The following is a 72,089-nucleotide window of genomic DNA, read 5'->3' on the forward strand; positions in this document are numbered from 1 at the left end:
TGAGCGCCGATCATTAGTCGAAGAGCTAAGACTCCGAGATTTTAAACTGAATTTGTATTCCGACTACTGAATTACAAAATTCACTGGCAATACGGCTTCAGGTTGTCGGCGTTCCAAGTCCGGGGAATGGGCTTCCCCTCAAGGGTCTCCAGCTGATAGGCTCTTGGCCCGAAGGTGTCTGCAACCTTGTATGGTCCTTCCCAGTTTGGAGCCAACTTCCCCTGGTCCAAGGGCTTTGACACTTCTGCCCTCCTCAAGACCAGGTCGCCAGGCCTGAAAAGCTTCGGTCTGACCTTGGCGTTGTAATATCGGGCGACCCTCTGTCGGTATGAAGCCATTCGGATTTGAGCCTCGTCTCGTAGTTCGGAGAGGAGGTCCAGGTCGGCCCTCCGACCCTCGGAGTTGTCCGGCTCTTGGTATCGCTCGACTCTTGAAGACGACAGGCCAATCTCGAGCGGGATCATAGCCTCTGTCCCGTAGGCCAAACTGAACGGCGACTCCCCGGTCGGGATGTGGGGGGTCGTTCGGTATGCCCACAGAATGGAGCCCAGCTCGTCGACCCAGAGACCTTTGGCTTCATTCAGTCGGGTCTTGAGTCCGTGGAGCAAGGTTCGGTTGGTCACTTCGACCTCGCCGTTGGACTGAGGGTGCCCGACCGAAGTCAGTCGGTGCCTGATGTGGAACCTGGCACAGAAATCTCTGAAGTCTCGATTGTTGAATTACCGTCCGTTGTCGGTGACGATGGTGTGCGGCAATCCGAACCTGAAGATGATGGATTTTTGGATGAAGTCCTCCATCTTCCGCTCGGTGATCTGCGCCAAGGGCTCGACCTCGACCCACTTCGTGAAGTAGTCGATGACGACAACGATGAACTTCCTCTGGCCCGACGCTGGTGGGAAAGGGCCAAGAATGTCGACTCCCCACTGGGCGAAGGGCCACGGAGCGACAATGGGAGCGATTTGGCTGGCCGGTTGGTGCTGAATATTGGCATACTTTTGGCATGGCTCGCACCTCCGGACCAACTCCGCCGCATCCTTCTTCATGGTCGGCCAGTAGTAGTCTTGTCGCAGGACCTTGAAGGCCAGGGACTTGCCCCCCAAGTGGTTCCCTCAAATCCCTTCGTGAACCTCTCGGAGAGCGTAGTCGGCGTCGGTCGGCCCCAAACACCTGAGCAGGGGAAGGGAGAACGACCTTTTGTAGAGTCGGCCATCCAAGATAACATATTGCGAGGCCGACCATCGGAGTCGCTTGGCCTCCGTGGGATCTTCGGGACTGATCCCGTCGGTCAGGTACCGGACGATCGGGTCCATCCAACTTGGTTCGGACGTTAGCTGCCGTACTTCCTCGACCCGATCGATGCTCGACTGCTGGAGGTTCTCCACGAACGTCCGACCCAAAGAGTCATAGGCCGACGTTGCCAATCTGGAGAGTGCGTCGGCACGGGCGTTCTCCGACCTGGGGATGTGGGAAATTTTGAAATACTCGAGGCGGACCATGAGGTCCTTCACTTTCTGAAGGTACTTGATCATGGTCGGATCTCGCACCTCGAATTCGCCCTTGATCTGCCCCACGATCAGCTGAGAGTCGGAGAAGGCCCGGAGGCTGCCGACGCCCAGCTCTTTCGCCATCCTCAAGCCAGCGAGGAGTGCCTCGTATTCGGCTTGATTGTTGGAGGCCTTGAAGTCGAACCGGAGGGCGTATTCGGTGACCACCCCGTCCGAATTCATGAGCAGGAGCCCGGCCCCACTTCCCTGAGCGTTTGAGGCTCCGTCGATGTGGAGTACCCAGGTGGAGATCGGGTCTGGCTCAGAGACCGCATCTCATCCCGGGCCTTCAGCTCCCGACCCTTGGTCGGTCATCGGGCATTCGGCGATGAAGTCGGCCAAGACCTGGGCCTTCAGGGCAGGCCTTGATCGGTACTGAATGTCGAACTCGCTAAGCTTCATCGCCCACTTTGCGAGTCGTCCAGATGTGTCGGGTCGGCGCAGTATCGCCGTCAGGGGCTGGTTGGTGAGTACCACTATGGCATGGGCCTGGAAGTATGGTCGAAGCCGTTGCGCGGAGACGGTCAGGGCGAAAATCATCTTCTTCATCTCCGAATATCTGGCTTCGACGCCGTGGAGCACTTTGCTGGTGTAGTAGATGGGCTGATGAGTTCGGCACTCATTTTCCCGAACGAGCACCGAACTGATCGCCTCGGAAGATGTGGCCAAGTAGAGATACAAGGTCTCCCCGACCTGCGGCTTTACGAGCAGCGGCGGAGAAGCCAAGTACTTTTTCAGATCTTCGAAGGCCTGCTCGTACTCATCCGATCAAGAAAAACCGTTCGCCTGGCGCAAAGTCTTGAAGAACGGGAGGCGCCTTTCAGCTGATCAGAAAATGAATCGGCTAAGAGCGACGATTTTTTCGTTCAGCTGTTGGACCTCCTTCTTGGTGTTCGGATGGCGCATGCCGAGGATCGCCTTTATTTTCTCAGGGTTGGCCTCGATCCCTCTCTGTGAAATAAGGAATCCGAGGAACTTCCCTGAGGTCACTCCGAAAGCATACTTGGTCGGGTTGAGCCTCATTCGGTGTCGTCGAAGGGTGCGAAAGGTCTCCTCGAGATCCTGAACATGGTCCGGGATCTGCGTGCTCTTTACCAGCATGTCGTCCACGTACACCTCCATGTTACGCCCGATCTGGTCTTTGAAGACCTTATTGACGAGTCGCTGGTAGGTGGCACCGGCGTTCTTCAATCCGAAGGGCATCACCCGATAACAGTAGAGGCCCTTGGGAGTCACGAACGCGGTATGCTCCTCGTCTTCAGATGCCATCCGGATCTGGTTGTACCCGACGAAGGCGTCCATGAAGCTGAGCAGTCGAAATCCGGACGTCGCATCCACCAACTGGTCGATCTTCGAAAGTGGGAAGCTATCCTTCGGGCAGGCTCGGTTTAGGTCGGTATAGTCGATGCAGATCCTCCACTTTCTGTTGGCTTTCTTGACCATGACAACATTGGCGAGCCAATCGGGATACGTAGATTCCCGAATGAAGCCTGCTTCGAGTAGCTTGTCCACTTCTTCGTCGATGGCCCTCTGCCTCTCTGGGGCGAAGGACCTTTTCTTCTGCCTCACCGGCTTCATCGTCGGGTCGATGTTGAGTCGGTGAGTTATTATTTCTGGAGGGATGCCCGATATATCTGCTGCCGACCAAGCAAATATGTCGGCGTTGGCCGTCAGCAGCTCCGTCAGTCGGCGTCGTTCGGTGTCGGGCAATTGAGATCCGACCCAAACTTTCCTGTCAGGATTTTCTCCTATCGGGATCGCCTCGAGCTGCTCGGCCGGCGAACCTCGTTCTTCCTCCTCCCATTGGTCCAGCTTGTCGATTGTCAGAGATCCCCTCGACTCATCGCTTTGAGCGAAGATTTGGAAGCATCGTCGGGCGAGCTGTTGATCTCCGCGCATCTCTCCGATTTCATTTTTGGTCGGAAACCGAACAAGGAGATGGTACGTCGAGACGATCGCCTTGATGGCGTTCAATCCGGGTCGTCTAAGTATGGCGTTGTAGGCCGAAGGAACTTGGACGACCGCGAAAGTGAGGGAGACCGTGCTTTGCCGTGGTTCGGTGCCGACCGTCACGGGCAGGGTGATTTCTCCTTCTGTCGTGACGGCGTCTCCGGCAAAGCCGATCAAGGGCATAGAGACCCTCTTGAGTCGGTCAGTCGACAGTCACATTCGGGAGAAGGTCGAGTAAAACAAAATATTTGTCGAACTTCCATTATCAACAAAAATTCGTTTTACATCATAATTGGCTATTGTCGCCGACACAACAACAGCGTCGTCGTGGGGAGTTTGGATGCCCCGAACGTCGTCTTCCGTGAAGGTGATCACGTCGTTCGGGCGCGGCCTTTTCGTCGGCTCCCCTCCTGCAGAAATCCCCGGGCCCAGCCGCTTGGAGATCATGTTGATGACTCCGGCCGTCGGCTGGTTGGTTGCCGCCTCTTCAGTCGGCTGGGGGCGTCGATCGGCGACTGGTTGGGTCGGCGGACCCTTCCGAAATTTGCCGAGGTACCCCCGGCGGATGAGAGCTTCAATCTCGTCCTTTAACTGGATGCACTGCTCGGTGTCGTGGCCGTGACTTCGGTGGAACCGGCAGTACTTCCGACGGTCGAGGCCCTTTGCCTTCAGAGGCGGAGGCCGTCGCAGGTATTCCTCTCCCTCGATCTCCATCAGGATCTGCGCACGGGGAGCGGAGAGAGGAGTGTAGGAGTCATACCTGGGGTGCACCGGCCTCGGAGTCTGTTGCCGGGGTGATTTTTGGATCCGTCGGGGTGGCGAGACCCGACTATCGGTCGGGGGCCTGCTTGGTTCGATGGGCTCCCGACCTTTTCTCCGCTTCTCTTTCGGGCCTCTGGGCTCGGCCAAGCATCGGTCGGACGCTCCTTCGTCCGCACGCATATACTTGTATGCGCGCTCCAGGAGCTCGGCATAAGTTCGGGGGAGGGTCTTGTCCAGAGAATAGGTGAATCGGGACATCCTCAGGCCCCGCTTCATGGCTGAGACAGCCATGTCTTCGTTGAGGTCCCGGACCTCGAGCGTGGCCGCGTTGAATCGCGCCACGAAGTGTCGGAGCATCTCGTTTTCCCCCTGCTTGAGGGAGAAAAGGCTGTCCGACGTTCGCGGCGGCTTTCGGCTGGTGCTGAAATGGGCCACGAACGAGTGCTCGAGCTGTCCGAAGGAGTGGATACTCTCCGATCGAAGACCGGAGTACCAAGCCTGGCAGCCTTGCGGAGTGTGGCGGGGAAGCCGATGCAAAAAAGAGCGTCGGTTGCCCCTTGAATCGTCATGAGAGCTTTATAGCTCTCGAGGTGGTCGACTAGGTCGGTGGAGCCGTCGTACGGCTCCACGTGCGGCATCTTGAACCGACTGGGAATCGGCTCGTCGAGGACCAGTCGGGAGAGAGGTTGGGCGGTTTGGAAGTCAACGTCATTGGAAGACTTCTGGCCGTCCATCTGCAGCCGGACGAGTCGGCGGTCGATTTCCTCAAACCGTCGCTCGTAGTCGTCCGCTCGTCGATGCTGGGAGACCCCAGGAGTGGAGTCTCCAGAAGATTCTGAGAGGGAGGCCGACGGTGTGCGCGGCCACTTCTCCTTCCTTGCCCGTTCCAACGGGGAAGGGGAGTACCGCTGGGACCGTCGGTCGTCGCACCGTGGTCGTCCTCCTCCTCTCCGTGGGAGCGCTGTTGGGGGCGCTCACATGGAGGCGACAGGGATCGGCGCGGTCGTCGGTGGCTTCTCCTAGAAGGCATAGGTCGGGCCGTCGGTTGCTGCTGGAGGCTCTTGACTGCGTCAGTCAGTACGGTCATCTACCGTACGATGGCCGCAATCTGGGCCTCCGTGGTCACTGCAGGGCGCGGAGAGCTAGGCTCCGCCGCCGGTGGTGCGGGGAGGCCTCTTCCCGGCGGAAGAGCGACTTGCCGACCCAGTAATTCTCGATCGTTGAGCTCTTGTCTTTGTCATGCTGCGACCCCTACCTGGCGCGCCAATCTGTTGCGGCCAATCGCCTCGTCGTCCGATCGTTGGGAAGCGTGCACCTGCAAAAGGAAGTCCGCACTGACCGGAGGCGGCTCCGGCGGGGACCCTCCGACGGTCAAGTCAGAGAGGTGACTGGGCAACAGTGAAATGTAGACAGAGAGCTCTGAGAGAGAGAGAGGAGCGAGCCTGCATTTTTGGGAGAGACGGAGCGGATCCCTTGCACTGTTGCCTTCCCCGAGTTATATAGTGGAGCACGGTATGGCGCCGTCATTAATGGCGCAGACAAGTGAGGAATTGTCAACTCACTGTAGATTGTCAGAGTCGCCGTGAAAGTGTCACGTCGCCGTGCGGCTGTCAAATCACCAGGGTTGACCATGCCCTCAACGGGACAATGCCCCTAGGTAGCCGTGCCGCATGTCGCTGTCAGAGCTGACAAGGTCTGGCGGCTGTACGGCGATCGGAGGAGTCGGCCGACCCTAGGTCGGTGGCCAGCAAAGTGGCATCGGTCGGCGAGTTTCACGTGAGTCGGCCATCAGGCCTCTGGGTTCAGTTGGTCGGAAAGATACGCCCGACATATCCCTAGTCGGCGATGGACCGTTGAATGGCCGGTAGTGGCGTCCGTCAGTCGGGTGCCCCCGGTCGTCGGTCGGTCGGTCCCTCCGACCGTCAGTCGGTCGGTCGGTTCCTCCGTCAGTCGGTCGTTCGACCGTCAATCGGTCGGTACGCCCGTCGGTCGGTCAGGCAGTTGATCGGGATGCCAGTCGGTCGGTCGGGCAGTTGGTCGGGACGCCAGTCGGTCGGTCGGTCGGCGGGTATCCCCCAACATATATATATATCACATATTGATATTTTGATTCTTGGAAACATAATATCTGATGTTTTGAAATTGAATAAGAAATATAATACAAATTATTGAATGATTTGTTGATTGTGTAAAAGGATTTGGATTAGCCATGATGTGGATTGTCGGTCAGGCTGAATTGTGATATTTTGAATTGCTAGTTATGAGTCGATTATGGCACCTTAGTTTGCCACCACAGGTCAAAGTATGGATATTCTGATTTTCCATCATAGGTTGAAGCGTAGATATTTTAGTTTGCCACTGCAAGCCAAAGCGTGATTATTATTGATTGTCACTGTGGATCGAAATGTGATTTATAGTTTGTCAATCATGGGCTGATGTATGACCATGATTAGTTCAAAATCGAAAAAAATTATTGATTTGGAACATACTAATAAAATGTGAATTATAAGTCATATGAACCCACAGATCATAATTATGATAGATTTATGATAATACATGATTAGTAATATATATTTATATAATTATTGAGTTATATTAAATGTCTGACACAAGATTTTATTGTTTATGATTTTTTTTGATATTGCTCATTTATTATTTTTGAATCATATTATTATATTGATATATATATATGATGGGATTCTTAATTGGTTGTAAATCCCATACCTCCAATTCTTCCTTTGTTTTTAGAGTTACATGATGCGTAGTATTGATTGGATTTGATACGAAGTTCGAGTACTGGAGTTATTAGTTCATAGGGTTGTTCGGTTTTTGAGTAATTATAATTGAATAAATTTATTTGATTATTATGAATCTATTTAATTGATATATTTGATAATTTATTTTAAATAAATTTTGATTTTATTGAAGATTTTACAGGTCTAACATAACCTAGAGGGCTTGTTCTAAGATTTATGCGCCGTGTCATGGCGTGACACTCCATAAACTCAAATGTAGCAATTGATAAGGTCACCAGCCGATGGAATTTTCTTTCATCATTAGACAAGCAATTGGTGTTGGACCAGTCGAAGAAGCGGACAAGCAGATCAACAGAAGAGTCCATTTGGAAAATGTTTAATCTTGGACGTTCAACACGGCTTCAGGATATAACCCACAATAAAATGCACTGATAGCGAGGAAATATGTCCAAGAACAATACTAGATGAAGGAAAAATTTTTCACAGTCCAATTATATTATTGCACTGGTGCTCGATAAATCCCTCCACTGGAGGTTCGCTCTTCCAGTGAGATGACAATACCGTGGGCCCTTCATTCAAAGAGACAATGCTATACGGGTCCATGAGCCTAGGACGAGTAAATATTCCGTGAAACGGTGATACCACGTCACGGTTGTAACGTCCCAATAAAAATCTTTCATTACGGTGACGTGGATAAGCACTAACAACGTAAAACAAGGAGCATTAGCAGATGATAAAGCGGCTTGCCCTTCGGTCTTCCAGTCAGTCTGCGCGGTGGAGTGGCTTTCACTGGAATCTGACCCCCAGACTTGAAAACAATAAAAAGCGAGTAGGCTGGTTCCTGTTTTGGAAGGAAACACAAGAACAGAGGCGTGGCATCACTGTGCGCCTCCTTTTTCTTCATCCTCGACACGAGTAAATATTCAGCCACTTCATCGCACAGACTGATCAGGAGACGGAAGGGCCAAAGCCGCTTGTCATCTGTTAATGCTTCTTACCTTATGTTGTTAGTGCTTGTCCACGTCACTGAAGAGAAATATTTTTATTGGGACGTTACAATAATGACGTGGTATCACCGTTACACTGAATATTTTTACTCGCTTAGGACTAGTGGACCTTCAGCCTAGGACTTCGGTGGCAAAAACTCCAGCGAAAGGGAGAAAGAGAAGGATCACCAATAATTGAGAAGAGAGTCGGGGGGAATGGTTTTAATTCTATATGAAAAGGTGAAAGAGAAGGATTGATGAGAGAGATCTAAAAATATCTCAAAGAGAATGATTAGGGTGAGCTTGAAAGAAAGAGAGCAATCACGTGAGAAGAGAGGAAGTTTAATGGATTCCAGAAAGACCCTTTAATCTGTTATCCACCTTAGCGGTGAAAAAGTAATTCATAATTTTAATTATTTTTTAATTTAATAAATATAATTTTGACTTAAAATATCAGTAGGGATAACAAAATCGATCCAACCCGATGGATATGCACCCTACCCCAAATCCGATCAAACTCAAAAAATAGGGTTTGACTGGGTTTGGGTAAAACCCGAAAGCTGTAGCACGAGTATACGTAGGGTATGGATAGTACTATTTTTTATCCAAATCTGAATCCGATCCGAACCTACGGATATGGTAGTACCCGAACTCACACCCGAATATATATGTTTATAATTCTGTTTTGGTGGATAATATGCATAAATTATTTTGGTTATTTATATGTTCTATGTTGAATTGTAATTCTATTTCTATCTTTAATTTTTATAAATCTGGACTTATAAATTATATTGTATGTTGCATTGATATTTTATTTTGATTGATAATATGCTAAAATTATTTTGGTTGTTTATTTTTTGGGTATGGGATAGGTATGGACAGATATGGGCTGGGTATAGAAAAATAGGTTACCCGTGGGTATCTCCGAACCCATTGGGTATGTGGATGGATATTTCTTTTCTTATCTGATTGAGTATCGGGTAGGGTTTGGATACAGAGTATTAAGTTCAGATTTGGAGATGAGTAGTACAATATCCGACCCAAACCCTATCCATTGCCATCTCTAGATGTCAGCTAAATCATTATGTCAAAGTTATTCATACACAAATAGTTTCGTGAGGATTTGCAGTTATGCACGTAGATGTTAATATTGGAGGGTATTCATGTAAATTTTAATATTTATTAGATAATCAAACAAAAAATCTATTTTTTTTTTTGTGAGTATGCCCGCCTAAATATATAAAAATACATTAATACCTTCACAAAATTACTATTTCATGCCCTTATTTTTTTTGGGATATTTATCTATTAAGGTTGTTTTGATTATTTCGATTTTAAATCATAATTTTTAACGATATTAGATGACATAGATATGTATGCAATAAAAAAAAGAAGAAAGAAGGATATATATATGTAAAATAAATATTTTTGAGGGTATATATAAATATTGATTTTGGAAGTATATTTATGTAAATTTTAATATTTAGGAGTTATGTATAAATTTTTTTTTTTTTGCTTTAAGGTGACTTCAATCTACTTGAGGAAAGGAGAATATTACCCATAAAAAAATAGAAGAAGTGTATAAGAAAATCCTACCTTTTTCTCTCTCCATATGCATCAACAAGTAATTGCCATCAGAGTATCTGAAACCCTTTTTAATTGGTCATGTTCCACATAGGGCTGAAACTGGATCGAATATGAATTGGATACTAGCATATCCATATCCATATTTATTTTTTTAACAAATATAAATACGAATAGATATATTCAGATGTAAAAATTTATATCTATATTTATTTTAAATAGATACGGATATAATTTGGATATTAAAAATATGGATATAATTATCAATATAACTTAGATAATCAAACTTTATGACTACAGAACAAAAGATATTATTAAATAGATGAAAAATTAAATTAATAACATATTTATATGATTATATTTTTTTTAAAAAATTAGTAAATACTATATATAATTATATAGAGTTATATGTCGATTCGAATATTCGGATATGAATCAGATAATTGTCTATCCATATTCATATCTATTTTTCTTTGATGGATATACATACGGATACGGATATTAGTCAGATTCTTAAATTTCTATGCATATCCGGATTATTCGAATATGAAAATAGATTTGGATGGATAATATTTATACTACTTTCACCCCTAATTCTACATCAATGTTGTAGCCCGAAACTTTTACTTTTTGTCTATGAGAAAGCATGTTTTTGCACTGTCCTCTTTTTATTTTTATCACTTTTCTTTGGAAGACAGAATTATGTTGTTCCATATATATAGCTGAAAGGATGACGTGTAATTTATGAAATTAGCTGAAAATACGGTCCAAATTAAGCAGTGGGCGACGTGTATTGTAATTTGTATGTACTTCGAAAAATGCATAAAATACAGTAGATGGCCCAAGAGATCATGAGCCTAACAATTCATTCAATTCACACAGGAATGGTAGCATGGAAATGGAAAATAAAAATATTAATATGTCTAATGAAAGCAGTCAAGCAATAACGTTTTGTATCTCATTTAAATTCCTTATTAATGAAATTTGAGGTGGTTCCCACATTCCACTCAAGAACAAGACAAGGAATTTTTTTTAAAAAAATAAAACAATAAAGGGAATACATTAAACTCTCAAAGACAGACAACACTATAAAATAAAGAACGACCAAGTAATCAACATTAATCCAAGCCATGAGAAGCCAAAGACGAAAGGCACCCAGACACCAGCAACTCGAATCAACCCATGGTGGCAGCTGAGACAAGCTTGTCAATGGTCTGAGCATCAGTCTTGAAGGACTTGGCCAACACATCTTCGTCAATGCCACTGCCAAACAAAGTCTTTGGAAGAGACACTGTGCCGGCGTTAGCACTGCCGAATGCAGACAAGGCAACAGCTGGGTACCTGGGGTCTTTGTTCGCTTGGAAGTGCACCAGCCCTTGGGGAACACAAACATGTCACCAGTCCGAAGCACCTGAGTGAAGAGCGTGTTGTTGGAGTCCACAAGCCCGACTTGGAGCCATCCTTGCACGACAAGGAGAAGCTCTGCCGACCGAGGGTGGTTGTGGGGTGGATTGATGCCCCCAGGTGCAAACTGGAGCGCAGCATACGAGACGCTCTGCCCATGAGTGCTGGGAACTCCACCTGGCTCGCCTTGGTCACCTTAAATGTTGCATCCATGGGAGCACCCCTCAAGGCCTGTTTGAGCCCTTTGAAGGTGAAGAAGTCGGCATCTGGAGTGACTCCATCAGGAACTATGAAATCTGATGTGATGTCAGGGTCTCCGGCATGCGTGCCGAGGAGGGTTGCGAGAACTATGGCAAGAGTTAGCCATGCATTGGAAGCCATTTTTTCTTGGTGTCTGGTGCTTCTTCTGGATGCATGGCTAAGGAGTAAGGTGGGGTATAAATAGGCATGCAGAAGCACTGAAAGGAAGAAATTTTCAAGGAATGGACTCGGATATGCATTGTTAATTTTAATGCAAGATCTGCATGCCGGCCTGGAAGGAATGCTTGTCTATTGCCATAGTTTGACACATTCCATAGCTGACAACCAGGCATTCTATGTAATGTTTTCGATTTTGTAATTTTCTGGTCTGCCTTGTTGCGGTACTGATTCAAACTATTCTTATTTAGAGGGCCTCCATGAACTATAGTGTATGTTTGTTAGTACTGGCTCAAGGTAACTTGCCTTGAGCGAATTACAAATTGATCTGCTAACAAACTATTGCCAAAGAGGGTGCCAACTGGCTGGTAGGGAAATTGCAGGGAAAATCTCTCATGTTGATGCAGGAGACCTCAGTTTGATCCCTTCCTCACTTTGATATCCGGCAGGCTTCTATACTTTGCTTTTTCCAAGACTTATGTGCATGGAAAGATGTCCGTACTCTTTCAGCATGTATGTGTGTCAATGCTCAGTTATATATCAGATATTCTTCTGTTTTAGTAGTTAGTACGATGGTTGTGTAACACCCGGCCCAATTGGGCCCAGAATCAGCCCACAGCCCATACAAAAAAAAACAAAAAAAAAAACAGGGGAGAAGACTCCAAAGGAAGTCTTCTTCCTCCATTCACCGGCTCCCAATTGGAGTCGGAAAGAGCCCCCTCCGGCTCTATTTAAGGAGGAGAACCCTCCTCTCTCCCTCTCATCGGAGAATCTCGGGTCAATCGACGGCGATCGTCGGGAAAAGTGCTGCGGATACCCTTACTGTGCCCGTCCCAGTTTCTCGTCGGAAAGCCTCGCCGGCGTCGAAGGTGAGCCTCCTCCTCCTTCCTCTCTTTCTCTCCTTTCTTTTCCATGTCGGTGCGCACGCTCGCTGGCGACCGGTGTCGCCGGATTTTGTTGCGAAAGAACCTCTATTTTTGCCCGTTTTTCTTCGATTTTCCGACGCCGGTGGTCACCACCGACCACCGGTTTGGCCTCTCTAAACCCATGAGGGTTACCCCCTTTGCTGCCGGTCTTTACCGTGTCGGCCGTGGTCCGAACGGCCGGTCAAAGGAGGGGACTTGTCGGTCCCCTGTTTCGGCCAAGAAAGAGCCCGAAGAAGAAAAGAAAAAGAGAAAAGAAATAAAAAAGAAGAAGAAGAGAGAGAAATTTTCTCTCTCTTCTCTCCCTCCTTTCTCTCTCTTTCCTCTCCCCTCTCTCTACATTCTCTCTATATTTTTTCTCTCTAAATTCTCTCTCTATTTTCTCTCTCTAGATCTTTCTCTCTTTTTATGGATTTTGTCTCTCTAGAGTCTTTCTCTCTTTCTTTGATTTCATCACAGACCCTAGGATAAACTTGAGATGAAAATAAGATGATCTGAGATTGCTCCGAAATTCGTGCAGTAGATCTTATCCCAGCTCGATCTTATTTGAAATTTATAATATTTGATTCATATTGAGTCACCTTGATAGGACATCTGATGATCTCGATCATGATTATCTTATCTGAAGGATACGAAGATTCTCTCCCTATTTTCTCTCTCTACTTTCTCTCTCTAGAATTTTCTCTCTCTTCATGAATTTTCTCTCTCTAGAAGTCTTATGGATCAGCTACAAAAGGACTCACCTCCACGGGGTATGCAAACTTCACTATGAAAAAAAAATTTTACAAGAGGAGATCTCACCCTCAACCCTCGTACACCCAATTTTTCTCTCACAGAAAGTTCTCCCTCATAAAAGCTCTCTCTCTTGGAAAACCCCTTTGAACCCCTGAAGTGACCACTATCCGCTGTTCAGGAGCTTCTTGCTCCTTCTCTCCACAATGTCACGATCTCTCTCTCTTCACGAGCTCGGGCTTTCCACCATTGAAGCCCGTCCACGCTGCACAGGACCACCAGACGAACCACTAACACACTCTCTGTAGCATAGATCAAGCTTTTTGTAGGCTTCAACCCTTCTTAGATTAGGTTTAGAAAGTGATTAGGAGTCCTAAACAACCTCAAATAAGTCCAAAATCCTTCTCCAGCCATCGGATCGTGACCGAAAACTATCCACGCCCTCGCGGTCCATGGAATAGTATCGTGGAGCGTGCAAAATGCGTGGGAAATGCCCATGCGGTCCACTCGCTGGGCCGTGGACCACCCGATCCACGGTGGACCAGGGTGTAGGCCCAGGCACGGCACCTGGGCCTGGGCCGGCCCACGCGCACCGGCCTGGGCCGCGTCTTGCGCATCTGGCCTGCGTGCTGCCGCATCCTGGGCGGCGTTCCGCCTCCTGCGGCCGTGCCGCCGCCAGCGGTCCTCCGTTGCCTCGGGTTCCGTACAAGCTTCAAAAGCACGTATCTTCTCCGTCCGAGCTTCGTTTGGGGTGATCTTCATCTCGTTGGACTCCATTTCTCATCATGAACCTCACTGTGGGCTCAATGTGAATCGAATCTCGAGACATCAAATTCTAACATAGTGGCCTCATTAGAAACTAAACAGGAAGCTTAAGTCGGTCGATAAGCTCATCTACCACCATGTGCAGCGAGGCAATATTAACTGGGAACTCGATTCAGATGCCGCGAATTATTTTGGACATCATTCAAAATTATAACACAGTATTGTTACATTGCACTGGTGCTCAGTAAAAACTTTGGCATTCAGAACATATATGTTTCTAATAAGACCTGTTAACCTATTTCTCACTTTAGAGCTGAAAAGATAATTTTATACTTTTAATTATTTTTAATTTAAATAAATATGATTTTAGCTAGAAACATCAGTTACTGTTATGTCAAAGTTATTCATGTAAAAATAGTATCTTTTAAGAACATGCATGCAAATATCAATTTTATCAGGATATTTACGCAAATTTCAATATTTAGAAGTCTGTTCAAGCAAAAAATCTATGAATATTTTTTTTTGTGAGCATGTCCTCTTAAATATATAAAATTATATTAATATCTATGTAAAAATACTATTTGCATGTATATCCTTATAAATATATTTTTACACGTTTACCTATTAATGATATTTCAATCATTTTAATTTTAAATAATTAATTTTTTACTTCATTACATGACATGGATACATATGCTAAAAAAAAGGAAAAAGAAAGATATACATATAAAACAAGTGTTTCATAAGGATATACATGCATGCAAATATTGATTTTGGAAGTATTTATATAAATTTTAATATTTAAGAGGTATGTATGTTATTTTTTTTTTAACCTTGAGGTGACTTTAGTCCATTTGAGGAAAGGAGAATGTTAGCCACAAAGAAATAGAAGAAGTGTTCAAGAAAATCCTACTTGTTTCTCTCTCCATATGCATTAGCAAATAATTGCCTCCCAAACTCTCCTATAATATGCCATGTTCTTCATCAATGATGTAGCCTTGCAATTTTTCATTTTCTATATCCACAGGAAAGCAGTTTTTTTTTTCTTTTCAATTTTATTTGGAAAGATACATAATTATAGTGTTCTATATAGCAGAAAGAATGACGTATAATTTGTGAAATTATCTGAAAATAGGGTCCAAAACAGTGGTGGACGTTTATTCTGCGTACTTCGAAATATGCATAAAATACAGTAGATGGCCCATGAGATCATGAGCCTAACAATTCACTCAATTCACATAGGAATAGTAGCATGGAAATGGCAAAATAAAAACATTAACTTGTCTAAATGCCGTCAAACAATAACATTTTGTATCTTATTTAATTTCCTTTATCTCTTTAAGGTGGTTTCCCACAATTGCGCTCCAGAACAAGACAGGAAATTTTAAAAAAATAAAGAATAAAGGGGATAGATTACACTCTCAAAGACAGAAAACACTATCAATAAAGAATAACCAAGCAACCAACATTACTCCAAACAATGAGAAGCCAAAGACGAAAAGCACCCGGACACCAGCAACTCGAGATGCTCAAGTGAATAATTACGTAAATCAACCCATGGTGGCAGCCGAAACAAGCTTGTCGATGGTTTCAGCATCGGTCTTGAAGGACTTGGCCAGTACATCTTCGTCAATGCCACTGCCAAACAAAGTCTTCGGAAGAGACACTGTGCCGGCGTTAGCACTGCCGAAAGCCGACAAGGCAACGGCTGGGTACCTCGGGTCTTTATTCGCTTGGAAGTGCACCAGGCCCTTGGGAAACACGAACATGGCACCAGTCCGAAGCACCTGGGTGAAGAGCGTGTTGTTGGAGTCCACGTGTAACACTCCGGCCCAAATTGGGCCAGAATCAACCCAAAGCCCAAACAAAAAAAAAAAAAAAAAAAAAAGAAGAAGACTCCCGCAGGGAGTCTTCTTCTCCTGACCGGCTCCTAATCGGAGTCGAAAACCTCATCGGAGAGGAGTCAAACTCCTCTCCTCCGGTTCTATTTAAAGGGGAGATCCTTCTCCCTTCTTCCTGCCAAAGAATCCCGGAGCAAAACGGCAGCAATCACCAAAAATTTCTCACGGAGACCCGTCACTGTGCCATCCAATTTCTCGTCGGAAAAACTTCGCTGGCGACGGAGATAAGCCTCCTCCCCTTCCTTTCTGTGCCGATGTGCACGCTCGCCGGCGACCGGATCGCCGGATTTTTTTGTGGAAGAATCTTCCTTTTTGCCATTTTTTCGTTGCCGGTGGTCACCACCGACCACCGGTTTGGCCGCCTCTTGCCACCGGATCACCTCTCCTTCGGCCGCCGACCATCCCCGCGCTGGCTGCGCCGCCGGCCGGCCAACCAATGAGGGGATCAAAGATCCCCTGTTTCGGTCAAAAACAAGCCCACGGGAAAAAGAAAAGAAAAAGAAAAAAAGAAAAGAAAAAGGAAAAAGAAAAGAAAAAGGAAAAAGAAAAAGAAAAAGGAAAAAGAAAAAGGAAAAAGAAAAAAAAAGAGAGAATTTTCTCTCTCTCCTTTCTCTTCCTCTTTCCTCTCTCCTCTCTCTACCTTCTCTCTCTAGTTTCTCTCTCTAGATTCTCTCTCTAGACCTTTCTCTCTTTATGAATTTTGTCTCTCTAGAGTCTTTTTCTCTCTCTGATTTCATCACGGACCCTAGGATAAACTTGAAAATGAAAATAAGATGATCTGAGATTGCTTCGAAATTCGTGCGGTAGATCTGATCCCAGTCCAATCCTATTCAAAATTTGTAACACTTGATTCATATTGAGTCACCCTGGTAGGACCTCTGATGATCTCGACCATGATTGCCTCATCTGAAGGATACGAAGATTTCTCTCTCCACTTTTTCTCTCTACTTTCTCTTTCTAGAATTTTTTCTCTCTTCATGGATTTTCTCTCTCTAGAAGTCTTATGGATCAGTAGAGGATCCAGATACTTAGATAAATCCTAATTTTGATTAATTCTAAGAGAGGTCCTCGATTTGTGTTATTAGGATCGATTATCGGTAATTTCTCTATATGTGATTTTTATATTGATCAGGATCATGAAGAGATGATTGTCTGCATATGATATCGAGTGGAATATTTTGTTAAAGAAATTCATAAATCAAAGAAGAACTGATTTCTGTGCTTGGATCAATCACCGATAAAGGTAAGAATTCCTGTACATGATCACCATTATAAATATGCTATTTTACCGTTGGTCTTGTATTATTGGTTTTGCATCGTCGGATTTGAGATCGATGAATTTATTATACCTGAGATAATGTTATTTGATTTTGAGCATGAGTATGTTATGTCAATATATATATGTATCAGAGATTGATGGCATGATTATACATATCTGAATTGATCATAATGCAAGTCGGAATTGATTTGATGAAATCAACACAAAATGATTAAATAAAAAGAAAGAGATATATGGTATGGACTAGCCTTGTCATATAGAACAGCCCGTCAGGAGCTTATGCCTGGGACAGCCCCACTGGCTTACAAGTGGATCAGCCGGCCAGGAGTTCATGCCTGGGACAGCTCACCAGGAGCTTATGCCTGGGACAGCCTCTCACGGGTTGTCGTATGTGGGACAGCCGGCTAGGAGCTCATCCTGGGACAGTCTTGAAAGGTTTTTATGTGGAAATTGATTCGGATGATGACTGAGGTATAGACTTGGACAGTCCAGAGCTAGAAAGAAAAGGTTAAAAATCATGTGATTATGAAAAGAAAAATGAAAGATAAGACATGAAATAATTGTTGAACAAAAGTATTTCACCTATTAACATATGATGATTCATCTATTTTAACAAGACAGAAAATTTATGGATGTTTACATTATTCTGGACATTGAACATGAGATTTTATATTTTATTGCTTATTCGTATTTTCTGATTATATTACTATATTAGTGTGATATGGAAATTCTTACTGGACTGTAAAGCTCATATCCTTTTATCTTTCTTTTCTTCTCAGAGTTTCAAGATGTCCATGGTTGGCTATGGTATGGATTTGTGAGTGAGCGGATGCATAGATAGAGTACCGTTGATACCTGATCAGAGGATTGAAGGAATGTTAATTGTAATTATGCAAGATTTTATGAATTATTGTTGAAATAAATTATTATGGTTGATAAGGTTGTAATGATTTAATTTGACCTTGCATATTCTTTAGGGCTTGCTCTAAGGAGTGTGTGGCCATCACGTATCCGACCCAGATGTTGGGTTCGGGACGTGACACCACGAGCCCGACTTGGAGGCATCCTTGCACGACAAGGAGAAGCTCTGCGGAGCGAGGGTGGGTGTGGGGTGGATTGATGCCCCCTGGTGCAAACTGGAGCACAGCATACGAGACGCTCTGCCCCATGAGTGCTGGGAACTCCGCCTGGCTCGCCTTGGTCACCTTAAATGGTGCATCCTTGGGAGCACCCCGCAAGGCCTGTTTGAGCCCTTTGAAGGTGAAGAAGTCGGCATTTGGAGTGACTCCATCAGGAACTATGAAATCTGATGTGATATCAGCGTCTCCGGCTTGTGCGCCGATGAGGGTTGGGAGAACTATGACAAGAGTTAGCCATGCATTGGAAGGCATTTTTTCTTGGTGTCTGGTGCTTCTTCCGGATGCATGGCCAAGAAGTAAGGTGGGGTATAAATAGGCATGCAGAAGTACTGAAAGGAAGAAAATTTCAAAGGGATGGACTCCAAAATGCATTTTTTTAATACAAGATTTGCATGCCGGCCTAGAAGCAATGCTTGCCTATGGCTATAGTTGGACGCAGTCCACAGCCGACAGCTGGGCATTTTTTTGTGATGTTCTCAAGTTTGTAATCTTCTGGTTAGCCTTGTTCAGATTTGATTCAAACTAATCTTATTTAGTGGGTCTTCATGAATTTTACTGTACGTTTTTTAGCACTGGATCGAGGTAACATGGCCTAAGCGAATTAGTAATTCGTAACAAATTATTGCCGTACAGAGTGCCAACTGGATGGGTACGAAAATTCTTGGAAATATCTCTCACGTTGATGCATGAGAGTTCAGTTTGATCTCTTCCTTGCTCTGGTATTTGGCAGGCTTCCACCCAACCTAGTTCTATTTCTTTTGTTTTCCTCGAAAAAATGTCCATAAAAAATTGCCTTCAGTGTCACAATTTAAGACTAAATGCAAAATGACTATATGAAAAGTATTATTAATTTGGGTTCACTACCTTATGTAGATATTCAAAATCTACTTAATGCATAGTTAATATAAGACTAAACACATACCTGTACGAGTCTTTACATTCAACATTTATGATTGTCTATCCTTAATTATATAACTATTATTCTTCTATTTAATATGATAGCTGTTCATAAAAATTTTATACCACTGGTTACTAAATTGGCTATTTATAGATATGCTTATGAAATATGAACTCTATATTTTTAAAATTTATATTTTTATTATATGAAAAATGATTGCATGATTGCTTTACTGTTAAAATTTTTTTATGGACTATCAACTCTATAAAACTATTTAGTCTCTAATTATTGTGCATAATTTAAGAAAAGAAGATTAAACAACATGATTTAAGAACACTTATTTTAAGAAACATGGATAAAGGCTCTCAGATAGCTATATATAACCTCTAAAAATAGGATAAATCGACATTCGAGGCTAGTTCCATATAATCTTGTTAGCAGATAATAGTAGTTGACATATGATCTTATTAAAAGATAATAGTAGTCAGTATTTTATCAATTACGGTCTTATCTTATATATGCGTGCGCGCGCGCGCGCGCACACACACACACACACATATATATATATATATATATAATAGTGATCTTAATATTTAGTCTGCGAGATTTGATTTATGGTATACTTAGGTAACAAATGATTTAAGATTTTATTTATGCTATACATTTGGAGCTATGTTTATGAAATATTGATGATTTATACATGCACCATTGGATTTATGACTTACTTTATGGTATTGTACTATAAAATTTTTTATTTTATATTATTTATTTTTAGTATATAATATTTATTATTTTTTTGAAATGATGTATCATTCATAAAAATTTTATGCTTGATTCAATAAAATAGTGTCAGATTTACTTACTGAGCTGTATAGCTTATATCTCGTTTTATTTTCTTTTTCCAAATAAATAGGACTGCTAGAATTGAAGAATGATTTACATTTGGGGTTTGTGCTAGCAGGCTTAATGATTTTATAACAAATCTTTTTTTTTCTTTAATTAACTATGAATTTATAGCTGATGACCTTTTTGAATTTTGAGATTATGGGTTTTGGTATTTAAATTTGGAGTTAAAGGCTCTAAACCAGTTTTTTAGTTAATTATTTGATTGATGATGAATTTGGATTTTTTATTTTATTTGAGATTATAATTGTTGACTTAAGGTTGTCATGGGCTGTACCTCTCAATAGCAAGATCATGTTAGGGCCTAGAAGCAATGTTCATGTATTGCTGTTGTTTGACACATTCCATAGCCGACAACTGGCATTCTATGTAATGCTTTCAATTTTGTAATTTCCTGGCTGCCTTGTCGTGGTACTGATTCAAAACTAATCTTGGCCTCCATGAACTGTAGTGCATGTTTGTTAGTACTGGATCAAGGAAACATGCCTTAAGTGAATTTCTTATTGGTCTACTAAAAAACTATTGCCATTAAAGGGTGCCAACTTGCTGGAAGGGAAATTGCAGGGAACATCTCTCATGTTGATGCAAGCGACCTCAGTTTGATCCCTTCGTCACTTTGGTATTCGACAGGCTTCTACCCGCCGTAGTTCTGTTTCTTTTTTCAAAAGTTATGTCCACGGAAAGATGTCGGTACTCTTTTAGCATATATGCGCGTCCATTCTCAGTCATATATCAGATATTCTTCTATTTTAACACCATGGTTGTTCATAAAAAATTTATATCACCAAGTACAGAATAGCTCTACTTTAACGTAGGCAAAGCAGTTACGAGTCCAAAAAAAAAAAAAAAGAGGCAAAGCCGTTCATTGTAAACATTTTTTTTTTGGAATGTAATGAAGTGAGGTGCTTTGCCCAGATCTATTGCAGAATACAAAAAATAAACTGTCCTTTTGATTGTATATGGATAAGCTGTATAAACTCTAATTTTTACTGTATATGGATGAGTTCCATAAACTGAAACCTAATCGACAAGGTCACCAGCCAATGGAATTTTCTTCCATAATCAGACAAGCATATGTGGCTGGTATTCGGCTCGAGTTAATCATTAACTTCATCTTCTATCAGAAACAATCGATAAACTCAAGCTAATCAACTTCTTCTTCTTCTTAGACATAAATGGATCTCAATTGGGAGCCATGATATAGATGCCAGGGAACTCTGAGACAAGCGTGCAGCATTGCCGTATGGTCAAATTATATTGCTATGGTGCTTAGTTACCTTAGATATGGCAGAGTCCCCAACTCTAGAGCAAACTGGCTGTCCCAATGCAGTGACAGTGATTATTGGTTTTGTTCGCTTGAGGTTAAGAAGACTTGTGCAGGAACGTTGAGGCAGATGAATGGTTAGTCTGAAAGAGATTGCCATGGAGATGAATTCTGTCACGCTCTGAACCCAACATCTGAATTGGATACGTGATGGCCGCATACTCCTGTAACACCCCGACCCAAATTGAGCCCAGAATCAGCCCACAGTTCAAAAAAAAAAAAAAAAAGAGAAAGCAGGGGAACGGGAAGAACACTCCCGGTAGGAGTCTTCTTCTCTGATTAAACCCCGGCAATCGGGAGTCCTAGGACCCCCAGGAGTCCTAGGGCTTTCTATAAAAAGACCCTCCCCTTCCTTAGAAGCCGATCATCGGTCCTCTTCCCCTCTCTTTCTCCCTGATTTTTCGATCGGAGCTGCGGATAATCGTTTTGTTCTCGTCGTGATTGCTCACCGATGAGGTCACCGGAGGCCGAAGTAAGTTATTCCTCCACTTCCTCTCTTCTTTCCCCTTCTTTCCGTGCCTTTGTGCGCGACTGCCGGCGACGGGTGTCGTCGATTTTTGGTCGGAGAAGAGACCCCTGTTTTGGTCTCTTCTTCCCTTGAATTTTTCGGCGCCGGCGATCACAAACGACCGCTGGCCTTGCCTCTCCGAACTCGGGAGAGTGGCCCCCCTCTGCCGCTGGCCTCCGCTGTGATGGCCGTGGCCTGAACAGCCGGGCAAAGGAGGGAAACCCATCGGTCCCCTGTTTTGGCCCAAAGGAACCCACGGGAAAGAAGAAAAGAAGAAGAAGAAGAAGGAAAAGAAAAAGAAAAAGAAAAGAAGAAGAAGGAAAAGAAAAAGAAAAGAAGAAGAAGGAAAAGAAAAGAAAAAGAAAAAAGAAAAGAAAAAGAGAAAGAGAAAAAGAAAAAAAATAATGAGAGTTCTCTCTCTTTCCTCTCTCCTCTCTCTACCTTCTCTCTATATTTTCTCTCTCTAGATTCTCTCTCTATTTTCTCTCTCTAGATCTTTCTCTCTCTTTATGAATTTTATCTCTCTAGAATCTTTCTACTCTCTCTCTGATTGTATCACAGACCCTAGGATAAATTTGAAATAAAAATATGATGATTTGAGATTGCTCCAAAATTCGTGCGGTAGATCTGATCCCAGTCCGATCCTATTCAAAATTTATAATATTTGATTCATATTAAGTCACCCTGATAGGACCTCTGATAATCTCGACCATGATTACCTCATCTGAAGGATACGAAATTTTCTCTCTATTTTCTCTCTTTAAAATTTTCTCTCTCTTCATGAATTTTCTCTCTCTAGAAGTCTTATGGATTAGTGGAGGATCCAGATACTTAGATAAATCTTAAATTTGGTTAATACTGAGAGAGGTCCTAGATTTGTGTTATTAGGATCGATTATCAGATAATTTTCTCCATATATGTGATTTTTGTATTGATCAGAGTCATGAAGAGATGATTGTTTGCATATGATATCGAATGGAATATTTTGATTAGAGAAATTCATAAATCAAAGAAGAAAATTGATTTTTGTGCTTGGATCAGTCACCGATAAAGGTAAGAATCCCTGTACATGATCACTATTATATATATGCTATTTTACTGTTAGTCTTGCATCGTTGGTTTTGCATCGTCAGATTTGAGATCGATGAATTTATTATACCTGAGATACTGTTATTTGATTTTGAGCATAAGTATGTTATGTCAATATATATGTATCAGAGATTGATGGCATGATTATATGGATATGACATATCTGAATTGATCATAATGCAAGACAGAATTGATTTGATGAAATCAACACATAATGATTAAATGAAAAGAAAGAGATATATGGTATGGACTAGCCTTGTCATGTGGAACAGCCGGCCAGGAGCTTATGCCTGGGACAGCCCGCCGGGAGCTTATGCCTGGGACAGTCCCCATTGGCTTATAGGTGGATCAGCCGGCCAGGAGCTCATGCCTGGGACAGCCTGTCAGGAGCTTATGCCTAGGACAGCCTCTCACGAGCTTTCATACGTGGGACAGCCGGTCAGGAGCTCATTTTGGGACAGTCTTGAAAGATTTTTTAAGTGGATTCGATTCGGATGATGACTGAGGTATAGACTTGGATAGTCCAGAGCCAGAAAGAAAATGTTAAAAATCATGTTGTTATGAAAAGAGAAATGAAAGATAAGACATGAAATAATTGTTGAACAAAAGTGTTTCACCTGTTAACATATGATGATGCATCTATTTTGACAAGACAGAAAATTTATGAATGTTTGCATTATCCTGGACATTGAAAATAAGATTTTATATTTTACTGCTTATCCTTATTTTTAGACTATATTACTATATCAGTGTGATATGAAAATTCTTACTGGGCTGTAAAGCTCACACCCCTTCATCTTTCTTTTTCTTCTCAGAGTTACAGGATGCTTATGATTGGCTATGGCTTGGATTTACGGGTGAGCAGAAGGATAAATAGAGTGTCATAGTATCTGATCAGAGAATTGAAGAAATTTAAATTATAATTATGTAAGGTTTTATGAATTATTACTGAAATTAATTATTATGATGTTAAGGTTGTAATGATTTATTTTGACCTTGCATATTCTTTAGGGCTTGCTCTAAGGAGTGTGCGGCCATCACGTATCCGATCCGGGTGTTGGGTTCGGGGCGTGACAACTCCTTAGAGCAAACCCTAAAGAATATGCAAGGCCCAAATATTTCATTACAACCTCAACATCTATAATATCTAATTTCAATAATAACTAGTAAAATTTGCATAATTATAATTGAAATTCTTTCAATCCTCTGATTAGATATCAAGACATTCTATCTATTCATCTGCTCACCCGCAATCCAAACCATAGCCAATCATAAACATCCTGTATCTCTAAGAAGAAAAAGAAAGATGAAGGGGTGTGAACTTTACAGTCCAGTAAGAATTCTCATATCATATTTATATAATAATATAATCTGAAAATAAAGATAAGCAATAAAATATAAAATCTCATGTTCAATATCCAGAATAATACAAATATCTATAAATTATCTGTCTTGTCAAAAGAAATGCATCATCATATGTTAACAGGTGAAACACTTTTGTTCAACAATTATTTCATGTCTTATCTTTCATTTCTCTTTTCATAATCACATGATTTTTCACCTTTTCTTTCTGCCTCTGGACTAACCAAGTTTATACTTCAGTCATTATCCGAATCAATTTCCACTTAAAAGTCTTTTAAGGCTGTCCTAGGATGAGCTTCTGGCCAGCTGTCCCACGTACGAAAGCCGTGAGAGGCTGTCCAGGCATAAGCTCCTAGCGGGCTGTCCCAAGCATAAGCTCCTGACCGGCTGATCCACCTATAAGCCAGTGGGGGCTGTCCCAGGCATAAGCTCTTGACTGGCTATCCCAGGCATAAGCTCCTAACGGACTGTTCCACATGATAAGGCTAGTCCATACCATATCTCTCTTTTTCATTTAATCATTATGTGTTGATTTCATCAAATCAATTCTGACTTACATTATGATCAATTTAGATATGTCATATCCATATAATTATGCCATCAATCTCTGATACATATATATTGACATAACATACTTATGCTCAAAATTATATAAGCAAATAATGGTGTCTCGGATATAGCAAATTCATCGATCTCAAATCCAACGATGCAAAACTAATGATGCAAGATCAACGATAAAATAGCATATATAATAGTGATCATGTACAGGGATTCTTATCTTTATCGATGACTGATCCAAGTATAGAAATCAATGTTCTTCTTTGGTTTATGAATTTTGAAAATAAAATATTTCACTCGACATCTTATGCAACCAATCGTATCTCTTCATGTTCTTGATCAAATATAAAAATTATATATGAAGAAATTATCGATAATCGATCCTAATAACATAAATCTAGGACTTCTCCTAGGATTACCTAAAATCGAGATTTGTCTAAGTATCTGGACCATCCATTGGTACACAAGACTTTTAGAGAGAGAAAATTCATGAAGAGAGAGAAAATTTTAGAGAGAAAAAGAGAGAAAGTGAAGAGACAATCTTCATATCCTTCAGATGAAAAAATTATGATTGAGATCATTAGAGATCATATCAAGGTGACTCAATATGAATTAGCCATAATCGATGTTATAAATTTTGAGTAAGGATTGGATTGGGATCTAATTTACTGCATGAATTTCGAACCACTCTCAGGTCATCTTATTTTCATCTCAAATTTTCCTAGAATCTGTGATACAATCAGAGAGGGAGAAAAAGATCTTAGAGAGATAAAATCATAAAGAGAGAGAAAATAGAGAGAGAAAATGGAGAGAGAAGGTAGAGAGAAGAGAGAGGAAAGAGAGAGAAAGGAGAGGAGGAGAGAGAAAAATTCTCTCTTTCTTTCTTTCTCTATTTTTCTTTTTCTTTTTCTCTTTTTTTTCTCTTTTTCTTTTTCTCTTTTTTTTTTTTTCTTTTTTTATTCATTTTCTTCTTTCTTTCCTCTTCCTTGATCGAACAGGGGAAGGACCAGAGGGAGGAGCTCGGTGGCTCGAGCTCCGACGAGAGGTGGCGGCGTCTGATCGACGGCGACAGAGCAAGGGGAGACGGGCGGCGAGGTTCGACCGACGAGAAACTTAGAGAAAATTAGAAAAAATAGGAGATCCGTCCCTTACCTCTTATTTTTCGGTCATTGGCCGGTCGTCGGTGGCCATGACCTTCGGAGAAAAAAGTTAGAGAGGTGGGGGTCACGCTACAGGGGTGCGGCACCATGAGCAGCAGCACCATGAGTAGCAGCGTCGGTGGTCGGAATCAAAGAAGAAAAGGCTCGATCAAACAGAGCAAAAACAGAGCCTTATGGTTTTGTAGATTTTTCGACGAACCCGACGGCCGATGAGGGTGCACGAAACCATGGAAAGGAGGGAAAAGAAGAGAGGAAGGAGGAGAAGGGCTTACCTCAAGCTTCAGCAGCGTCGTCGGCTCCAATTTCCAGCGAGCACGAGTACGAGAGGTCACGGCTTCAACGGAAAAAATCAAGAGGAAAGGAGAGGGAGGAAGGCCGGTGGAGAGTCATGAGGGAGAGAGGAGTCTTATTTATAGAGGGTCCTAGAGCTCTAAGGGTTCTAGAATTCTTCTCCATCTGGGATTCATCAGAGAAGAAGATTCCATCGGGAGTCTTCTTCCCGTTCTCTTTTTTTTTTTTTTTTTGTATGGGCTTGCTTTTATATGGGTCTGATCCAAGGCCCAAATTGGCCGGGTGTTACAAATACACACAAGGATGCAGCACATAGAAAGAAAAACTGATGCAGCATATAGAGAGAGAGAAACTAATTGGGGCACTCTGAAAAACCACAAGGCTTGCTACAGACTGCATTAATGAGCCAGAGAGCTTAAATGTGGCTCAAGACTTCTGTAGAAAAAATAAATGAATGGAGAAGATTAAACATACCAATAATTGACTTGTAGAAAAGTGTCAATTCAGCTTTTTTTTAGAAAATAAAAGATTATTTCCAGAAAAAGATAAAGAGAACAAAGATAAGGCGACAGAAAACAGTACGCAATTCTGAAGCATCCGAGCTGGGTCCAATGTTGCACTATAGATTAGGGCTGATCACGAACTAGGTTTGGGCACAGAAAATATCAAATTTTAAATAGCATCAGCCCAAAACTTGACTAAAATGATCAGCACTATAGTCTGGATAACATCGTCAATTTTCTTTTTGGCTTTTGCCCCCCTCCCTGAGGCGACTTCAGTCCATTTGAGGAAACGAGAATGTTATCCACAAAGAAATAGAAGAAGAGATGTTTAAGAAAATCCTACTTTTTCTACCCTCCATAAGCGTCAGCAAGTAATTGCCACCAGAGTATCTGAAACCCTCCTATATTGACCGTGTTCGTCATCGATGATGCAGCCTTGCAATTTTTTGATTTCTTTGTCCATGGGGAAAGCAAATTTTTGCATTGTCCTCTTTTTATTTTTATCTATTTTCTTTGAAAGATGCAGTATATATTATTTGTACCAAAAAAAAAAAAAATACGGTATTATGGTATTCCATATAGCTGAAAAGATGATGTATAATTTGTGAAATTAGCTGAAAATAGAGTCCAAAGTAGTGCGCGACGTTTATTCTGTGTACGTCAAAATATGTGTAAAATGCAGTAGATGGCCCATGAGGGCTAACAATTCACTCCGTTCACATAGGAATAGTAGCATGGAAGTGGCAAAATAAAAATATTAACATGTCTAAATGCAGTCAAGCAAATAACATTTTGTATCGTATTTAATTTTTCTTCATGTCTTCGAGGTCGATTCCCAACATTCCGCTCCAGCACCAGACACAGGAAATTTTTAAAAAATAAAAAATAAAGGGCATAGATTACACTCTCAAAGACAGACAATACTATAAATAAAGAATAACCAAGTAACCAACATTAGTCCAAACAATGAGAAGCCAAATACGAAAAGCATACAGACACCAGCAACTCGAGATGCTCTGGTGAATTATACGTATGTCAACCCATGGTGGCAGCCGAAACAAGTTTGTCAATGGTTTGGGCATCGGTCTTGAAGGACTTGGCTAATATATCTTCGTCAATGCCACTGCCAAACAAAGTCTTTGGAAGAGACACCGTGCCGGCGTTAGCACTGCCGAATGCCGACAATGCGACAGCTGGGTATCCGGGGTCTTTGTTCACTTGGAAGTGCACCAGGCCCTTGGGGAACACAAACATGTCACCAGTCCGAAGCGTCTGAGTGAAGAGCGTGTTGTTGGAGTCCACAAGCCCGACCTGGAGCCATCCTTGCACGACAAGGAGAAGCTCTGCCGAGCGAGGGTGGGTGTGGGGTGGATTGATGCCCCCAGGTGCAAACTGGAGCGCAGCATACGAGACGCTCTGCCCCATGAGTGCTGGGAACTCCACCTGGCTCGCCTTGGTCACCTTAAATGGTAAATCCTTGGGAGCACCCCTCAAGGCCAGTTTGAGCCCTTTGAAGGTGAAGAAGTCGGCATCTGGAGTAACTCCATCCGGAACTATATGAAATCTGACGTGATGTCAGGGTCTCCAGCGTGTGTGCCCAGGAGGGTTGCGAGAACTATGGCAAGAGTTATCCATGCATTGGAAGCCATTTTTTTTTGGTGTCTGGTGCTTCTTCTGGATGCATGGCTAGGGAGTAAGGTGGGGTATAAATAGGCATGCGCAAGTGATGAAAGGAAGAAATTTTCAAAGGAATGGACTCGATAAGCATTTTTTTTTTAATACAAGATTTGCATGCCGGCCTATAAAAAATGCAATTGTCTAATGCTATAGTTGGACACGGTCCATTGCTGACAGGTAGGCATTCTATGTTATGTTCTCAAGTTTGTAATTTTCTGATTAGCCTTCTTCAGGTTTTATTCAAAACTAATCTTATTTAAAGAGCCTTCATGAATTATAGTGTACATTTGTTGGTACCGGATAGAGGTAACGTGGCCTAAGCAAATTAGTTACTAACAAATTATTGCCGTAGAGAGTGCCAGCTGGTTGGGTACAGAAATTCTAGAAAAAAAAACTAATTTCCAAGAAAAATCTCTCATGTTGAAGCATGAGACTTCAGTTTGATCTCTTCCTTTCTTTGATATTTGGCAGGCTTCCACTCATCCTAGCTTTGTTTCTTTTTTTTTCCCCCAAAAAATATCCATAGAAAAACTTCTATATCTTTTTAGTATAATAATTTAGACCTCATGCAAAAAAACTAATCGAAAAGTATTAATTGGATTCGTTGGTCCTATACCAATATCCAAAATCTATTTAATGCATTGCCAATGTGGGATTAAACATACACCAGTATGGACCTTCACATTTAGTGTTTGTGATTATCAATCCTTAGTCATACAACTGTTTAATATCAATGGATGTTCATAAAAGTTTTATACCACCAAGTACTGAGTTGGCTATTTGTGCATAGGCCAAGCATTTCATTGTTTGGTGAGTGGACCAATTTGTAATTTTGATTGTATGTGGATGAGCTCCATAAACATTGCCATTTTGATTGTATCTAGATGAGTTTTACAAACAGAAATTTACCGATTGACAAGGTCACCGGTGTAAAACCCGATCCTAATATATACAAGCCCACCAAGATTAGGCCCACCAAGCCCACTTTTAAAAAAAAAAAATCTTGGAAGAAGACTCCCAATGGGAGTCTTCTTCTTCCTCTCCTTGCTCGATTAGGAGAGGATGTCTTAAGGTAAATAAAAATCTTAGAAAGAGCCCTATAAAATCCTTCCTTCCTCCTCCATGGCCAGCCATGACGAGCACCAATTTCTCCCTCTTCTTTCTCTTGGATTTTTCCGTTGAAGCCGTCGACGTCCTCTTTGTATTTGCCTCAAATCCTCATTGGAGACCTCATTGGAGACAGAGATAAGCCCCGGCCCTCTTCCTCTCTTCCTTCCCCTTCTTTCCATGGCATTATGCACCCCCTTCGGCCGTCGGGTTCGTCCAAAATCCCACAAAAATAAAAACTCTATTTTTTTTTATTTTGAACGAGCCTTCTCCCTCTCTTTTTCGGCCACCAGTGTCGCTGCCTATGGTGCCACACCCAAGGGTCATGACTCCTACCTCCTTGGTTTCCTTCTTCGAAGGTTTGGCCCTCGATGATCGGTCGATAATTGAAAAAATCAAAGAAAAAAGGGGTAGTCCCCTATTTTTTTCTGATTTTTTTTACTTTCTCATCGGTTGAATCTCACCACCGGCCATCTCTGGCTCCACCACCATCGGTCGCCACTATCAGACCACCAGCTGTGCCGCCGCACCCCATCGGATCACGAGCAAACCTCCCTCATGTCCTTTCCCGTTCGGTCAAAGAATAGAAAAGAAAGAAGAAAATAAGAAGAGAAGAAAAAGAAAAAGAAGAAAAAAAAAAAAAGAGAGAGGATTTTCTCTCTCTCTCCTTCTGTCTCTAGGGTCTTTCTACTCTCTTTTTTTCTCTCTCTAATTGCATTACGGATCCTAGAACAAACTTGAGATGAAAATAAGATGATCTGAAATCATTTCGAAATTCATACGGTAGGTTGGATCTCAGTCCGGCCCTTATTCAAAATTTATAGTATCTAATCATAGTTAATCCATATTGAGTCACCTTGATATGATCTCTGATGATCTCAATCATGATTGCCTCATCTAAAGGATACGAAGATTTTTCTCCACTTTCTCTCTACTTTCTCTCTCTAAAATTTTATCTCTCTTCATGATTTTTTTCTCTCTAGAAATCTTATGAATCAGTGGAGAGTCTAGATATTTAGACAAATCTAGATATTGGTTGATCCTAGGAGATGTCCTAAACTTGTGACTTTAGGATATTTTCATAATTTTTCTATCCTTAATTATACATTATTTTTATGTTTAACCCAGATCATGTGGAGATGTAATTATTGTATAAGAAGATATCGAGCAAAATATTTTGATTTCGGATTTGTAGATTGAGAAGCTCATCAATTTCTCTATAAAGATTAGTCACTGATAAAGGTAAGAATCCTTGTACATTATCACCATTATATATACTACTTTTACTATTAGATTTGTACTGTTGGTTTTATGTTATTGAACTCGTATTGATGGATTTATCGTGTTTGAGATACCATTAATTATTAATTTTCAGCATGAATGCCTTATGTGTGGACTACATGTATATATCAGTGATTGATTATATGAGCATATGGATATGATATACTCAATTTGGTCAACTATAAACTAGAAATCGATATAATGAAAGCAACCTAAATAACTAGATAAAAAAGATATGGTTTGGACTAACTTCGTCTGGAACAGCCTGTCAGGAACTTATGCCTGGAACAGCCTACCAGGAGCTTATGCCTATAACAGCCTCCATAGGCTTATACATAGATTAGCTGGCCAGAAGCTCATGCCTGGGATAACCCACCGGGAGCTTATGCCTGGGAAGCCCCCACGGGCTTTCATACGTGGGACAGTTAGCCAAGAGCTCATACCTGGGACAGCCTTGATAGGCTTATGAGTGAAAATTTGATCAGATAGAGACTGAGGCATAGTTTTGGTTAGTCTAGAGACAGAAAAAAAAAAAGATTAAAGATCATGTGATTATGAAAAGAGAAATAGAGGACATGACATGAAACAAATACTGAATAAAAGTATTTCATCTGTTAACATATGATGATGCATCTCTTTTGACAAGACAGATAATTTATGGATGTTTGCAGTATTATGGATATTGAATATAAGATTTTATATTTTATTATTTATTTTTATTTTTCGATTATATTATTATATTGGTGTGATATGCGAAATTCTTATTGGACTATAAAGCTCACACCCCTCCATATTTTTTTTTCTTCTCAGAATTGCAGGATGCTCATAATTTGCTATTGTATGGATTTGTGAGTAAGCGGATGCATAGGTCGAGTGTCATTAATATCTGATTAGAGGATTGAAAAAATTTAATTTGTAATTATGTAAGTTTTACTAATTATTATTGAAATTAGATATTATGAATGTTGAGGTTGTAATAAATTATTTTAGACTTTGCATATTCTTTAGGACTTGCTCTAAAGAATGTGCGACCATCATGTATCGGACCCAGATGCTCGGTTCGGAGCGTGACAACCAATGGAATTTTCTTCCATCATCGGACAAGCATATGTGGTTGGTGTTGTTGGCCGGTCAAAGAAGCGGACAAGCACGTACATCAACAGAAGAGTCTATTAGGCAAATATGTAACCTTGGATGTTTAATACGGTTTCAGAATGCATGTGATGATAGCGAAGAAATATTTCCAACACCAATGCTGGAGGAAGGAAAAAGTTATCCTCCAGATTTTTGTCCACAGCATCTTTATTGTGGCCAGGCAATAGAGCAACAGAGTTCAACTATGAGCAGGCTAAATCATTTACTTCTACAATCTTTGTTTGAGATTTCTTTAGCTTTAATTCCATTTTCTCGCAGTCAACAGACAATCATTTTGCCATATCCTCTCTTTCCTCTAATGACAGCATATTCTCAGGCACCTGTGTTCTATCCTTGTAGCTGATTATAAGTTGTCAACCTCATAGCCATCTTATAAATTTTGTGATGTTGCCTGATATTATCTGCATTTGAGTTTGAGTTTATTTGTTGCGGCAGCTTCTTCCTCTTGCTTGGTTTAATTGACTGTAGCGATTGAGGACCAACAGAATTTTTGAACGGTAAATTGCAATCATTATCTCTGTTTGGTGGCTTCATTAGAAACTAAAAAACAAACTTAAGCCAGTTGATAAGCTCATTTACCACCATATGCAGTGAGGAAATATTATCGGATATGTTTTTTTTTTTTTTCTTTTTCTGGAAATTTTTGACAGAATGTCAACTGGGAGCTCGTGCCACCAATTTCTTTCGGACGGTGATACAAAATTATAATACAGCCCAATTATATTGCATTGGTGCTCGGTAAAAACCTCTGGCATCAGGGATCCTCCACCACTGGCTACTCGCTCTCCAAATCAGATGACACTGCTATGGCCCTTCAGTGGTAAAAACTCCAGCGAAGGGGAGAGAGACAGGAGCGTTGCCTACGGTGGAGACGAGAGTCGAGGGAATGGTTTTAATTATTCCGGATGGAGAAGTGAAAAAAAAAAAATAAAAGGATCAAGATAGATCTGAAAATTTCTCAAAAGAGATCGAATGATTTGGGTGATCTTGAAAGGAAGAGCGGAAGTTTGACGAATCAGGTAAGTTTCCAATAAGACCTGTTAATTAACTTGTCATCCACTTCGGAGCTGAGAAGGTAATTTCATAACTTTAATTAATTTTTAATTTAAATAAATATGATTTTAGCCAAGGACGTTAACTAAAACATTATGTCAAAGTTATTCATTCAAAAATAGTGTTTTGTAAAGTTATACATACAAATATCAATTTTGAAAGGATATTTATATAAATTCTAATACTTAGAAATGTATTCTAGCAAAATATCCAAGAATTTTCTTTCTTTGCGAGATGCCCTCCTAGATATGCGAAATTATATTAATACCTTTGTTAAAATACTATTTACATTCATACCTTTATAAATATTTTGCTTGCATGTTTACCTATTAAAAATATTTCACTCATTTTAATTTTAAGACATTATTTTTTTAATGACGTTACATGACATAGATATATATGTAAAAAAAAAAAGATATACAAATAAAATAAGTATTTTAAGAAAGAACACATGTAAATATTAATTTTTATCTTGTGGCGACTTTAGTCTACTTGAGGAAAGGAGAACGTTATCCACAAAGAAGTAGAAGAAGTGTTCAAGAAAATCCTACTTTTTCCTCTCTCCGAATGCACCAGCAAATAATTGCCACCAGAATAATACCTCCTTTAATTGGCCATGTTCCTTATCAACGATGTAGTCATGCATTTTTTTTTCGTTTTCTATGTCCATGGGAAAGCAGTTTTCTTATTTTTATCTATTTTCTTTGGAAAGATCCATAATTATGGAGTTCCATATATATAGATGAAAGAATGACGTATAATTTGTGAAATTAGCTGAAAATAGGGTCCAAATTAAACAGAAGGCAATCTTTATTATATGAACTCAAAATATGCGTAAAATACAGTAGATGGCCTATGAGATCATGAGCCTAACAGTTCACTCAATTCACATAGGAATAAGAGCATGGAAATGGCAAAATAAAAATATCAACATGTCTAAATGCAGTCGAGCAATAACGTTTTGTATCTTATTTAAATTCCTTGATGAAATTTGAGGTGGTTTTCCACCATTCCGCTCAAGAACAAGATAAGAATTTTTTTCAAAAAAAAAAAGAATGAGGGGAATAGATTACACTCTCAAAGGCAGATAACACTATAAATAATTAAAGAACAACCAAGTAATCAACATTAATCCAAACAACGGGAAGCCAAAGACCGAAAGCACAGAGATCTACCTAGTACATGGTCAATGTAGAAATAAACACTTGCTGGTGTGTATTCTCAAATTCAATGTTTGTGATCGTCAATCCATGGTCAATGTTTGTGATTGTATCTGAATAGGCTCTGTAAACTAAGGGTGCGTTTGGTTAGTTATTAAAAAAATATTTTTTTATTTTTTAATTTTTAAAAAATAAAAATCAAAAAATAATATTTGATAATATCATAAAAAATAAAAAATTAAAAATTAAAAAATTAAAATAATTACTTTATATGTAAAGCAAAAATTTTTTGCTTTCCAAAACTTGCTTTTCTTCTTTTTTTTTTTTTATTTCTGCATATCTAAAACGCCAAACCAAAAAATAAAGAGCCCGAATCCTTCTCTCTCGTCGAGCTCTTCACCTCTCCACCTCCTTCTGCCTCCCTTTCTGAACCTTTTTTCCTCGTCGAGATCTTCTTCTGTCATCCCTTGCTTTATAGCAACATAGTTACCAAACATATTTTTTATTTTTTTTATTTTTATTCAATAGTAAAAATTAAAAAAATCAAAAATATTTTTAAAAAATCAAAAATCAAAAAGTGTAACCAAATGCATCCTAAAATTTATCAATTAGTGGCGAGGTCACCAGCCAATAATATTTTCTTCCATCAGACAAGCATGTGCGGTTGGTGTTGTTGACCAGTCAAAGAAGCGAACAAGCTGATCAACAGAAGAGTTCATTCAGAAAATGTTTAATCTTGGATGTTCAACACGGTGTCAGGATATAGCCCACAATGAAATGCACTGATTGACAGAGCGACAATATTTCAAGGAACAACACTAGAGGATCGAAAACATTAACCTCCGAATTTTGTCCACAACATCTTTATTGTGGCCAAGCTTACTGGAGCATCAGAATTCAAGTATGAGCAGGCTAAATCATTTACTTCTATTACCTTTACTTGAGAGTCCTTTAACTTCAATTCCACCTTCTCGATGTTGACAGACTGGCTATCATTATGCCAATTGCCATAGCCTCTCTTCCCTCTAATGACAGCATATTTTTGGGCATCTGTGTTCTATCCTTGTAGCTGATTATAAGCTATCAAGCTCGTCGATCGGCATCTTGTAAATTTTGTAATGTCACTTGATATTATCTGTCAACTAAGAATTTTGTACAGGATGTCAACTGGGAGCTTGATTCAGATGCCACAGATTTTTTTTTTTTTTTTGGATGGTGATACAAAATTATAACACAGTCCAATTATATTGCACGGGTGCTGGATAAAAACTCTGGCATCAGGGACTCTCCCTCCACTGGAGCCTCGCTCTCCCAGGTTGAGATGACAATGCCATGGGCCCTTCATTCAAAGTGACAACGCTACGGGCCAATGAGCGTAGGACCGGTGAACCTTTAGCATCGATGTTGAGGTAAATGGGTTGCAAGCACGTAAGGTATTGAGATTTAGATAAACGCACCCATTCACCGGAGGTAAAAAATGTACCAAAAATCTGTATTTTCCTTCATAAATATTTCTTTAGAAAAATTTAGATAGAAAAATAATTTACTAATTTACCTATATTCTTTATGCATTAGAAAATAATTTTGAAATTTGTTACTCTTGTCCTTTTGCATTACTATCTTCCCAAATAATTTGCTAAGAACCATCCAAATTTTTCATAATATCCTTTATTATATAAATATTATTATATTATATTCATAATATATTATGATAATATATAATATTGTATATTATAATGTATTATTATTGTTGTTATAGAGTTAATGATATTTTAGAAACAAAATAAAAATTTTATTTTATCGGTTGATGGGAATATGACTTATCTACCTCTTAGATGGATAAAATTTTTTCTTTATTTTATAGACAAATTGTAACATCCCGGCCCAGCACCAAGCCCAAAACCCCAAAAAAAAAAAAAAAAAAAACAGAGCAGAAGGAGACTCCCGAAGGGAGTCTTCTTCTCCAGTGAATCCCAGATGGAAGGGGAGTCCTAGGATCACCCGAGCCCTAGGGACCCCTATAAATAAGCCTCTCCCTCTCTCAAGACCCTCCACCGGTGATCTTCGAGCCCGATTTCTCTCCTTTTCTCCGTAGAGGCTGCGGCAATCTCTTCTCGTGTTCGTCGGAAATTGAAGGTCGAAGAGGTCACCGGAGTTCAGGTAAGGGTTCAATCTTTCTTCCTCTCCCTCTTCCCTTTCTTCCCATGTTTTTAAACTCCTCGCCGGCCGTCAGGATCGCCGGAAAATCCATGAATAAGATGACCCCTGTTTTTGCTCTGTTTCGGTCGGACTCTTCCCTCTCTTTTCCGGCCACCGACGCCGCCGGTTGCGGCATCCCATTCCCGAGACCGAACCCCTATCTCCCTCTCTTCCTTTCCTGAAAATCTCGACCGCCGGCGATCGGCCAATGGCCGGAAATCATGAAGAAAGGGGACGGATCCCCTGTTTTCTGAATTTTTCTTTGTTTTTGCCGCCGTCCTCCTCTTCGCAGCCGGCCGAACCCCATCACCGGCCGTTGTCGGATCTCCGGCCAAGCCACCGGAGCCCGAGCCATCGAGGGGGGGACCTCACGGTCCTCCCCTGTTTCAGCCAAGGGAGGCCGCGGGAAGAAAAGAAGAAGGAAGAAGAAGAAGAAGAAAAGAAAAGAAAAGAAAAAGGAAAAAGAAAAAGAAAAAGAAAAGAAAAAGGAAAAAGAAAAGAAAAAAAAAAGAAAAAGGAAAAAGAAAAGAAAAAAAAAAGGAAAAGAGAAAGAGAAAAAAATAAAAAATAAAAATAAAAATAAAATAAAAAAAGAAGAAGAAGAGAGAAAAATTTTTTCTCCCCTCTTTCTACCTTCTCTCTCCAGTTTCTTTCTCTAGATTCTCTCTCTATTTTCTCTCTCTAGATTTTTCTCTCTTTTTGTGGATTTTATCTCTCTAGAATCTTTCTACTCTCTCTCTGATTACATCACAGACCCTAGGATAAATTTGAAATAAAAATATGATGATTTGAAATTGCTCCGAAATTCGTACGGTAGATCTGATCCCAGTCCGATTCTATTTGAAATTGTAACACTTGATTCATATTGAGTCACCCTGATAGGACCTTTGATGATCTTGATCATGATTGCTTCATCTGAAGGATACGAAGATTCTCTCTCCACTTTCTCTCTCTACTTTCTCTCTCTAGAATTTTCTCTCTCTTCATGGATTTTCTCTCTTTAGAAGTCTTATGGATCAGTGGAGGATCTAGATAATTAGATAAATCCTAATTTTGATTAATCCTAAGAGAGATCCTCGATTTGTGTATTAGGATCAATTATCGATAATTTCTATATATGTGATTTTTATATTTGATCAGGGTCATGAAGAGATACGATTGTCTGCATAAGATATCAAGTGGAATATCTTGTTAGAGAAATTTATAAATCAAAGAAGAACATTGATTTCTGTGCTTGGATCAGTCACCGGTAAATGTAAGAATCCCTGTACATGATCATCATTATATATGTTATTTTATCGTTGGTTTTATCTCATTGGTTTTGCATCGTTGGATTTGAGATCGATGAATTTGTTATATCTGAGATATTGTTATTTATTTATGTGATATTGAGCATGAGTATGCTATATCAATACAAATGTATCAGCGATTGATGGCAAGATTATGTGTATGACATATTTATTTCACTACAAAAGATGAATTGATTAATGAAGTTAAATATCATAATTTCATGAATATGAAAAGAAAGAGAATTATGGTTTGGACTGGCCTTGTCATGTGGAATAGCTTGCCAGGAGCTTATGCCTGGGACAGCCCCCACAGGCTTATGTGTGGAAGAATATGATCCGAGAAAGATCATGAAGAATCTGATCCGAGAAAGATCATGAATGATTTGATCCGAGAAAGATCATGGCCACTTTGATCCGAGAAAGATCATGAATATTTCGATCCGAGGAAGATCACAGAAATCGATCCGAATAAAAGATCGTCGCATGATCCTGGTAGTCCAAAGCCAAAGCCAAAGCTAAAGCTAAAGCGAAAAAGAAAAGGATTACAGATGATGTGATAATAGAAGAAAATGAAAAGATAAGACATGAAACAATCGTTGAATAAAATTGTTTCACTTATTTAACATATGATGATGCATCTCTTTTGATAAACAGATAATCTATAAATGTTTGCAGTATTCTGGACAGTGAACATCGACTTTTACGTGTTATTGCCTATCATTATTTTCAGATTATATTATTATATTGGTGTGATATGGAAATTCTTACTGGGCTGTAAAGCTCACACCCCTTCATTTTCTTTTTCTTCTCAGAGTTACAAGATGTCCATGGTTGGCTATGGTATGGATTTGTGAGTGAGCGGATGCATAGATAGAGTACCATTGATACCTGATCAGAGAATTGAAGAAATATTAATTGTAATTATGCAAGTTTTATGAATTATTATTGAAATTAAATATTATGGTTGATGAGATTGTAATGATTTAATTTGGCCTTGCATATTCTTTAGGGCTTGCTCTAAGGAGTGTGCGGCCATCACGTATCCGATCCGGATGTTGGGTTCGGGGCGTGACACAAATATTATTTATGAAAAAATAAATTATCTTCTTAGAGAAGCATGAGAACATGGACACGTTGGTTAATAAAAAAATTGGTCAAATTTTTAATAATATCTGCCCACCAAAGAATGGCCAACAATGATATATTATATACGAGGGAAAACCAATTTAGGTGCTTTAAAAGTGCTCATATTTTTTTGAATGGGTGCTCCTCTCGCGCATCTACTATTCACAAAATCTTTTAAGATCTCAACAGCCGGCCCATCCTCTGTGGAGCATAGGCTTTTCCAGGTTTTGTTATGTTGTGGAATAGGACCTAAGGCATCTTGACAGCCGCGGCCTCCTCTAATTAGCTTCCTTGTCGGTTTCTTTTGGCTTTCAATCTTCGCATCATTCAACTTTTGTAATGTGGTGTTTTTTTGTTTCTCGGGAGTGGTTTCTGGATTGGGTCTTCTGTAACAAATATTTATTTTCTCTTATGTATATCCTTCTTCTTGTACATTTTTTTTTCTTTGTTTATAAAAATTCAAATGACTAAGATTCTAACCTTAGTCTCTTTCCATTCAAAAAAAAAAAAAAGAAAAAAAAAAGGAAGAAGCTACCTAGAGATTGCTTTGATGAGAAGGGGATCACCAGGCAAAGCAAGGGAGGGGTAGGAGTTGTATCTTCTATTGGATTGCACAATGATTAATTCAACATCTATATAGGTGGATGTCTCAAGGGTTTAGAGTGCTTTGAGAGCTATGTGGAGACCATCCAACGGTCAATGTCGCAAAAGAAATCAATCATTTTTTTTTTTGCAAAAGATGCAACCAAACCTGAAGGAAAGCTTGCCTTACACCTAGAGCAGAGAGTAGAAGAAAATTTACCCGAAGAACTTGAGAGTAGAAAAAGCTGACCACAAAGATGTGTGAAAGAAATATAACCGCATGATACTAAGATTATTCTACATCCACCCTGTTCTTATGCCTTCTTGCTTGTTTCTTCCTCTTCAAAGCCAGAATTAGGCCGGCCATACTCATATTCAAGCTCGAATTGAATTATTTTTAGACTTTTGCTTGGGCTTAGGCCTGAATTTTTTAAAAAATGCAGCCCAAGCCCGATTGGACCAGCTCGAAAATCCCAACCATGGCATAAGCCATTGATGCCATCCAAAGACATCTCAAGGCATCAGTGGTGGTGAGAAAGTCTTTGTGCACCATGTCCAGTGTAATAAAATCGATGTAGAGCATACCACTCAACCATCTTAAAATATATAGCCATTGCTTTCCAATGCATATTTAATAGTATATTTAATACTTATAGTTCTACTCTTTCTTTTAAAATTTTAAATGATGAAAATGTCCCTTATCTTTTGAAAAAATTATGACATTCGGTGATCAAATTATAACTTCCTACACACAGGATGTCATAATTTTTTTTTCAGAAGTCATAAAGACAGAAGGATATTTTCATTATTAAAAATTTATGAATTTTTTAAATAACAAAAATATTCTTTTCTTTTTTATGACATTCTATGTGTAGGAAGTCATATTTTGACTGTAGGGATGTCATAATATGGTCACGGGATATCATAATTTTTTCAGAAGAAGATGAATATTTTCATCATTCAAAATTTTGAATAAAAAAACATACATGTAGATATTAAATGCATCTTGAAAAGTGATGGCTATGTGGTCCAATTAAGTGAAGTGGTGCATTTTTTTTATATTGAATACGGTGTACAAAGAATTACTCCAACGGTGGTTTTGTGGTTTGATGTGGACGCAAAGGCCCGCGGTATAAATGCAGCCTTGTGGCTGAAGACACTGTCTTGCCCTCATCCACCCTCTCCCCTCGATTCTTTCATCACGGCCATCCTTTTCTCCACACTTTGTCCAACACCTCTGCCTGCAACTCCCAAAACTACCACCAGCAATGAACATCCACATTAATCCACCTATAAGCCTCCGCTGCTCCCACCATAAATCCACCCCCATATTAATCCCCATTCCCATATTAAAATTGAAACTGGGAGACAAGCAACAGAGATAGAGTCATTTTGTCTGTAAAGCATCCAGAAAATAAAAAACCCGCCCACCCACATCCCTTTCAGATGGCTTTAAAGGCTGCTGCCTCCTTTTTATTTTATTTTGTTTTGGGCTCAAGCCGGATTAATGGTAGACTTCAGCCCGGGCCCGGCCCGAAAATCAAACATGCTCTAAACCTTGAAGCAAACACGGTCCAAATTTATTTGGGATAAGCCCACAACCCGGCCCGAGCCCCATTCCATCCCTATCCTCCACTGCCATCTTCGGGCGCCTGCTCTTGTAACTATTAATGTATCTAGTTAATAAATCTCCGAAGGAAGTGTCTTACTTCATTTTCGCTCGAAAATTAAAAAAAGGATGAGGGAATCATATAGCTGAACAGAGAGTTCAAGAGAGTGGGGATATATTTTATTAACCCACACAATACAAAAAATGTAGAAAACAGGTAAAATGCAACAATGAAAGGGTAATTATTCTACTGACCAGATGAAAGCAATTACATGGCCATGATGAGTAAGGTGGGGTATAAATAGGCATGCAGAAGTAACGAAAGGAAGAAATTTTCGAAGGAATGGACTCAAATATGCTTTTCTTTTAATACAAGATTTGCATGCTGGCCTAGAAGCAATGCTGGTCTATTGCCATAGTTCGGCACATTCTTTGGCTGACAGCTTGGCATTCCAAGTAATGTTCTCAGGTTTGTAGTCTTCTAGTTTGCCTTGTTCAGGCTTGTTCCAAAACTAATCTTATTTAGAGGGCCCCCATGGATCATAATGTACCTTTGTTAGTGCCGGCTCAAGGTAACATGGCTAGCTTAACCAAAATGACTTAGCAACAAACTATTGCCGTAGTGAGTGCGGACTGTCTGCGTACGGAAATAAATCCTAGGAAAAATCTATGCATCAGACAAGGTACACCAATTGATTGTATCTGGATATGCTCCATCAACTGAAATTTACCGATTGACTAGGTCACCAGCCAATGGAAGTTTCTTCCATGATCGGACAAGCATGTGTGGTTGGTGTTGATGGCCGGTCAAAGAAGCGGACAAGCACATCAACAGGAGAGTCCATTGGGAAAATGTTTAACCTTGAATGTTCAACACGTTTTCAAGATATAGCCCACCATGAAGTGTTTCGATAGCGAGTAAATATTTGCAAGACCAATGCTAGAGGAAGGCAAAAATTATCCTCCAGAATTTTTTATTATGGCCACGCAATAGAGCGATAGAGTTCGAGTATGAGCAGACTGAATTATTTGAGATTTCTTTAACTTTTGTTCCACCTTCTCGAAGTCGGCAGACAGACAATCATTTTACCATAGCTCCTCTTCCCTCTAATGACAGCATATTCTCGGGCACCTGTGTTCTATCCTTGTAGCTGGTTATAAGCTGTCAACTTTGTAGGCATCTTATAAATTTAGTAATGTTGCTTGATATTATCTATATTTTAGTTTATATGAGTTTAATTTGATGGGGAAGAAAATGAGGTGGTAATGAGGAGGGAAATGTGGCCCCATGTTCGTTTTCAGTGCTCAAAAAGCTTGGCCCGTGGGACTTTCTTTTACCTATTCCAGAACAGTTGTAAAGGAACAAGGAAAAGAAATGTGAAGACAAGATGACCTAAAATAGTCTGGTTAGTGGTTACAGAGGGAACTAGAACCTGTAATGAGGGCACCCAAAGTGCTAGGAGAAAAGAATTCTGCATGCCTTATCATTATTCTCTTGCCCTTAAAAGGAGCCACGCTGTGACCTTAGTTCTCAACAAAACGGAAAAAATTTTAACAAGAAGTTGGCTAATTCAACTCAACTGCAAATAAGGAAATATTTAGCCCGAATATTTAATTATTAGAAAGATTTAAACAAAAAACAACAGAAATTATTCAAAGTCCCAATGACTAAGGAGTCTTGAACATGGCTCCTTAGTCTTGAACATGGCTCCTCCCCTTAAATGTCACCCTTGTCCTCAAGGGTGATGTCTGGAAACTGTTCTTTGATGAAGAACAGCTTGTGGTATTGGAATAATCTTTTCTTTATCCATGCTCATCACAGCCATCTATTCCATTTCTACATTTTCATCGCTATATCCAAGCATGCTTGAATTAGGAACAACTTGTTGCAGCGATGCCTGGGACTGAAGTTTTCATTGCAAGATGGTGAACCACCCCTCGGAACAAGTGAAGGCAGCGAGAGAGATCTCTTGCTTTGTATAAGCGAGCCAACCCAGTGGCTGAAGATAAGGTGGTGGGTCTATTGGCTTGCACATCAGTGCGAATCGCATCACGCAGGCCACTAATAAAGCAGCTCAACTGTCTATTTGGTAGTATAGGCCCAGCTTTAGCCAGCAACTTCTCAAAACTAGTTTGATATTTTGCTACACCATCAGTTTGCCTTTGTTTAGTGAGCTCTCCAAAGAAATCAAAAAACTGATCTTTGAATTGGTCCCAAGCTAAAACTCTTGTTTTAGCAATTGATACCAAAGTTTTGTCTCACCTTCAAGATGGGAAGATGCTAGAGGGACACGATCATTAATCGGTATCTCGTGAATTTGAAAGAGCTGTTCAGCCCGACGTACCCAACTGGTTGGGTCTTCTCCTCCATTGAAGCCGGGAAAGTTTAACTCCATTGTTGTTGGCAAGAACGAATTGGTAAAATTATTATGTTGAAAGCTGCCACCTCATGAATTTGCATGGAATTCTCAGCAGTTTCGTTTGTGGACAGACTCACCAGTTGGTAAATACGAGTACTAAGCTTTCCGAACATTTCCATCATTTGGTTCATGATCTTCTTCGGTCCAGTTGAAGGTGACTCCATAGAATTTTCTAGCTTCTCCTCTCTTTGATCCACAGCCATGCTCTGATACCACTTTGGTATAGTCTGACTGGTTGAAGAAGACTTTTCTTTACCTATTTTAGAGTAGTTGTAAGAGGACATGGAAAAGAAAGGTGAAGACAACATGACTTAAAATACTGGGGTTACTTCAAGGGAATCAGAAGCTCCAATGAGAGCACCCAAAGTGCCGGAAAAAGAATTTTGCATGCCTTGTCATTATTCTCTTTGCCTTTAAATAGGCCACAATACAACGAAAGTAAAGTTCTTAACAAAATGGAAAGAATCCTAACAGCTAGTTGACTACTTCAACTCAACTACAAATCAGGAAATAATTAGCCCGAATATCTAACTATCAGGAATATTTAAATCGAAAACAATAGAAATTATTCAAAAAACTAAGGACTAGGAAGTCTCGAGCATAATAGATTGGTTGTTCTCATATCAGATGGGCTTAAATCATCCGTTCTATCAAAAAAAGGAAAAAAAAATACTAAATAACAAGCTTAGGTCAGTCGATAAGCTCATTTACCACCATATGCAATGAGGCAATATCCAATATCTTTTTTTTCCTGGCAATTTTTGACAGGATGTCAACTGGGAGCTCGATTCAGATGCCACGAATTTTTTTTTTTGACGGTGATACAAATTATGACGCAATCCAATTATATATTGCACTGGTGCTCGCTAAAAACTCTGGCATCAGGGACCCTCCCAGAAGATGACAATGCTAAGGGCCCTTCACTCAGAAAAAAAATTAAAGAAAAAAAATAGACAATGCTACGGACCCATTAGCCTAGGACTAATGGACCATGAGTGGGGACGTTGAGGCGGAGTTGCAAGCATGTAAGGTATTGTGATGGAGATAAATATGTATATAATGATATATATTATTTATGACGGAAAGCCAATTTAGGTGCTTTAAAGTCCCTGTAACACCCGGCCCATTGGGCCTTAAACCCAAAAGCTAAAAAAAAAAAAAATTGAAGAAGACTCCTGCATGCGGGAGTCTTCTTTCATCGTCGGTGACTTCTAATGGGAGTCGGAAAGGCTACGGGGAGGAGTCAAACTCCTCCCCTCCGACTCTATTTAAGGGGGAGACCCTTCTCCTTTCTTCCTACTAAAGAATCATAGAGCGAAACGGCGAAGATCGTCGGAAATCGCTTGCGGAAATTGTCATCGTGTTCGCCGCAATTCCTCGCCGGAGCTCGAGGTAAGCATATGGTTCTCTTCCTCTCTTCTCTCCCTTCCTTCCCGTGCCGGTGTGCGCGTTCGCCGGTGATCGGAGTTGTCGGATTTTATCGTGGGAGAGTTTCGGTTTTTTCTGATTTTCGGGTGTCGGTGGTCGTTGCCGGCCATCGGTTTGGGTTCTTTCGGATGGCGGGTCGCTCTCCTCCTACCGTCGGCCATCCCCGTGCTGGCCGGCCGCTGGTCGGCCAACCAAACGAGGGGGGGACCATTCGGTCCCCTGTTTCACCCATGGGAGGCCACGAGAAGAAGAAGTAAAAGAAGGAAGAAATAGAAAAAGAAAAAAAAAAAAATAAAAGAAAAAAAAAAGAAAAAAAAAGAAAAAAAAATAAATAAATAAATAAATAAATATAAGAGAAAATTTTTTTCTCTCTTCCTTCAGCCTGAACCATTGCTTTCTCTCTCTAGAATTGGGCTTTCTCTCTCTACTTTCTCTCTCTAAAATTTTTTCTCTCTAGATTGTTTCTCTCTTTTGATGGATTTCTCTCTCCAAAGTTATCCTTCTAAGATTAGCATAGTGAAAGGCTTCATTTTGATGATTTTGATCGAGTTTAGTGAAGAGTCCGATTCCAAATGGGATTTTGATTTAGAATTTGTTTAGATTTAATTTTGAATTAACATTAATGCAAGAATACAATTTTGAATAATAGGCACTGAAGAATTACCTAGAGATTAATCGATCTATTCGTTCAGTGATCTGTGAAAGGTAAGTAATGAATCATCTTCTCGAGATATTTCATACTTTTTCTGAAAGTAAATAATTATTCTTTGAAATTATGCATGATTTATGAAATTGTGTTTTGAATGAAAAGTGATTCTAAAATACTATGAGTTTATTGATTATACACATGTTCAATAGAAATTATGATATGTTATGATACAAAAGTGTTTTGATATAGATCGAATTTATGCTCTCAGCCTAACTATGTTTCAGTGGGCCCCATCAATAGGGATTATATGTTGGTACTCGGTGGACCATACCAGTAGGGGTTGTGTGCTGGTATTTGTGGACCTGCCAGTGGGGTTGTGCGCTAGTATTCAATGGACCCCGTCAATGGGGGTTAAACGTTGGTTATAGTCGAGACTGTTGAGTTACGAGTGTTTTGAATCGAATTGGATTTATGATTATATTATATGTGAATATTTGAAAAGATTGGATTTGCATTAAATCAGCATGAAATATATTTTTATGTTTATTTGCAGTATTGTTCTTGAAAATTATATAATATCTGAAATATCTAGTTGAGATATTTGTTACTTACTGGACTGTCTAGCTCGTTACCTTTCTTTCTATTTTTTAGATTCAAATAATTAATTACAACGTGAGAAATAATATTGGGACAGAGCTTTTAGAGGCGAGATTTAGCATTGTCAACTTCATTGAACTGAAATCTATTATTTTATTTTTAATGAAATTTTATTAGACGTAAGATATTTGATTTAATTGCTTGAATTAAAGTTGAATAATAATTATTTGAATTTATTCTGCTGTGGTGCATTGATATCGTGATGAGATGCTTGCATGCTTATGGAGAGAGTTCTTTATAAGTATGTGATGGTTGGTGCGACTTCCTGTCGCGATCTCGGGCCGAGGGCGTGACAGTCCCAGAAGCTACCGAGTAGATCACGAGGCAAAGCAAGCAGAAGGGTAGCCTGTTCTGCACCGAGGAGAGCAGAAAGTAGAGGAAAATATGCTGGAAGAACTAAAGAGCAGAGAAAACAGACCACGAAGATCTTTGGAGAGAAGATATCGCCACATGACAAATAAGACTGTTCTACATCCACCCTGTTTTATCTTGTTACTCGTTTATTCATCTCCTTCTCTCCCATCTTCATCCTTTTATTAACAGCTCTTGTAACTATTAATTTATCTAGTTAATAAATCTGTAGGAAGTGTCTCACTTCATTAGCCCTCAAGAAGGAAAAAAGAAGAGGGGATCATATAGCTGAACAGAGAGATCAAGACAGTGGGGTTATATCTCATTTGCCCACACAATGAAAATAATTTGGAAAACAAGTAGAGTGCAAGAATGAGAGGGCAATTACTAGAGCTACCAGATAAAAACAATTACATGGACATGATTCTTCAAAAAAAAAAAAAAAACATGGCATATGATGAGAAGGAAGCAATATATCAATTGCCGAGCTTCCACTCTTATCAACATTTAACATTCTTATGAAGCACAACTAGCTCACGAACATACTCCCCTTACAAACAGAGAATGAAAAACAGGACAGAGAATGATGTAAACAACTTCAGAGGCTCGCGCAAATCAACCCATGGTGTTAGCTGAAACAAGCTTGTCCATGGTTTGAGCATCTGTCTTGAAGGACTTGGCCAATACATCTTTGTCAATGCCACTCCCAAACAGAGTCTTTGGAAGAGAAACAGTGCCGGCATTAGCACTGCCGAATGCCGACAAGGCAAGAGCTGGGTATCTGGGGTCTTTGTTCGCTTGGAAGTGCACCAGGCCCTTGGGGAACACAAACAAGTCACCAGTCCGAAGCACCTGAGGGAAGAGCGTGTTGTTGGAGTCCACAAGCCCGACCTCGAGACTTCCTTGCACGACAAGGAGAAGCTCTGCCGAGCGAGGGTGGGTGTGGGGTGGATTGATGCCCCCAGGTGCAAACTGGAGCACAGCATACGAGACGCTCTGCCCCATGAGTGCTGGGAACTCTACCTGGCTCGCCTTGGTCACCTTAAATGTTGCATCCATGGGAGCACCCCACAAGGCCTGTTTGAGCCCTTTGAAGGTGAAGAAGTCGGCATTAGGAGTGACTCCATCAGGAACTATGAAATCTGATGTGATGTCAGGGTCTCCGGCGTGTGCGCCGAGGAGGGTTGCAAGAACTATGGCAAGAGCCAGCCGCGCATTGGCAGCCATCTTTTTTTGGAGAGGTCGCTAGGTGAACGGTGCTTCGTTTTGTTGGAGAAGGCGTTTACAAGGGGTATATATAAGCAGGCAGGAGTGCCTTAAGGGAGAATTTTTCCAAGGGCTTGGACCTGGCATTTACTCGTCCGATCCAAGAGTTGCATGCCGGCCTAGAGGCAGTGCTTATTATTGCCTAATTTTAGTGCATGCCATAGCTAGATTACAGCCAAGCATTTTTGTGATGTTCTGAATTTTGTAGTATTCTGAATTGCCTCCTTGTTGCCTGGTCCGAAAGTAATCCTTTTAGAGGGTTACAGTTTACATTGGTTTGTCCTGGTCAAAGTAATGCAACTCAAGTAAAATACTTGGTGATTTACTAATCAACCATGTTCTGGTTTTGGATACGAAACTTTTTCTACTGTGGACATGTATGAGTGGTGTTCTTCAGTCTATATACGGCTAATCTTATGTTCCATATAGTTGTTGTTGCTTCATTTATGTTACCAACTTTCCATATAGGTGAATATGTTGATTGCAAAGTCATTAGTTCAGATTATCTTGCTCAAAGATAGCTGAGTTTATTATTTTGTTTTTATATGGATGAGTTCCATAACAAAGTTACTAAACCTGCAGGTCAGCAGCCGATAGAATTTAATTCTGTGGTTGGACAAGCATGTATGGTTGGAGTTCTTGATGTGGTCCATCAATGATGCTGACTAGCCAATCAACAGAAGAATCCATTAGCAAAAATGCTTAATTTTGGATGTTCAACACGGTCTAGAGACGTAGTCCACCATGAGATATGCTGAAGATGCTATCTGATTCATTCTATGGTTAGTGTCCTTTTAGCAGCATAATTAAATTGAATCCTGATTTGAGTGCAGCTTCTTGTTTGCTGGTCCACCCCTCCAACTTTCCCCCACCTCTTAATTGCTGAAAAGAATTGTGCATGGATTAAACCTATGAAGGATTGCTATGTCCTATGTTTGATAGCCAGATTACGACATGGGCTTGTTATTAAATCTCCTGAACCTCCCTAGTTCTTCTGAAATTGACTCCTGGGGTCCAAAAGTTTGGCTATAAAGTGTCTGAAGTTGCTCCCAATCCGCTTTCGCAACCACATAGGCCCATGCTGAAACCAGAATGGCTGATGTCCACTGCTCTTTTTTAAAGATATATGAAGAATTTGGAATGACACATAATACTTTATTTCGTAGTTATTGAAAAAGAAAGGAGCTTATAATTTGCATTGCTGCAAGCTATGAATCTGCTTCATGAGCACTCGACTTACTCAGCAATGTCTTGTTAAATACAAACAACTATTACTAAAGGAAGGCTCATTCTTGCCAGCAAGTAAGGGCTTCTGAAGGAACTTTTGATGCAAGTCTGATCAATCTCCATGTTTTTCTAAGTTTATTTTTTGAAGAGGTTATATGACCTTTTTGAAGTTTGTCTTCTCTATCCTTGAAAGAAGAAGTAGTTAAGATAGATGGATTGCCTAAAATAAGAAGAAAAGATATCACATCCTTTTAGTTCTGCAAAAAAGAGGTTTAAACTAAGGTTGCTCGTGATCCTTACTCCTATAAAATCTCTGAAACCAGTGAATTAAATAAATACTAGAAAAAGCTGATCATACAAAATTTTCGTGAAGGAACTATAGGAGGTGCAACCACTGAATTAGATGATCAAAATAATGGACGACATCTGGAAGTCATCTTTTTGATGAATGCAAGAGGAGGCCAAGAGGGAAGTCTGTTTGATGGATTGGAAAGGATCTGCAAGTCCAAGGTGCAACGGAAGTCTAGGTGTGGTTGGTTCCCCAATGTCATGCAGTTGGATAAGTGGTGGGGGAAGACTATATTATAGGAACAAAGTATTCAGAAACACTAGTTTATCTGGATATATTGTTCTTAAAAAAATCCTCAAGAGTCCTGGTTGTAGTGCGGTAACAGATTCTAACACTTGAAGGAAGCTACTCTTGTAGTTGAGTAAAATATTAGATGGTAAGTCCTAGCTATTATGGAGTAGGCAAATTGGCAAGCTGTTGTAGAGATTGGCAGAAACAAGAAAATCTAACATTCAGGTTTCCAGATCATTTTTTTTTTTTAACGTGATTTTTCCAAAGCTGTTTAAGACAGTATTGGATCAAGAAGAATAATTAACTTCATAACATGAGTCAATATGTTTACCATTTGATAATTTTAATGAATTAGGGACATCAATCATAATAATTATAAGAGCCATGATATAGCTTGTGGAGCTGTAAACCTGAAACCTATCAAAGAGAGGCAATATAGGAGAAGAAAGAGATGGTAATAGTACCTGGCATTCTGAGTTATTTCATTCTACAGGTTCATCATTGATGGGAGTTAGAAGTAGATAGGCCCAATAATTGGGATTTAGTGCGGCTATCCTGTCACTTTGAAGATGAAAATATTTATGTGGCTTCTTGTAAAAAAGTTGAATAATTAGTTACCAGCCAGCTATGGCTTCAACTCTCACACAGATTAAGAAAACTAGATCACAATGCTCAGTTGGACATGTAGATGAAAACATCCTTCAGTCTAAGCACACAATGACATGTAAAAGTCAAGACCACTAACATGAACCACACATGCTAAAACCAGTACTACTTTACTACAGCAGGATCTTTTGCATCATCAATTGCTGAAGATGTGCCTAAAGCACCACGTACTCTAGAAATCAAGGAAGCAACCAAGTATAAAAGAGAACAGAAGTTTTTCTATCGCCTCCCATGCCTCATGCTTCTTGATTCACGATGGCAACCGGTTGCTCCTGGCATGACATTCTTCACCATTGATATCTCGTAGATGATCCAATCTATAAAGCGGAAGTAATGAATGCTCCATGTTCTGATTGATATCACCAAGCATACACCCAGAAGGCCCACTGCAAATCCTATACCGACGCTCATATAAAACCAATTGTCTTCAAATGCGTCATCATTTTCATCCTTGTCATTGCTGTTGGGCACATCAGCTTCAGTCGCCTCGCATTGAACAGTAAGCGGTAATCCACAGAGGAACAGGTTTCCAGTAAAGACTGAAGCATTAAATGTCGAAAGCTGGCCACCAGATGGAATTCTGCCTGAGAAGTCGTTGTTGGACAAGTTGAGATAACTCAAGAAGCTAACAGCTGACAAGCTAGAAGGAATGCCTCCTGAGAAGAGATTGTTTGATAGATCCAAAGATAACAATTCATGCATATCACCAATTCTGTCCGGAATTTTCCCACTAAGTCTGTTCCTCGAAAGGTCTAAAACCAGCAAACCGGCAAGTTTTGTAATTGCTCCAGGGAATTCTCCTGATAGCTTATTTCCAGAGAGATCGATGCTCGTGACAAGTGAAAGAGTTTTGTTGAACACTATTTCTTTGTTATTTAGATGGATTGTCAAGCTTTCTTCATAATAAGTCCCTCTATAACGCCCATACAAGAGATATCTATTCACCTTTTGGGATTGAGCCATGGCTTTGAGATCCCCAAAGCTGCGAGGAATGGGGCCTTCTATATCATTTTCTGCAAAATCAAGAACTTGCAAAGAGCTCAAGTTGGAGAGCCGAGATGGGATTTCTCCTGCAAGCTTGTTTGATCTCAATCGCAGAATTCTGAGAGCTGGGAAATTCTGTCCAAGCCAAGATGGAATGATACCTTCTAACTTATTGTTCCCGAGATCAAGAGTTTCCAAACTAGAGCAGTTCTGCAAGGATGGAGGGATTATTCCATATAGCATATTGTTGCCAAGGTGCAGTATTTGAAGTTGTTCTAGCCTCCCAATAGAAGAAGGAATAGTTCCACTAAGATAGTTGTGATCGAGACCAAGAGCTTTCAGATAAGAGCAGTTTTGCAAGCTTGAAGGGATGACACCCATTAGGTTGTTGCTCGAAAGGTCAAGCACTTGCAGTCCTTGCATCTTGCCGATCGAAGTAGGAACCTTGCCAGATATATTGTTATTGGAGAGGGATAGAGAGATCAGATAAGGTTGCAATTCACCAATGTTCGGTGGGATAGTACCAGAGAACTGATTGTGGGATAGGTCTAGTAGCTCAATCTCATTTGATAGAACAGGTATGGGTCCACTCAAGAGGTTTGATCTCATATCAATATCAGCAAAAGCAGCAACTTTCAGTGGGTTTGGTAGCTGTCCTTCAATCTGATTGAAAGAGATGTTGAGAAGAGAGAGGTTGAAACTCAGATCCCAGAACCAAGTTGGTATCTTTCCAGAGATGCTAGAGTTTGAGAGGTCAAGATATTCGAGTTCTTTCTGGTTTTCAAGCCAAGTGGGGAACTGGGGATCTAGGTGACATGAACCCATGCCCAGATTTCTGACCTGAAATGAAGGAACCCAGCCAGAGTTTACATTAATTATCAACGAGTTCGAAGACATGGATAAGATCTTTAGATTACTCAGCTCTGCGAAATGAATTTCTGACAGAGTGCCAGTCAATTGGTTCGAAGAGATATCGAAGTTGACCAGTTTCGAAAGTTGTCCTAGAGTGGGTGGTAGAGTCCCATTCAGTTCATTTCCTTCAAGGCTCAAGTCAGTGAGAAGTGATAGTTTCCCGATAGATCGAGGAACAGGACCTTGAAATGAGTTGTAACCGAGATCAAGTTCTTGAAGATTTTCAAGCTCACCTAACCATTCAGGTAGAATCCCTGATAACTTATTAACAGCCAAATTAAAATCAGCTAAGCTATGCAGAGGCTTTTGGGAGATGCACTTATTAGCCTTTTCAAGAGAAGCCGGTAGTCCTAGAGTCAGATTGTTTCCTGATAAATCCAATGTTTTCAAGTTGCAGAGCTTACCGATGGAGCCCGGGATGCCTCCCTCAATGTTGTTGGAGAACAGGTTGAGCTCAACAAGCGATGTGATATTTCCAATAGAAGCAGGAAGGTCTCCATACACCTGATTCGATGCCAAGTCGAGAATCTGAATTTGTCTCCAAGTTCCACTGAGTAGTTTTGAACAGTCAGCGGTGAGATTGTCATTCATGGATAGGTCTAGATGTCTCAGATTGGGAAGATCAGAGAGCTCAACAGGGATCAGGCCATGCAAATTGGTGCTGCTAATGTCCACATGAATTAGTCTGCTAAGGTTCTGAAACCACTCTGGAATTGTTGAATTGAAGCGGTTGGATGCAAGGTCAACGACCGAAAGTGAAGTGAAATTGACCGAAGGAAGGGAGTGAGCAATGCCTGAAAGACTGCAGTCCTCCAAATGCAATTCAGTAAGAAAAGGCAGCCTATTTAGCATATGAATCCATTGTGGTCCTATAAGTGAAAGGTCAACACCATCCATTGCAAGGTGCACCAGAGAAGAAAGATCAGTTACCCATTGAAAGCTCTCAACCGTCAATGGTTGAAAACCTGAAGAAAGATCGAGGTAGTGCAACCTAGATAAATTTCCCAATTGAGAGGGAATGATGCCAACAAAGCCTGCATTTGAGAGGTTTAAGTACCTCAAATTATTGAGACAGCCAATGAACTCTGGGATTCGAATGCCCTCGAAGGTGTTGTAACTCAAATCTAAATGCCTCAAGGACTTGAGTTGAAGCAAAGAAGGATCTATTCTCCCACTCAAGTTCCAGAAACCGTTTCTGTTATTACTGACAGAGCCAAAATAATTTGGATATGGATTATGGAGATCAATGCAAATAACAGATCCAGTCTGGTTGTCACAACTTACCCCTCTCCATCTGCAGCAGTTGCGACCTTGCCATGAGGAGAGCCGGTTTTCAGGGTCCGAGAGGCCGCTTTTGAATTGAAGGAGGGCTTTCCTCTCAGCATCCAGACATCTGCCATCAGAAGCACCTCTGCAGATGAGAAATTCTGCACTCAAGATGCAGGCAAACAGCAAGCAGTGGCCAACAACACAAGGCCCAGATGCCGAACCCATCATAGCATCAACAACAGTATGACTGGATGGCTTGAAGGCACAGATCGAGATAAATAGTGCTGGTGGTGTCTTAAGGTCTTCTTCCTAGGTTTCTTGCATCCCAAAATAAAGTGATCTGCTCTTTTTTATACTTAGTTTAGTTCATTGTTAAAGGAAACATTGACTTTTGGTCAATAAAAAGGAAACGTTGACTTCTTATTCAAATGAAGTCAACAATCGAATCTTTGAAGCTTCTAATACCAGCTGCTCATAACTTAAATTAACTTCAGAGTTATCTGTTGCAGTTGTCTGTCAGCTCGGGATGAATTTGTTACCTCATGGATAAGCTAGAAAGGTATTAAAAAAATGGATAATTTGGCCTTTCTATCTGACAGCATTGAGAATATTGTTCTGGTTTCACATGGGTTTTCTTCCAATGAAGACCTAAATATCTCACACTGATTTTTATTCAACAGCAAGGGAATTCATAATTGTCATTTCATCAACATAATAATTTAAAGCTGTCTTACTTTGATGACTTGCACAGAAGAATTTACTCGTACCTTAATCTTATTTCATGTTTTTTTTTTCAAATATATTATGTATAGAGTGTCACGCTCCGAACCCAACACCCGGTTCGGATACGTGATGGCCGCACACTCCTTAGAGCAAGCCCCAAAGAATATGCAAGACCAAAAGTAATTCATTACAACCTCAACATCCATAATTAGAATTCTAATAATAATTAGCAAAACTTATATAATTACAATTGAAATTTTTTCTATCTTCTGATCGAATATCATGACACTCTATTATGCATCTGCTCACCCGTAAATCTATACCACAGTCAAGCATGAGCATCCTGTAACTCTGAAAGAAAAAGAAAGATGAAGGGGTGTGAGCTTTACAGCCCAATAAGAATTTCCATATCATACAATATAATAATATAATTAAAAATAAAGATAAATAATAAAATATAAAATCTCATATTCAATATCCGAAAAAATGCAAACATCTATAATTTATCTACCTTGTCAAAAGAGAGATATCATCATATGTTAAGGGGTGAAATACTTTTGTTCAACAATTTTTTCATATCTTGTCTTTCCTTTCTCTTTTCATTATTGTCACGCCCCAAATCCGAGACATAACACGGCCATGCTACCGAGGGATGGAACCCACGATAACACGAAGCCAATTCATCATAATCATCTAAAATCCGTCAAATAAAAAGATTCAATTCTATTATTCATCAAATAATCGAACCAATATTGATTCAGAGCATCTAAATCCAAAAGCAAGTACTAACCCGAATCTCAACATTCATAAATAACTACAAATTCATGATTATAAATAAATTAAACTTCTGTTGCCTAATTTTTCAGCTTGCTATGCCGATCTTCAAGCTTGGATTCCTTTTTGCCGATCCTAACCTTATTTTTCTGTTCAAACAAAAAGAAAACAAAAAGAATATGAGCTACACTAGCCCAGTAAGTAGAACTTGCACTTTCTTATCGGATCAAGCATAAGTTTTTCATGATAATGCAATATTTAGAAAATAACAGATAATACAAAATAAAGTATTTCATAGAGTATATAACAAAACAAGTTATAAACTCATCATGCATGCATAAATCATGTATATTTCACAATCATGAATCGTAAATCATTTTCATCATGTATTCATGTCATGTTTCAAAACATTGCTCACAGATATTCGTGCTAAGGTCACTATTATACCCGTGACAGGGCCATGTTTCTTAATCGACAGAGTTCTTAATTTATGTGCCAACTTTATACCCGCTGGCAGGGCCATGTTTCGTGTGGATGCTAGCTCCGGATGTCGACCTTCCCGAAGGGATTCATTCATAGCCATCTGAGAGCCTTTGAAATCTTTATATCTTTTTCTTAAAGCATACATATATACATATGGAAAAATAATGAAATTCATGCTTCATAATCATGCTATTTTCATAAGACATATTCATGAAATCAATGCTCATAATAAAACATGCTTTTTCATATCACATATGCCGATCCTTATTTTATGAAAAATTATGATTTCATCAATAGCAATTCTTTGCATAAAAACATGATCATTTAAAAATAAATAAGGAGCATAGGATCTACTTACCTCGTTCATCTTAGATCTTCGGACTTCGTTAGAAGAATCAGCTAATCCTATTTAAAATATCAAATTATTATCAAATTCTATTCCATAAATATAATAAGATTAAATCATAAGGAAAGAGGATCGTTGACCGGATGTGTCGGACCATCCAAATACCAGGGCAATTTAGGATCTTTTATCTGAGAGTCAGATTCAAGTGACTTGATCAAGAAATCATGAGGCACAGATCGAATTAAAGTCAAGATCAATCAATAGGGTTCTTTAATAATAAATTTGAAAGATCTTTGATACGATCAGATGAGGTTGACATACAGCACGGATATCAAAGCAACTTCAGATCATCTTATTAGAGTCAATATGAGCCTCTAAAAGATGAAGGCATGACTCGATACAGGATTCATAGACCTTCTTAGAGAAAGAAAGTCGGTCATGAGAGAGAAAGTAGAGAGAGAAAGTGGAGAGAGAATCTTCGTATCCTTCAAAAGTGGCAATCATGATTGAGATCATCAGAGATCATATCAAGGTGACTTAATATAGATTGACCATGATTGATATTATCAATTTCGAAAAAGAATCGGATCGGATCCGATCTACTGCACGAATTTCGGAGCAGTCCCAGATCATCATATTTTCATCTCAAGTTTATCCTAGGGTCTGTGATGTAATCAGAGAGAGAGAATGACCCTAGGGAGACAAAATCCATAAAAAGAGATAAAAAGTCTAGAGAGAGAAAATAGAAAGAAATTTTAGAGAGAGAAAATGTAGAGAGAAGGTAGAGAGAAAAAGTCTAATTCTAGAGAGAGAAAGACTTAAGAGAGAGATGAGAAAAACTTTCTCTCACATATTTTTTTTTATTATTATTATTATATATTTTTTTTCTTTTTCTTTTTCTTTTTCTTTTTCTTTTTTTCTTTTTAGAGAGAGACAATAGAGAGAGAAAAAGAGAGAGAAAGAGGGAAAAAGAGGGGAGAGAGGAAAATTTTCTCTTTTCTTATTATTTATTTATTATTTTTTTTTATTTTGCATTTTCTTTGTTTTTCTTTTTCTTTTTTCTTTTTCTTTTCTTTTTCTTTTTCCTTTTCTTTTCTTTTTCTTTTCTTTTCTTCTTCTTCCCGAGCTTTCATTAGGCCGAAACAGGGGACCTTGAGGTCCCCGTGCCTTGATCGGCCGATCACGGCCATCTCATGGCCGGTGGTGGCCGGCGGCAACGGCCGACTCTCCCTGGTTCGGAGAGACCAGGGCCGGCGGTCGGCGTGACCGTCGGCGTCGGAAAATCAGAGGAAAGAGGCGGCGAACAGGGGGTTTCCTTCTCCAACTAAATCCGACGACACCCGTCGCCGGCCATCGTGCTCACCGGCACGGGAAAGAAGGGAGAGAAGAGAGGGAGAGGAGGGAGACCTTACCACAACCTCCGGTGACCCCCACCGGCGAGAAATCACGGCGAACACGGGTCGAGGAGTCACGGCTTCAAACGGGAAAATCGGAGGAAATCTCCGACAATCGACAGCGACTGAAGGGTCTACCCAAAGAGGAGAGAGAGGGGTTTCTTATAGGGTTCGTCCTAGGGTCTTTTAATGGCCCTAGGACTCCGATTTTTTATCGGAGAAGAGGAAGACTCCGATCGGGAGTCTTCCTGCTCTGTTTTTTTCTTTTTTTTTTTTTCTTTCGGGTGGGCTTTGAGCTGGTTTTGGGCCTCAATTGGGCCGGGTTATCACAATTATCACATAATCTTTAATCTTTTTCTTTCTGGCTTTGGACTAACCAACACTATGCCTCAATTTTCATCCGATCAAATTTCCACTCATAAGCCTCTCAAGGCTGTCCCAGGCATAAGCTCCTAATAGGCTGTCCTAGGCATAAGCTCCTTACCGGCTGTTCCACATATAAGCCCATGAGGCTGTCCCAGACATAAGCTCCTGACAAGCTGTCACAGGCATAAGCTCCTGACGGGCTGTTCCAGGCATAAGCTCCTGACCGGCTGATCCACATATAAGCCCATAGAGCTATCCCAGGCATAAACTCCTAGCAGGCTGTCCCAGACATAAGCTCCTGACGGACTGTCTCACATGATAAGGCTAGTCCAAATAATATCTATTTTTTATTTAATCATTATATGTTGATTTCATCAAATCAATTTCGATTTACACTGTGATCAAATTAGATATGTCATATCCATACAATCATGCCATCAATCATTGATACATATGTATTGACATAATATACTCATGCTTAAAAATCATATAAGCAATATAATGATGTCTCAAGCATAACAATTCATCGATCTCAAATCCAACGATACAAAATCAATGATGCAAGACCAATGATAAAATAGCATATATAATGGTGATTATGTACAGAGATTCTTATCTTTACTGGTGGCTGATTTAAGCATAGAAATCAATGTTCTTCTTCGATTTATAAATTTGAAAATAAGATATTCCACTCGACACCTTATGCAAACAATCGTATCTCTTCGTGATCCTGATCAAATATAAAAATCATATAAAGAGAAAATTATCGATAATCGATCCTAATAATACAAATCTAGGACCTCTCTTAGGATTAACCAAAATTAAGATTTGTCTATGTATCAGGACCCTCCACTGATCCATAAAATTTTTAGAGAGAGAAAATTCATGAAGAGAGAAAATTCTAGAGAGTGAAAGTAGAGAAAGAAAATGAAAAGAGAATCTTCACATCTTTCAGATGAGGCAATCATGATCGAGATTATCAGAGATCATATCAGAGTGATTCAATATAGATTAACTATGAGTAGATGTTATAAATTCTAAAAAAGGATCGGACTGAGATCCAACCTACTACACGGATTTTAAAGTGATTTCAGGTCATCTTATTTCTATCTCAAATTTATCTTAGGATCTATGATGCAGTTAGAGAGAGAGTAGAAAGATCCTAGAGAGAGAAATTTTAGAGAGAAAGTAGAGAGAGAATCTAGAGAGAAATTGGAGAGAGAAAGTAGTGAGAGGAGAGAGGAAAGAGAGAGAAAGGAAAGAGAGGAGAGAGACAAAATTCTCTCATTCTTTTTTTTATTTTTCTTTTGTTTTTTCTCTTTTTTTTTTTTTCTTTTCTTTCTTCTTCTTCTTCTTTCTTTTCTTGTTTTCTTCTTTCTTCCTCTTCCTTGGCCGAACAGGAGGAGGACCAGAGGGAAGGGCTCGGTGGCTCGAGCTCCAGTGAGGGGTGGCGGTGTCTGATCGATGGGGATAGAGCAAGGGGAGGCGGATGGCGAGGTTCGACCGACAAGAAACTTAGAGAAAATCAAAAAAACAGGGGATCCGTCCTTTACCTCTTATTTTTCGATCATTGGCCGGTAGCCGGTGGCCATGACCTTCGAAGAAGAAAGTTAGGGAGGTGAAGGTCATGCTACAGGGGTGCGGCACTACGAGCAGCAACATCGATGGTCGGAATCAAAGAAGAAAAGGCTCGATCAAACAGAGCAAAAATAGGGCCTTATGGTTTTGTAGAATTTTCGACGAACCCGACGGCCGGCGAGGGTGCATGAAACCATGGGAAGGAGGGGAATGAAGAGAGGAAGGAGGAGAAGGGCTTACCTCAAGCTTCAGCAGCGTCGTCGGCTCCAATTTTTGACGAGCACGAGTACGAGAGGTCACGACTTCAACGAAAGAAATCAAGAGGAAAGGAGAGAAAGGAAGGCCAGTAGAGGGTCATGGGAGGAAGACCGGTGGAGCATCTTGGGGAGAAGGGAGCATTTTATAGAGTGGAGAGGAGGTCGAATTCTTTCCAGATTCGGCTTCTCCTCTCCGATGGAATCGGTGGAAGAAGACTCCCGCTAGAAGTCTTCTTCATCGTTCCTTTTTTTTTGTTTTGGGCTTGGTCCAGGGCCTAAATGGGCCGAGTATTACATTTTTCCCTCCTTCAAATAATTTTATTTTCAAAATTAAGTTATGTTGTTTGAGATATATTTTTAAAAAAAATATACATTCATCATGTCATTCTCATGGTTCCAATAATGTCTTACATATAGTTTATTTCTCATGATCTTATTATAACAAAATTATTTGAAATCTCAAATTCATCCCTCTTTTTTTTTCAACTTTTTCAAAGAGCAGTAATATTTTAGACTTATATTAACATACCATAATTATTTATCCAATACATTCCACTCAAAATTTATAATTATCTCAGACTGCTTATGATAGAAAAATAAACAAAGGCCGAACATCGGGCACTCTTGAAAATCATTGATTTCTTTCTTCTTTTGACCTTTCAACAAATTTAACAAGTAGACTTTCATTTAAAAAAAATCTCAACCTTCTATGTCAGTTCGAATAACAATATTAAATTTCAAAAAAATAAGATCTATGTCAAGATATTTTAGGTTTGAACTAACAAAAGATCTATCAAGCTATTAATAGTAAACTTGAGATGTCTATGGTTCTTCTTAGCATTATCTGTAATGAAATAAACTACTGGCCAAAATTATCTGGCTATGATCAGATTAAGTCAAAATCTGTAGCATCCTTTCATTATCAATAAAATTTTTTTTTATTTACAGCTAATGTATTCCATAATATCTTTTGATTTAAACGATTAATATTTTTAATCAATTTAAACCATCATGTTTTTGCTGCGCACTCTGATCTTAATTTACCAAATTATATGAATTTATCAAAAGATATCCTTATATGTTAGATCAATCAAAGATAGATCCAACCTTCAAATTTTTATATAGATCTTAGAGCAAAACTTTTAAATTTTTTTATCTTTAGTATCCCTTGGGCATAGCACATCAAAATTAAATCTTGATCCACTTTTCATATTTGAATTCATTGCATAAGTTTCATCACTCCTCAAGAATCCAACATGTCTAGAATTAATTGGAGTTAACCTAAGATTTACTTACAATTATTTAGATAACTTCTAAATCAATCTTTCTTTGCAAAAGAATTAACTCCAACTTGAACAAACTAAAAAAACTCAAGTCAATATTTTTGTAAGTAAAATCAACTTAGTTATTTCTTGTAAAGCTCCTTTAATCACAACCCTTAGTATTAATTAATAAATTCAGACAAAATCTTATCCCTTATGTGTTAAGATTTGTATAAGTCATTCAAAATTTAATATTAGCGAGATATCTTAGATCAGCTTAGAAATCTAAATTTAATTTGAATTACCATCCACTATCTTCAATAATCACAAGAAAAAGTAAAGAATCTAATCCAAAGATGATAATATGAATTATTAAAGATTTTCTCATAATATGTATATTATATTCTAACAAGCTAGTTCTTCGTATTTAATTTAACAACAATATCAAAATACCCTAGATGCACTTAGAAAATCAAACTTTAGACTTGAAATTTAATGCAACTTGAAAGATCAAGAAATCATATCCAAATATAATATTTTGAACAACTAAAGATTTCACCAAGACATTATTCCATATTCTCATAATAAAATTTTAAATATATTTTTCATCTAAAATTGAGTTTCATATATGACCTCTTGTAGGTTCAATGCTCAAAAATATTTCTCTCTTATATGATGTAATTTCTTCTTAGACCACATCCCAACTAACTTTCTTATGATAAGTACAAAAATTTTATAATGCTAAAAAAATTAACATCAAAATCAAAAAAATTATCATGATATTCATCCATATAAGTTTCGCATTCAAAAATCATCGAGTATACTCAATACAACACATCAATATCTCCCTTTTCATTTCAAGATCAACACTTTTCATACTTAGATCAATCCTACTAATTGAAATTAAAAATATAACTCATCAATTCCATTATAGACATCATATACCACTTATATATAAATTTCATCATAGTATCAATTGATTCAAAATCTAAATATTGAATTCTTTCTTTTATGTCTATCATATTCCTTATGATCATAACCTAAACTCTAACATCATTCTATCACATTCTTAATGATCATAACTTTAAACTCTGATATTATCTATCATACTCTAGTGATTATAATCCCAGAATTTTGATATCACTTATGTCACAATCCCTAATGATCTTAAATCTGAGCTCTAGTACTATTCTATCATATCCTAATCACTTATATCATAGTCCACAAATGATCATAATCTAAGCTCTGATATCACTCTGTCACATCCTATTAATCATACATAAAGTTTTGATATCACTTCATAATCTCTAATGATCTTAAATCTAAGCTCTGATACCATTCTATCATGCTTCAAATCTAACATCCGGTTCAGATACGCGATGGCCACACACTCCTTAGAGTAAGTCCTAAAGAATATGCAAGATCAAAAGTAATTCATTACAACCTCAACATCCATAATATCTAATTTCAATAATAATTAGCAAAACTTGTATAATTATAATTAAAATTTTTTCTATCCTCTGATCGAATATCATGACACTCTATCTATGCATCTGCTCACTCGCAAATCTATATCATAGCCAATCATGAGCATCCTGTAACTCTGAGAAAAAAAAGAAAAATGAAGGAGTGTGAGCTTTACAGCCCAGTAAGAATTTCTATATCATACCAATATAATAATATAATCTAAAAATAAAGATAAGCAATAAAATATAAAATCTCATATTCAATATTCGAAATAATACAAATATCTATAATTTATCTACCTTGTCAAAAGAGATGTACGTCATATGTTAATGGATGAAATACTTTTGTTCAACAATTATTTCATGTCTTGTCTTTCCTTTCTCTTTTCATTATCATATAATCTTTAATCTTTTTCTTTCTAACTTTGGACTAACCAACACTATGCATAAATTTTCATCTGATCAAATTTTCACTTATAAGCCTCTTAAGGCTGTCTCAAGCAAAAGCTCCTGATGGACTGTCCCAGGCATAAGCTCCTAGCCGGCTGATCTATATATAAGCCCAAGGGGCTGTCCTAGGTATAAGCTCCTGGCAAACTGTCCTAGGCATAAGCTCCTGATAGGTTGTCCCAGGCATAAGCTCCAAGCTGGCTGATCCACATATAAGCCCATGGGGCTGTCCCAGACATAAGCTCCTTGCCAGCTGTCTCAGACATAAGCTCCTGGCAAGCTATCCCAGGCATAAGCTCCTGACGGACTGTCCCACATGACAAAGCTAGTCCAAACTATATCTCTTTTTCATTTAATCATTATATGTTGATTTCACCAAATCAATTCCGATTTACACTGTGATCAAATTAGATATGTCATATCTATACAATCATACCATCAATCATTGATACATATGTATTGACATAATATACTCATGCTCAAAAATCATATAAGCAATATAACGATGTCTCAAGCATAGCAATTCATCGATCTCAAATCCAACGATGCAAAATCAATAATGCAAGACCAACGATAAAATAGTATATATAATGATGATCATGTACAGGAATTCTTACTTTTACTGGTGACTGATCCAAGCATAAAAATCAATATTCTTCTTCGATTTATGAATTCAAAAATAAGATATTTCACTCAACACCTTATCCAAACAATCGCATCTCTTCATGATCCTGATCAAATATAAAAATCATATAAGAAGAAAATTACCGATAATCGATCCTAATAACACAATTCTAGGATTTCTCTTAGGATTAACCAAAATTAAGATTTGTCTATATATCATGATCCTCCACTGATCCATAAAATTTTTAGAGAGAGAAAATTCATGAAGAGAAAAATTCTAAGAAAGAAAGTAGAGAAAGAAAATGGAGAGAGAATCTTCACATCTTTCAAATGAGACAATCATGATCGAGATTATCAGGGATCATATCAGAGTGATTCAATATGGATTAACTATGAGTAGATGTTTATGATCTTTTTTGATATTGCTCGTTTATTATTTTTAAATCATATTATTATATTGATGTATATATATGATGGGATTCTTAATAGGTTGTAAATCCCATACCTCCAATTCTCCTTTGCTTTTAGAGTTACATGATGCGTAGTACTGATTGGATTTGATACGAAGTTCGAGTATTAGAGTTATTAGTTCATTAGGTTGTTCGATTTTTGAGTAATTATAATTGAATAAATTTATTTGATTATTATGATTCTATTTAATTGACATATTTGACCATTTATTTTAAATAAATTTTGATTCTATTGAAGATTTTACGGGTCTAACATAACCTAGAGGGCTTGTTCTAAGATTTATGCGCCGTGTCATGGCGTGACACTCCATAAACTCAAATGTAGCAATTGATAAGGTCACCAGCCGATGGAATTTTCTTTCATCATTAGACAAGCAATTGGTGTGGGACCAGTCGAAGAAGCGGACAAGCAGATCAACAGAAGAGTCCATTTGGAAAATGTTTAATCTTGGACGTTCAACACGGCTTCAGGATATAGCCCACAATGAAATGCACTGATAGCAAGGAAATATGTCCAAGAACAATACTAGATGAAGGAAAAAATTTAACACAGTCCAATTATATTATTGCACTGGTGCTCGATAAATCCCTCCACTGGAGACTCGCTCTTCCAGTGAGATGACAATACCGTGGGCCCTTCATTCAAAGAGACAATGCTACACGGGTCCATGAGCCTAGGACGAGTAAATATTCAGTGTAACGGTGATACCACGTCACGGTTGTAACGTCCCAATAAAAATCTTTCTTTACGGTGATGTGGATAAGCACTAACAGCGTAAAACAAGGAGCATTCGCAGATGATAAAGCGGCTCGCCCTTCGGTCTTCCAGTCGGTCTGCGCGGTGGAGTGGCTTTCACGGAGAAAAGCTGACGTGGGGGCCATGGGGCTGCTGGAATCTGACCCCCAGACTGGAAAACAAGAAAAAGCGAGTAGGCTGGTTCCTGTTTTGGAAGGAAAAAGAAGAACAGAGGCGTGGCATCACTGTTCGCCTCCTTTTTCTTCATCCTCGACACGAGTAAATATTCAGCCACTTCATCGCACACCCCACGCCACACAGACTGAGCAGGAGACGGAAGGCAAGCCTTGTCATCTTTATGCTTTTTATTTGTGTGTCACGTACTGAAAGAAATATTTTATTGGGACGTTATGATAATGACGTGGTATCACCGTTACACTGAATATTTACTCGCTAGGATTCGTAAAACTCAGCGAAGGAGAAAGAGAAGGATCGCCAATAATTGAGAAGAGAGTCGAGGGAATGGTTTTAATTCTATATGAAAAGGTGAAAGAGAAGGATTGAGAGAGATCTAAAAATATCTTAGAAGAGATTAAGTGAATGATTAGGGTGATCTTGAAAGAAAGAGAGCAATCATGTGAGAAGAGAGGAAGTTTAATGGATTCCAGAAAGACCCTTTAATCTGTTATCGACTTTAGCGGTGAAAAAGTAATTCATAATTTTAATTATTTTTTAATTTAAATAAATATAATTTTGACTTAGGATGTCAGTAGGGATAACAAAATCGATCCAACTCGATGGGTATGCATTCTACCCAAACCGATCAAACTCAAAAAATAGGGTTTGACTGGGTTTGGGTAAAATCCGAAAACTGTAGCACGAGTATACGTAGGGTATAAATAGTGCTATTTTTTATCCAAATCCGAATCCGAATCCGATCCGAACCTACGGATATGGTAGTACCCGAACCCACACCCGAATATATATGTTTATAATTCTGTTTTGATAATTCTGTTTTGGTGGATAATATGCATAAAATTATTTTGGTTATTTATATGTTCTATGTTGAATTGTAATTCCATTTCAATCTTTAATTTCTATAAATTTGGACTTATAAATTATGTTGTATGTTGCATTGATAATTTTGTTTTGATTGATAATATGCATAAAATTATTTGGATTGTTTATTTTTTTGGGTATGGGATAGGTATGGGATAGATATGGACTGGGAATAAGAAAATGAGTTACCCGTGGGTATCTCCGAACCCATTGGGTATGTGAATGGATATTTTTTTTCTTATCTGATTGAGTATCGGGTAGGGTTTGGATACAAGATATTAAGTTTAATTTGAAAATGGGTAGTACAATACCCGACCCAAACCCTATCCATTGCCATCTCTAGATGTCAGCTAAATCATTATGTCAAAGTTATTCATACACAAATAATTTCGTGAGGATTTGCAGTTATGCACGTAGATGTTAATATTGGGAGGGTATTCATATAAATTTTAATATTTATATAGATATTCAAGCAAAAAAATCTAAGAATTTTTTTTGTGAGTATGCCCGCCTAAATATATAAAAATACATTAATACCTTCACAAAATTACTATTTCAGGCCCTTATTTTTTTTTGGAATATTTATCTATTAAGGTTGTTTTGATCATTTCGATTTTAAATCATTAATTTTTTAACGATATTAGATGACATAGATATGTATGCAAAAAAAAAAAGAAGAAAGAAGGATATATATATGTAAAATAAATATTTTATGAGGATATAATATAAATATTGATTTTGGAAGTATATTTATATAAATTTTAATATTTAGGAGTTATGTAAATTTTTTTTTTTTTACTTTGAGGTGACTTCAATCTACTTGAGGATAGGAGAATGTTACCCATAAAAAAATAGAAGAAGTGTATAAGAAAATCCTACCTTTTTCTCTCTCCACATGCTCAACAAGTAATTGCCATCAGAGTATCTGAAACCCTTTTTTAATTGGTCATGTTCACATAGGGCTGAAACTGGATCGAACATGAATTGGATACTAGATATCCATATCCATATTTATTTTTTAACAAATATAAATATGGATAGATATTATTCGGATGTAAAAATTTATATCATATTTATTTTAAATAGATATGGATCAATTCGGATACTAAAAATATGGATATAATTATCAATATAACTTAGATAATCAAACTTTATGACTAAGAACAAAAGATATTATTAAATAGATAAAAATTAAATTAATAACATATTTATATGATTATATTTTTTTAAAAAATTAGTAAATATATATATAATTATATAGAGTTATATGTCGATTCGAATATTTGGATATGAATCCGATAATTATTTATCCATATCCATATCTATTTTTCTTTGATGGATATACATACGGATACAGATATTAGTCGGATTCTTAAATATCTATGCATATTCGGATTATTCGGATATGAAAATAGATTTGGACGGATAATATCTATACTACTTTCACCTCTAGTTCTACATCAATATTGTAGCCCCGAAACTTTTACTTTTTGTCTACGAGAAAGCATGTTTTTGCACTGTCCTCCTTTTATTTTTATCACTTTTCTTTGGGAAGACAGAATTATGTTGTTCCATATATATAGCTGAAAGGATGATGTGTAATTTATGAAATTAGCTTGTTATGTGGTTGAATTTGGATATTTTTTATGACTCGAACTATGATCCGATCCGAAAGCCGCGTTGTGACCTGAATGAATTTTTTGGGAGGTCTGTGGTGGCAGCGGAGGGTATAGGCAACGTCCTCACGGTACAGCTAGTATAATATTGTACTTTCTATCAATCTCGCAGTTTTGTGAGAGAGATTTGAAAAATAAATGCGGCTAGGGTTTGGAGAGTTCTGAGTGATTGTATCTCTTTTATCATAGTGAAATTTTTCTCTCGTGTCTTGTCGTGGACGTAGACTTTCAGCCGAACCACGTAAATCTGTGTTTGTTTTTTCTTCTCTTCTCTATTTTGTGATTGTACGAATTGTGTTCCTATTTTGTGCTTGCTGTAACATAGCTGAAATAGGTCCAAATTAAGCAGTGGGCGACGTGTATTGTAATTTGTATGTACTTCGAAATATGCATAAAACACAGTAGATGGCCCAAGAGATCATGAGCCTAACAATTCATTCAATTCACACAGGAATAGTAGCATGGAAATGGCAAAATAAAAATATTAACATGTCTAATGAAAGCAGTCAAGCAATAACGTTTTGTATCTCATTTAAATTCCTTATTAATGAAATTTGAGGTGGTTCCCACATTCCACTCAAGAACAAGACAGGAATTTTTTTTAAAAAAATAAAACAATAAAGGGAATACATTACACTCTCAAAGACAGACAACACTATAAATAAAGAACGACCAAGTAATCAACATTAATCCAAGCCATGAGAAGCCAAAGACGAAAGGCACCCAGACACCAGCAACTCGATCGAGATGCTCAAGTGAATTACGTAAATCAACCCATGGTGGCAGCTGAGACAAGCTTGTCAATGGTCTGAGCATCAGTCTTGAAGGACTTGGCCAACACATCTTCGTCAATGCCACTGCCAAACAAAGTCTTTGGAAGAGACACTGTGCCGGCGTTAGCACTGCCGAATGCAGACAAGGCAACAGCTGGGTACCTGGGGTCTTTGTTCGCTTGGAAGTGCACCAGGCCCTTGGGGAACACAAACATGTCACCAGTCCGAAGCACCTGAGTGAAGAGCGTGTTGTTGGAGTCCACGAGCCCGACTTGGAGCCATCCTTGCACGACAAGGAGAAGCTCTGCCGACCGAGGGTGGTTGTGGGGTGGATTGATGCCCCCAGGTGCAAACTGGAGCGCAGCATACGAGACGCTCTGCCCCATGAGTGCTGGGAACTCCACCTGGCTCGCCTTGGTCACCTTAAATGTTGCATCCATGGGAGCACCCCTCAAGGCCTGTTTGAGCCCTTTGAAGGTGAAGAAGTCGGCATCTGGAGTGACTCCATCAGGAACTATGAAATCTGATGTGATGTCAGGGTCTCCGGCATGCGTGCCGAGGAGGGTTGCGAGAACTATGGCAAGAGTTAGCCATGCATTGGAAGCCATTTTTTCTTGGTGTCTGGTGCTTCTTCTGGATGCATGGCTAAGGAGTAAGGTGGGGTATAAATAGGCATGCAGAAGCACTGAAAGGAAGAAATTTTCAAGGAATGGACTCGATATGCATTGTTAATTTTAATGCAAGATCTGCATGCCGGCCTGGAAGGAATGCTTGTCTATTGCCATAGTTTGACACATTCCATAGCTGACAACCAGGCATTCTATGTAATGTTTTCGATTTTGTAATTTTCTGGTCTGCCTTGTTGCGGTACTGATTCAAACTATTCTTATTTAGAGGGCCTCCATGAACTATAGTGTATGTTTGTTAGTACTGGCTCAAGGTAACTTGCCTTGAGCGAATTACAAATTGATCTGCTAACAAACTATTGCCAAAGAGGGTGCCAACTGGCTGGTAGGGAAATTGCAGGGAAAATCTCTCATGTTGATGCAGGAGAATATTGTTCTGGTTTCACATGGGTTTTCTTCCAATGAAGACCTAAATATCTCACACTGATTTTTATTCAACAGCAAGGGAATTCATAATTGTCATTTCATCAACATAATAATTTAAAGCTGTCTTACTTTGATGACTTGCACAGAAGAATTTACTCATACCTTAATCTTATTTCATGTTTTTTTTTCCAAATATATTATGTATAGAGTATCACGCTCTGAACCCAACATCCGGTTCGGATACGTGATGGCCGCATACTCCTTAGAGCAAGCCCCAAAGAATATGCAAGGCCAAAAGTAATTCATTACAACCTCAACATCCATAATATCTAATTCCAATAATAATTAGTAAAACTTGTATAATTACAATTGAAATTTTTTCTATCTTCTGATCGAATATCATGACACTCTATCATGCATCTGCTCACCCGTAAATCTATACCACAGCCAAGCATGAGCATCCTATAACTCTGAGAAGAAAAAGAAAGATGAAGGGGTGTGAGCTTTACAGCCCAATAAGAATTCCCATATCATATCAATATAATAATATAATCTAAAAATAAGGATAAGCAATAAAATATAAAATCTCATATTCAATATCCGAAATAATGCAAACATCTATAATTTATCTACCTTGTCAAAAGAGATACATCATCATATGTTAATGGGTGAAATACTTTTGTTCAACAATTGTTTCATGTCTTGTCTTTCCTTTCTCTTTTCATTATCACATAATCTTTAATCTTTTTCTTTCTGGCTTTAGACTAACCAATACTATGCCTCAATTTTCATCCGATCAAATTTTCATCATAAACCTCTCAAGGCTGTCTCAGGCATAAGCTCCTAACGGGCTGTCTCAGGCATAAGCTCCTTGCCGACTATTCCACATATAAGCCCTTGGGGCTGTCCCAAGCATAAGCTCCTGACAAGCTGTCGCAGGCATAAGCTCTGACGGACTGTTCTAGGCATAAACTCCTGACCGACTGATCCACATATAAGCCCATGGGGCTGTCCCAGACATAAGCTCTTGGCCGGCTGTCCCAGGCATAAACTCCTAGCAAGCTGTCCCAGGCATAAGCTCTTCATGAACTGTCCCACATGACAAGGCTAGTCCAAACCATATCTATTTTTTATTTAATCACTATATGTTGATTTCACCAAATCAATTTTGATTTACACTATGATCAAATTAGATATGTCATATCCATACAATCATACCATCAATCATTGATACATATGTATTGACATAATATACTCATGCTTAAAAATCATATAAGCAATATAATGATATCTCAAGCATAACAATTCATCGATCTTAAATCAAACGATCCAAAATCAATGATGCAAGACCAATGATAAAATAGCATATATAATGGTGATTATGTACAGAGATTCTTATCTTTACTAGTGACTGATCCAAGTATAGAAATCAATATTCTTCTTCAATTTATGAATTTGAAAATAAGATATTCCATTCGACACCTTATGCAAATAATCGCATCTCTTCATGATCCTGATCAAATATAAAAATCATATATAGAGAAAATTATCGATAATCGATCCTAATAACACAAATCTAGAACATCTCTTAAGATTAACCAAAATTAAGATTTGTCTATGTATCAGGACCCTCCACTGATCCATAAGATTCTTAGAGAGAGAAAATTCATGAAGAGAAAAAATTTTAGAGAGAAAAAGTAGAGAAAGAAAATGGAGAAACAATCTTCATATCTTTCAGATGAGGCAATCATGATCGAGATTATCAGAGATCATATCAGAGTGATTCAATATGGATTAACTATGAGTAGATGTTATAAATTCTAAATAAGGGTCGGACTGAGATCCAACCTACTGCATGGATTTCAAAGTGATTTCAGGTCATCTTATTTCTATCTCAAATTTATCTTAGGATCCATGATGCAGTTAGAGAGAGAGTAGAAAGATCCTAGAGAGAGAAATTTTAAAGAGAAAGTAGAGAGAGAATCTAGAGAGAAATTGGAGAGAGAAAGTAGTGAGAGGAGAGAGGAAAGAGAGAGAAAGGAAAGAGAGGAGAGAGAAAAAATTCTCTCATTCTTTTTTTTATTTTTCTTTTGCTTTTTCTCTTTTTCTTTTTCTTTTTCTTTTCTTTTCTTCTTCTTCTTTCTTTTTCCATTTTCTTCTTTCTTCCTCTTCCTTGGCCGAACAGGGAGAGGATCAGAGGGAAGGGCTCGGTGGCTTGAGCTCCAGTGAGGGGCGGTGGTGTCTGATCGATAGGGACAGAGCAAGGGGAGGCGGATGGCGAGGTTTGACCGACGAGAAACTTAGAGAAAATCAGAAAAATAGGGGATCCGCCCCTTACCTCTTATTTTTCGATCATTGGCCGATCGCCGGTGGCCATGACCTTCGGAAAAGAAAGTTAGGGAGGTGGAGGTCACGCTATAGGGGTGCGGCACCACGAGCAGCAGCACTGGTGGTCGGAATCAAAGAAGAAAAGGCTCGATCAAACAGAGCAAAAACAGAGCCTTATGGTTTTGTAGAATTTTCAACGAATCCGACGGCCGGCGAGGGTGCATGAAACCATGGGAAGGAGGGAAACGAAGAGAGGAAGGAAGAGATGGGCTTACCTCAAGCTTCAGTAGCATCGTCGGCTCCAATTTTCGATGAGCATGAGTACAAGAGGTCATGGCTTCAACGGAAGAAATCAAGAGGAAAGGAGAGGGAGGAAGGCCAGTGGAGGGTCATGGGAGGAAGGCCGGTGGAGCGTCTTGGGGGGAAGGGAGCATTTTATAGAGTGGAGAGGAGGTCGAATTCTTTCCAGATTCGGCTTCTCCTCTCCGATGGAATCGGTGGAAGAAGACTCCCGCTAGGAGTCTTCTTCATCCATCCTTTTTTTTTTGTTTTGGGCTTGGTCCAGGGCCTAAATGGGCTGGGTATTACATTCTCCCCCCTTCAAATAATTTTATCCTCAAAATTAAGTTATGTTGTTTGAGATATATTCTTTAAAAAAATATACATTCATCATGTCATTCTCACGCTTCCAATAATGTTTTACATATAATTTATTTCTCATGATCTTATTATAACAAAATTATTTAAAATCTCAAATTCATCCCTCTCTTTTTTTCAACTTTTTCGAAGAGCAGTAATATTTTAGACTTATATTAACATACCACAATTATTTATCCAATACATTCCACTCAAAATTTATAATTATCTCGAACTGCTTATGATAGAAAA

The 72,089-nt window shown here is 39.3% G+C and overlaps 4 protein-coding genes and 2 pseudogenes across 4 annotated transcripts; all 6 read right to left on the reverse strand.

Annotated features, from left to right (window-relative positions):
* Positions 1 to 10,757: 10,757 nt before the first annotated feature.
* Positions 10,758 to 11,461, reverse strand: LOC140856858 (germin-like protein 9-3; annotated as a pseudogene).
* A 3,912-nt stretch (positions 11,462 to 15,373) lies between these two features.
* On the reverse strand, positions 15,374 to 18,394 carry LOC105044246 (putative germin-like protein 9-2). Its single transcript, XM_010922068.2, has 2 exons — positions 18,040 to 18,394; positions 15,374 to 15,648 (listed from the first exon to the last, which is right to left on the reverse strand). The coding sequence occupies exons 1-2, from the start codon at positions 18,392 to 18,394 to the stop codon at positions 15,374 to 15,376; spliced, it is 630 nt and encodes a 209-aa protein (XP_010920370.2).
* Positions 18,395 to 27,460: 9,066 nt separating this feature from the next.
* LOC140856859 (germin-like protein 9-3) lies at positions 27,461 to 28,387 on the reverse strand (annotated as a pseudogene).
* An 18,520-nt stretch (positions 28,388 to 46,907) lies between these two features.
* On the reverse strand, positions 46,908 to 47,730 carry LOC105044244 (germin-like protein 9-3). The gene has a single exon (XM_010922066.4). It carries the CDS (start codon positions 47,705 to 47,707, stop codon positions 47,096 to 47,098), a length of 612 nt encoding a protein of 203 aa, XP_010920368.3. The 5' UTR covers positions 47,708 to 47,730; the 3' UTR covers positions 46,908 to 47,095.
* Positions 47,731 to 50,120: 2,390 nt separating this feature from the next.
* Positions 50,121 to 53,684, reverse strand: LOC105044243 (receptor-like protein EIX1). The gene has a single exon (XM_010922065.4). The coding sequence runs from the start codon at positions 53,610 to 53,612 to the stop codon at positions 50,439 to 50,441; it is 3,174 nt and encodes a 1,057-aa protein (XP_010920367.3). The 5' UTR covers positions 53,613 to 53,684; the 3' UTR covers positions 50,121 to 50,438.
* A 14,013-nt stretch (positions 53,685 to 67,697) lies between these two features.
* LOC140856860 (germin-like protein 9-3) lies at positions 67,698 to 68,523 on the reverse strand. Its single transcript, XM_073255061.1, has one exon. It carries the CDS (start codon positions 68,427 to 68,429, stop codon positions 67,818 to 67,820), a length of 612 nt encoding a protein of 203 aa, XP_073111162.1. The 5' UTR covers positions 68,430 to 68,523; the 3' UTR covers positions 67,698 to 67,817.
* Positions 68,524 to 72,089: the final 3,566 nt, after the last annotated feature.

This window comes from Elaeis guineensis, chromosome 4, assembly GCF_000442705.2.
Source record: "Elaeis guineensis isolate ETL-2024a chromosome 4, EG11, whole genome shotgun sequence".
Taxonomy (NCBI): domain Eukaryota; kingdom Viridiplantae; phylum Streptophyta; class Magnoliopsida; order Arecales; family Arecaceae; genus Elaeis; species Elaeis guineensis.

What these genes read in the sequence shown, in the direction of transcription:
- LOC105044244 (XM_010922066.4), bottom strand. Translation starts at nt 47,707, where the DNA reads ATGGCTGCCAATGCGCGGCTGGCTCTTGCCATAGTTCTTGCAACCCTC.
- LOC105044243 (XM_010922065.4), bottom strand. Translation starts at nt 53,612, where the DNA reads ATGATGGGTTCGGCATCTGGGCCTTGTGTTGTTGGCCACTGCTTGCTG.
- LOC140856860 (XM_073255061.1), bottom strand. Translation starts at nt 68,429, where the DNA reads ATGGCTTCCAATGCATGGCTAACTCTTGCCATAGTTCTCGCAACCCTC.
- LOC105044246 (XM_010922068.2), bottom strand. Translation starts at nt 18,394, where the DNA reads ATGCCTTCCAATGCATGGCTAACTCTTGTCATAGTTCTCCCAACCCTC. An exon ending in AGTCGGGCTCGTGGTGTCAC is followed by an intron (nt 15,649 to 18,039) that starts GTCCCGAACCCA and finishes TTTGGGCCGGAG; the next exon opens with TGTTACACGTGGACTCCAAC.